At 33.5% G+C, this 72089-nt stretch overlaps 1 protein-coding gene and 1 long non-coding RNA gene across 2 annotated transcripts; one reads left to right on the top strand and one right to left on the bottom strand.

Moving 5' to 3' along the window:
* Nucleotides 1-24513: 24513 nt before the first annotated feature.
* Nucleotides 24514-64639, bottom strand: LOC129943185 (venom protease-like). The gene is made up of 5 exons (XM_056052466.1): nt 63928-64639; nt 36691-36853; nt 25341-25546; nt 25057-25265; nt 24514-24986 (listed from the first exon to the last, which is right to left on the bottom strand). The coding sequence occupies exons 1-5, from the start codon at nt 64166-64168 to the stop codon at nt 24807-24809; spliced, it is 999 nt and encodes a 332-aa protein (XP_055908441.1). The 5' UTR covers nt 64169-64639; the 3' UTR covers nt 24514-24806.
* A 6655-nt stretch (nt 64640-71294) lies between these two features.
* LOC129943187 (uncharacterized) lies at nt 71295-71618 on the top strand. Its single transcript, XR_008781181.1, has 2 exons — nt 71295-71356; nt 71419-71618. It is a non-coding gene; the product is annotated as an uncharacterized LOC129943187 (long non-coding RNA).
* Nucleotides 71619-72089: the final 471 nt, after the last annotated feature.

The following is a 72089-nucleotide window of genomic DNA, read 5'->3' as shown; positions in this document are numbered from 1 at the left end:
ATGAGACATTATTGACAAGAATCTATTGGAAACCTTCAATGTCAAGCCCATAAGCTGGTGAATTGCAAACATTTAAAAAACCGGCTGAAATGGCAAAAGATTCTCTGTGCCAAAAAATCTAGATGCAACTGTTCTACACACCCAATTTAAGGACAGTTTTGGACTCTAAATTCACTTTAAGAGAACAACAACAAACATTGGGTTGCCCAAAGGTTGAAAAAGCTGTAGGTACAAACGGTATTTTAATTGAGCTGTATAAATATGGAACTGTTATATTTAAAGAACTCCTTGTTACACTTTTCAATAGAGTATTGGAAGGAGATAAAGTAGTTAAGGAATTTCAGGATGGTATTACATTCCCAATCCACAAAAAAGGATCTGTGGTGAAAGCTTTGAAATACCTTCGAATTTCTTTTCTTAATGAAGAAGTATGAATAGAAATAGGAAACATTTTGAAAGTACTCCAAGCTGGCTTTAGATCAGGTTACTCCACCATTGATAATATTTTCATGCTTAGAAGTCTGGCGAAGAGGTTTAGGACGCAAAATAAGAAATTTTATGCTTTTTTCGTCGACTTCAAAGCAGCTTTTGATGCAATTAATCGGGGAGCTTTATTTTATAAGTTGTATGGTATAGGATTATCACTCAAATTCGGTCGTGTGCTCGACGAGTTGTACAAAGGTCTAAGTTGGCAGTGTGGAATGTTCCGGAACTTTCTGACTGGTTCGCAACAACAACAAGAGTGTGGCAGGGTTGTACATTAATTCCGACCTTGTTGTCGAGCTTTTCATCAAAAACCTCATTGATTACCTTTTCGAAGGCGTCGATTTCGCAGGAGTTTGTATCAATGCTTTATTGTTTACATATGATATAGTTATGTTTGCTAATTCACCAGAAAATTCGCAACTCATGATTAGCAGATTATACCACTACTGCAGCTTATAGAACTTATTTGTTAAAACACAAAAGTCCAAAGTTATGGTTTTTAAAAAGATGGATGTCGAAATGCCAGGAATGACAAATGGACGTATAACGGTGAGACTATTGATTGTGTCAGTGAATACAATTACATTGGTGTAATCGTTCAAAGAAATTTGAGCAGGGAAAAATAATTTACAGAAAAACTGCAACAAGCAAAAACTGCCATTAATTGGTCGTGAAAAAGATGCTCTATAAACGGAAACATTGCACACAGCAGCTAATTCAAAGTGTTTTAAGAGAAATTGTATACTTCTGAATAACTGTCGAGTGCGAGGTTGCAAAAAGTATAAAAATATAGAAAAACTTTTAACACACTATGGTTGAAAAATATTTCGCCTACCATCGATTGCGCCAAATTACGTTACCGTCTTAGAAACAGGGCATTGAAACTGCAAGTGGACTATCTTCTGAATGTCCTCTAGAAATACATGTCCCGTTTTGTTACAAAAGTGCTTCTTAAAGTTTTTTTTTACAGAAAGTGGCCAAGTCTCGCGGAAAGTTGAATTATCAATTTTATTTTAAACATTGACAACATACGGAATTGTAAAGCCATCCAATACGAAGTGTAGAGCCGAACATGTGCAGGAAGTTTCAAATTCGCTATATAATGGAATATACAGCAGGTTTAGACTGTGTAGCGAATTACTCAATACTCACCCTAAATTTCATAATACACAGATCAGATTTACCGTTATAGTGCATTATATGCATTTTAAAAGAAAGGAAAGAAAATTTGTCTTTTCGTAGGGAAGTGTTCCAATTCGTAGGAAAGTGTTTAACTATAAGAAAATCTAAAATAAGCATCCTTTGAAGAAAGAAATTAATAAAGATTCCTGCGAAATTTCAAAAAACAGCTCATTAATGTATTCATTTTTATTTGGTTGTATTGAAACATACATATGTACATATTTTTCTTTTTGATCAAATCAAATTGTGATTGATGGCAAACGACTTGTCCTATAGATTTTACATAAAAACATTTATTATAAAAAAATTAATTGGTGAAAATCTTATAAAATTTGTATCTATACATAATTGTCTTGGATTAGAGCTCAATTCTGGCTTTATCAGGAATTAAAGTTTCTATGTATGGGGCTAAGACAATCGCCAAGCCATCAAAGAATCAAAAGTTAAATCTTCTTAAATTAGCCATGTTTTTGGGATTCTACATATAGGAAAAGAAAAGGATTTCCAGTAGTCCAGTTTTTACATTTGAAATTTTATACATACATATAAATATTTGTCAGAATTATTAGAAATAAAATTGTGAAAAATGTTGCGCAACTTAGACCAGAACTTAATTAAACTTAATTCATTGAACAGTTTTCAAGAGATTTTTTTTACTGCACGGCAGCTCATATATGAGCCAAACCGTATTTTTGTCGATATTTTCTAGTCTTCAACAAATTCTGTTGTTTTGTGCATAAAGTGTAAAATTAGTAACATAAATGCTCTAAATTGTATTGGTAAACGCCATCTATGAACGAGTTTCGACAGCAATTTAAAATATAAAAATAAAATTAAATGCTTGAAAAAAAATTACCAGCAATCCAAATAATATAAAATTATTGACAATGTGAATTTTTTCGATTTTATGAAGTAAAAAGTTCATTTTATACCGAGATAACAGAATTCAGATATTGACCCTCATTGATTTTACGGAGGTATGTATTCATGCTTCTATACAAAATTTTCCTGACAACAGCAGTGACGAAGATTTTTCAGATGATTCCAGAGTCTGATGAATCCGATTGGGAATTAGAAGATAACATTTTTCTCCCTCAAATAGAAGTGCGAGATCTAAAAAAACCCAGAGGCGGGATGGGTTTTTTGTAAAAGTGATAACGAAACCGCATTCACAGGTGATACGATACTCCAATACAATTCTACAAGTACTTTTTTACAGACGAAATTTTCAAATATATAGAACAAGAAATAATTAGATACTCCTGTGAAAAACGTCCCAAAAAAATCGCCCGTATAACAGCAATGGAACTTGAACAATTTGTTGGAATATGCCTTTACATGTCCATGGTACAGTTGAACAAATTATACCAACCAAAAGATCATCTATGCGGCAATACCCAAAAAAACCACACAAATGGGGATATCAAAACTTTTTTCTCAATGGTAGCTCTGGGTTCAGCTACGACTTTGAACTACTTTGAGCTACTTGAGCCCAAGGACATGTACAGTTGTACACCGATTTTCCAAAAATAAGTATATCCATTGACGTTGTTTGTTCGACTGCCGAGAACTATTCCCGACGGATTCAACTACAAATTTTCAAAAAAGGAAGAGGTGCAACTGTGGAAAAACTGCCGACACTTAATAACCTGGATATTTCTGTGGTAACATGGATTGACAACAGAATTGTGAATTTTGCTTCGACATATTATGTACGCAGCAAATCGTCTACTAAAGTCCAATGCTTCAACAAAAAAGAGGCTGGGATGCGACCCACACTGATAACTTCCCATCCCGTCTGTCGATTTGTCTTGCTTAAAAGTTTGTCTATATGTATTTTTACAAAATTTGCGCACTATTTTTTGTAGATTTTGTTTTTTATGAAAAAAAACGGATTGTTGGATTTTTATATAAAAATTACTAAATATTGAAAACAATATTTTCTCTGAAATAAAATAAGTTTGAAGCCAATATTTTTAATTTTTGAAAAGCTATTTGAGCCGAAAGTAAATTTTTACCAAGTTTTATACATTTTTTTTTAGGTTTTTATTTTTTGTAAAAAAACTGTCAATTCGAATTTTTTAAAAATTTTACCAAATGTTGAAAACAATATTTCTTATAAGATAAAATTAGCCAATATTTAAAATTTTTGAAGAGATATTTGAGTCGCAAATCAATTTTTACCAACTTTTATACATTTTTTTCAGGTTTTTATTTTTTGTAAAAAAACTGTCAATACGATTTTTCTCAAAATTTGTCTTAATGTTGAAAACAATATTTCTTATAAGAAAAAATTAGTTAGAATCTATTATCTCAAAGTTTTTAAAAGATATTTGAGTCGAAAATCATTTTTTACGAACTTTTGTTAATTTTTTTTACCAAAACTGTCAAACCGATTTTCTTCAAACTTTAACTGAATGTTGACAACAAAATGTTTTGAAAGATAAAAGTAAATTAAAGCCAATATCTCTAAAATTTGAAAAGATATTTGAGTCGAAAATCAAATTTTACCAACTTTTATACATTTTTTTTTATGTTTTTTTTTTGTAAAAAAAAACTGTCAATTCGATTTTTCTCAAAATTTTATCAGATGTCAAAAACATTATTCTTCGTTGCACAAAATTGTTTTAAAAATGAAATCATATTTCAGTCGTAAAATTTTGGAGGTGACAAATTTTTTTTTTCAGTTTTATTGATTTATAAAAAAAACCGTTATATTGATTTTTTTTTAAAAAATATATTTGTTTGGTATCACGTTATAATATATTATGTTAAATTTAATTCAAGTCTCTAGCGTTTTTGGTTCGTAAGATATTTAAGGTTAACCAAAATTTTCACCTTTTTTTCAAACTGCTATGGTAAAAAAACCACCCACGCAATTTTCTTGAGAGCCCTTTCTGCATCTTTCTGCCTTATTATCTGTATAACAAAATTTATTTGAAGTCGATATCTCTTCTGGTTCTTGAGCTAAGGACGACGAAAAAAACGTCGCAAACGTACGAACGTACGGACGTACGGACGTACGAACGTACGTACACACGCACGCACAGACATCTTTCTAAAAATCTTTTATTTCGACTCTAGGGACCTTGAAACGTCGAGAAATGTCAAAATTTTCAATTTGACAAATCGGACCCATTACAATAACTTCCTATGGGAAGTTAAAAAGAAAAGAACTACCAAACTGTATCATGTCCAAAGGGAGTCTTGACATATAATCGGCATATGGGTGGAGTTGATCTTTTGCTCTTCTTGGGTACTATAGAATTCAAATTAGATCACAAAAGTCTTACAACAGAATATTCTTTCACATGATCGACATGACAGTCGTGAACGCGTGGCTATTGTACAGACGAACGCTTGATGGTTCAGAGGCTGCCACTAACAGATTTCAAGTGCGCGGTATCAAACTAAGCACAACTAACAAACGTAGACGACGCTCTTATGTCATGGGGAATAATATACAATTGCAGAAATTGAAAGGACCTATTGCCATAATGCCATCGCAGGACGTTCGATTAAATCAATTAGATCACCTTCCTGTTTTGAGCACAAGACAGCGGTGTAAGGTTCCACACTCCCATGGAAGATCTTATGTGGAGTGCCGAAAATGCAAAGTAAATCTGTAGTTGAATGAGAAAAAAAACTGTTTCACGTTATTCCATACTACATAATTTGTTGAATAAATACTTGATTTCATTTATTAAAATTTTTAACTCCCCATGGGAAATTATTGTAATGGGTCCGATTTGTCAAATTGAACATTTTGACATTTCTCGACGTTTCAAGGTCCCTAGAGTCTAAATAAAAGATTTTTAGAAAGATGTCTGTGCGTGCGTGTGTACGTACGTTCGTACGCCCGTACGTCCGTACGTCCGTACGTTCGCGACGTTTTTTTTCGTCGTCCATAGCTCAAGAACCAGAAGAGATATCGATGTCAAATAAATTTTTTTATACAGATAATAAGGCAGAAAGATGCAAAAAGGCCTCTCAAGAAAATTGAGAGGGTGGTTTTTTCCTATAGCAGTTTGAAAAAGGTGAAAATGTTGGTTAGTGCTAAATATCTTACAAACCAAAAACGCTAGAGACTTGAATTAAATTTCATATAATATAGATAGATAGATAGATAGATAACTTCTTTATTAACAAAAATTTTTGATTAACAATATTTCTTTTCTTAAGAATAATGACATGGCTTATTCTGCCGTCTGCCTGTTATGACATTTCATTTAGTGTTATAAAGAATAAAAATGAAATAAAATAAATAAAAGTAACAAGTTTTTTTTTTTATAGTATACAAATTCAAAAAAGCATAAAGTAACTAAAATTAGATTTACACAATTTAATTGAGAAATTTAACAATTTTAATATGATTTGAAACACAAAAAGATCCAATTTTGAAATGATTTGAAACACAAATATATTTGTATACGTTTTCAATTTTAAAGTGATTTGAAACACAAAAGATATCAACAAAAATTTTGGTGCTTGAACTGCAACAACTGCTGTTTTAAGTTACATAACTATTGCGATATGCTAAGGCGTGTTTGCAGTACTTATAGAGGGTAGACCATCCTATGGCTCCATTGAGTATTTCATAGAGTCGGTTTAGGGTGAGATGACTTGATTCGAAATACAATCGTCGGATTTCCTGCAGCATTGGACAGATTGCAATAAAATGGATTGTATCTTCATTCTCTCGTCTGTTGCAAAGCTCGCAAATTTGTGACAAGTCAGCTCGGTGGGGCATAAAGTTTAAGTTTAACAATTCGACACGAGCTCTGAATATATAGCTTATAGCTTCGGCCGAAAATTCAGTACAGAAATAATTCGCTTCCGAGGGTAACTGGTGATTGAGGTTCTTATACATATTTCTAGATGTAGTTTCATTTGCTCTAGATAGATGCTGGGTGTAAATTTTTTCATCTATTTTAGCGATTACATTAGCAAAAAGCCCCGGCCATTCATCAGCGTTTGTTTCACTTAGGGGAAATATATATATATATATATACTAATATATTGTAACGTGATATCAAAGATGTATATTTTTTGAAAAAATCCATTTAACGGGTTTTTATAAATCAAAAAAACTGAAAAAAATGTGTCACCTCCAAAATTTTACGACTTAAATATGATTTCAGCTCCAAAACAATTTTATGCAACGGAGAATAATGATTTTCACATCTGATAACATTTTGAGAAAAATCAAATTGACAGTTTTTTTTACAAAAAATAAAAACCTAAAAAAAAAATTAATAAAAGTTGGTAAAAATTGATTTTCAACTCAAATATCTTTTCAAAACTTTGAGATATTGGCTTTAATTTACTTAAATCTTTCAAAAAATATTGTTGTCAACATTCAGTAACATTTTGAAAAAATGGAATTGACAATTTTTTTACAATAAATTAAAAACCGAAGAAAAAATAACAAAAATTGGAAAGAAATGATTTTCGACTCAAATATCTTTTCAAAAATTGTATATAAGAGCTTCTAACTAATTTTACTTATAAGAAATATTGTTTTTAACATTCTATAAAATTTTGAAAAAATCGAATTGACAATTTGTTTACAAAAAATAAAACTCTAAAAAAAAACAATACTTAAACATGGTAAGAACTTACTTTCGACCCAAATACCTTTTCAAAAATTAAAAATATTTTCTTCAAACTTATTTTATTTCACAGAACATATTGTTTTCGATATTCAGTAATTTTTATTTAAAAATCTAAGTCCGTTTTTTTCATAAAAAATTAAATCTACAAAAAATAGTACGCAAATTTGGTAAAAATTGATACGAGTACTTATAGACAAACTTTTAAGCAAGACAAATCGACAGACGGGATGGGAAGTTATCAGTGTGGGTCGCTTCCCAGCCTCTTTTTCTTTTATTTTTCTGCTCAATGTGCCATCTTTGAGCCAAACCAGAAATCGCAAAATTTAGCACATTTTTTTTTTCAAAAAAACCTAAGTTCCTGAAACACGTGTTTATTTAATTATAATTACGAGTACCTATCACATATATTTTTTTCATGAAGAAAAAGGAAATTATGCAGTAAGGGGTTAAGAAATATCAAAAATGGTTTATATTTGACTTCCATTTTGAAAATTGAAGCTAAATGCAATGTTAACCAAAGGAAATGGGTTGGTTCATAGGTTATGGTGTTACTTTGTGTAGATTTTCGTATGCAACAGATGGAGCAGCTTATGTCTACTAGCGTATATTTAAACGATTACTAGCAGAGAACGCAAAGATCGATTTTTTGCTAAGCAATGCGTTCATTTGAATTTCATATCCTAACCTTTTTTCGAAGCAGTACAAAGATAATTTTACGGTTCGATTTGTCAAATTGGAAATTGTGACTTCGTATATTCGTACGTCTTTATATAATTTTTCATCTGTAATATTTTACTAGCAACAAATTAAAATTAAAGTTTTGCGAAAAATAAAAAACAGATACAAAATAGGTAGATACTATTAAAAGTTAGTAAAATAAAAATTAAATTTTAGATGTAACCTTTAAACTGATTTAAACTTTTAAAGAATATCCTTTCAGGAAAACATAAAAAATGGTTTCGACTCAAATGCTTTAGAACAAAGAGAGGTTTTTACTTCAAATTTGTGTATCTTTTACAAAATATTATTACTAATATCTTGTTAAAGCCTTAGAAAAATCGACAGATGGGTACGAATAGAAAGTTATCTGTGTTGGTCGCCTCCCCATATCTTTTTCTGAAATGCAGCCGTACAACAGTTAATAGCGAGCTACCTCAATATGTTGTAGGACTACACAAAATTTAAACACAAATTTAAAAAAATAATTAAATAAAAATAAAATAAAAGGAAAAACAGACTAGTAATTAAATTAGCAAACATTAGTTAAAAAAATGAAAATTAATTCCTGTCCAAATAGCAGACTTCACCTTGAGTTTTAAAATGACGTCATAGTGTTTTGTATGATGGACAATAGTCTACGAACACATCCTTCGATATTCGAATCGAAGTCAGGATTTCAGTTTGCCTCTTATCTGCAGTAATTCTACTACGGATGTTGTATTGTGTGGCTTACGCAGTGGTGCCATAATCAGCACTTATATTCAGCGAAATGAGGCTCAGTCATGTTGACTGAAATTTTGTTTTGCAAAAATTAATCAACTAAACATCAATGAATTTGTTTTCAACATTTTAGATAAAGTTAAATCGTTCAATAAGAAGTTTATAAAAAATAATTACGATCAATTATGCGTATTGGTGTTCACTCTGGCGTATTCGTTCTTTTTCATATCTTAATTTGTTAACTTTTACACCCGTTCTTCTTACATGTTTTGTTATTAAGAAATAATTAGGTCATGTTTTTATAAAAGTTAATAACAAGTTTAAATAATTTTTTACAGGCTAATCGCTTAAAAATAATTTGTTTTCAATTTTGAACGTTGTTGATATAATCATTTATTTTGTGTTGTTGATGTTGTTGACATTTTAAATATTTCCTGAAGTGACTAAGTCCTTATTATATCATTAAAAAAATAGCTTTTAATTAATTTAACAATCACATTAATTTAAAACTTTTTTTGTTGATATTTAAGGAAAGTGAAATTTTGTTTTTCTTAGAAAAAATATTCTTTTAATGTTTTATTAATGCATGGTTATTGCTATTATTATACGAGTATAAGTTTAAGATTGACTTTAATTGTTGGATTCATTACTGCACTTCACGTTTAACTTAGTATTGATACAAATAATTTAAATACAAAACGTAAGTACCAATATTTAAAATTTTTGAAGAGATATTTGAGTCGAAAATCATTTTTTACCAACTTTTATACATTTTTTTTCAGGTTTTTATTTTTTGTAAAAAAACTGTCAATTCCATTTTTCTCAAAATTTGTCCTAATGTTGAAAACAATATTTCTTATAAGAAAAAATTAGTTAGAACCTATTATCTCAAAGTTTTTAAAATATATTTGAGTCGAAAATCATTTTTTACGAACTTTTGTTAATTTTTTATCGGTTTTTAATTTTTTGTACAAAAACTGTCAAGTCTATTTTTTTCAAACCTTAACTGAATGTTGACAACAAGATGTTTTGAAAGATAAAAGTAAATTAAAGCCAATATTTCAAAGTTTTGAAAAAAATATTTGAGTCGAAAATCAATTTTTACCAACTTTTATACATTTTTTTTTTAGGTTTTTATTTTTTGTAGATGTCAAAAACATTATTCTTCGTTGCACAAAATTGTTTTGGAGATGAAATCATATTTCAGTCGTAAAATTTTGGAGGTGACAAATTTTTTTTTCACTTTTTTTGATTTATAAAAAAAAGTTATATTGATTTTTTCCAAAAAATATCCCTGTTTGGTATCACATTACAATATATTATATAAAATTTAATTCAAGTCTCTAGCGTTTTTGGTTCGTAAGATATTTAAGGTTAACCAAAATTTTCACCTTTTTTTCAAACTGCTACGGTAAAAAAACCACCCACGCAATTTTCTCAAGAGCCCTTTCTGCATCTTTCTGTCTTATTATCTGTATAACAAAATTTATTTGAAGTCGATATCTCTTCTGGTTCTTGAGCTATGGACGACGAAAAAAACGTCGCGAACGTACGGACGTACGGACGTACAAACGTACGTACTCACGCACGCACAGACATCTTTCTAAAAATCTTTTATTTCGACTCTAGGGACCTTGAAACGTCGAGAAATGTCAAAATTTTCAATTTGACAAATCGGACCCATTACAATAACTTCCTATGGGAAGTTAATAAAAAAAATTATTTTTCAAATGTTAAAAAGACAGCTTAATTTCAAACGGAAATTGTTTTTAAAATATCTAACTGGATTAATACTTGTGCTTAGCTCCTAGAAATATGCAATGTTTTTCATAAATAGCCAGTCAATGTACAGTAAAAGTAAAAACTTTGATTTCAAATGTAGGTAATGAAGTTCGGAATTCAATTTGCTTCTGTAACGGTTGAAAGTAATATTTGTGAATTTTATTTATTTTGTGAAATTGTTGAAAAATATTTTCGAGCAATTACATTTCATCAAAAACGTTTCAACCATAATTACTCGTATTTTAACTATTTTCAATTTTTTAAAATGCCTCCTCTTTCTTGATCCAACTTCCCATAGGAAGTTATTGTAATGCGTTCGATTTGTCAAATTGAAAATTTTGACATTTCTCGACGATTCAAGGTACCAAGAGTCAAAATAAAAGATTTTAAGAAAGATGTCTGTCTGTGCGTGCGTGCGCGTGTACGTATGTTCGCGACGTCTTTTCTTCGTCCATAGCTTAAGAACCAGTAAAGATATCGACTTAAATTTTGTTATACAGATAATAAGTCAGAAAGATGCAAGAAAATTGCGAGGGTGTTTTTTTAACATATCAGTTTAAAAAATGGTTTAAAGGTTTTTTTTATAAATCAAAAAACTGAAAAAAAAATTTGTCACCTCGAAATTTTACGAATAAAAAATGATTTCATCTCCAAAACAATTTTGTGCAACGGAAAATAACGTTTTAAACATCTGGAAAATTTTAATAAAAATGGAGAAAAATTTAACGAAAGTTGGTCAAAATTTATTTTCGACGCAAATATCTTTTCAAAACTTTAGGGTATCAGCTTTAAACTAATTTTGTTTTTTAAAAAATATTGTTGTCAACATTAAGTAAAATTTTGAGAAAAATCAACTTGACAGTTTTTTTTTTACAAAAAATAAAAACCTAAAAAGAACAATACTAAAACTTAGTGAAAACTTACTTTCGACTCAAATATTGTTTCGATATTCAGTCCTTTTTTTTATAAGAATCCAACAGTCTGTTTTTTCATAAAAATAAAATCTACAAAAAATAGTACGCCAATTTGGTAAAAATTGATGTTCGGTTCTTGATATCTCTCAAATTAATTTGATTCATCCAATTTGTAAAAACTTTAGAAATGCTCCTAAAATTGGTAAAAAATTGTTTACGCACAGTCACCGACTTTACTTCGAACCCCGTCAAGTATTCTGTGAGTTTGTATGTTTTCACTTCAGGGCGACGGAGTCAAGGAAATACAACTAACAACGGCTTTTCTCAGTATGGTTCCTCCCATACTGTACAAAAGCCTTCTCTTACTACCAAATCTTTTCTTAAGATCCTTCAATGGAATCTTAACGGGTACCTTAAGAATTACCATGAACTTGAGCTATTAATTAAAGAACACTCACCCCACATAATTTCTCATTAAGAAACCCATTACTTTACTAACACAATATCGAAATCTCCTAAAAAATATAAGCCCTATTTCCATAATTTACCTTCTGTCACTACTGCAAAACAAGGTGTTGGTTTTCTTATACACAAATCTGTCCCACACAAACCTTTATTCTTGCCTTCAAATATAATATGTGCAATAGCCGTTGAAATCAATTTCGAAATTAAACTCACCATTCTCTCAATTTCCATTCACCCTTCACAACAATTCTCAACCGCAAATTAGTTGACATTATCTCTTCGCTCAACGCTCCCTTATTAATAACAGGCGATTTCAATTCCTGGAGCCCTCTTTGGGGCTCCCTGCTAGCAAATAAAAAAGGCAAGATTGTGGAAAATTTCTTAATCAATTCAAACCTATCCCTCCTAAACGAAGGCAGTCCTACACACATCTCAACCCATAACACCTTTACACATGTAGATTTGAAGCTTGCATCCCCCCAACTAACACCACATGGCACAGACTCGACTTCCTACACGGTAGTGACCATTTCCCCATAATTACCACAATTAATCTCAAACGATATTTAAATAACAACTCCCTTCCTACTCCCAAATTCTTAACAAACCGAGCTGACTGGGACCTTTTCCAAATTAAAGCTGAAGAATTTTCAAATGCAAAGCCAATATCTAAAAACATAAAGAAAGAAGCAGCAAGCATCACCAAATGTTTACGGTTCGCAGCGAATGTTGCCATCCCACAAACAAAAAACAAACTCGTGAAAAATTTAGTCCCCTGGTGGAATGCCTAAATCTTATCAACTATCGAAAAGCTAACGCCTTATTTTGAAGACAAGTCAAAGCATCAAAAATCGGAAGTCTTAAACAATTTACTTCAAAACTGAACCCACATACATCGATAAAAAAATCTGGTCAGATGTAAGAATAAGAACGCTAACAGTCAAATACACACCCCACTCAATAAAAATAATCCAAACAGACTCAGTAACTCTTCAAAAGTAATACCCGAACACTTTGCAAATCGCTGGTCCACCTTTTCTAACGATAATAATTTTTCGACCCAATTTTGTAATGCGAAACGTTTAGCTTTAAGCCATAACCTTACGACCTCCAATTTACTTCCATCTGCGAAATTTCTTGAACAGCCTTTTAACTTTCTTGAATTAGAAAGTAATTTAAGCTTGGTTAAAGGTAAAACACTTGGAATCGACCGTATTTCTTACCCAATGTTAAAAAATGAACCTCATTGTCAAAAAACGTATTCTGAAGTTATTCAATAATATTTACGATCAAGGAATCCTTCCACAATCTTGGAAAATCGCCACTAACATTCCAATTCCGAAACCAAAAAAACAACAAACTGATAGCAATACCTATAGACCAATTTCACTCTTATCTTGCACAAGCAAACTCTTAGAAAAAATTGTCTCAAAACGACTTCTTTGGTATATTGAAACGCAAAATCTCATAAATCTTAACCAATTTGCTTCCAAAAACGGTTCGCAGTACTATAGATTCACTCCTACACATCGACGAATTCGTAGCATCTGCAATATCCTGCAAAAACCATGTTTCAATCGTTTCAATTGACTTTGAAAAAGCCTTTAAATTCATTGGAGTCGATGTCGTAAACTAATAAACTAATCAGTTGGAATATTGGTCCAAAAATGTACAGTTTTGTTAAATCATTTCTAACAACCAGATTTTTCAGAACTAAAATAAATAATTTTATTCCGGTCTGTATACCTTGAAAAATGGTATACCACAAGGATCTCCTCTTTCGGTTTTCCTTTTTTCAATTGCCTATAATGACATCAGTGACAAAATCAATAAATAAATAAATAAATTGGGTGGCGCGACAGTCCGTTGAGAATCAGGGCCTAGTGACTTACAACTTTCAACCATTCCTGTGTGCGAGTAATGTTGTCAGGAATGGAGGGGACCTACAGTTTATATGCCGACTCCGAACGGCTAATTTTGAGAAAGCACTTTTTCATGACAATAGTTACTCTTGGAGAATTTGTCAATTCCTCGCAAGAGGCAGTACCCGTGAAAAGACTTTAGATGGCATAGGCAGGGATCGAACCCAAGACCTCTAGCATGACAGTCCAACGTACTAACCATCATGCCACGGGAACCACTATGAGTGACAAAATCATAAGATTCAAAAATATAGATCATTCATTATACGCCGACGACCAAATGTAATGATATGTCACGAACAATCAATTTATGTAAGGATGTTATAACTTCCATAAGCAACTGGTGCGCCCAGTCGGGTGCAATTATTTCATCAGGTAAAAATAAGCATCTACATCTGTAGAAAACACAATTGTACAAATCATAGGATTAATATAAGCAATATAAACATACAAACTGTAAATACTTTAAGCATCTTAGGTATACTATTTGATTACAAGTTTAACTTTAAAACACATTGTGCAGATTTGAAAACAAAATTAGCATCTAGACTTAATGTTATAAAATATTTATCTTCAGCTAACAGATTTGTACACATTAACAACTCATCTACATAACAAAAGGTATATTCTGCTCCAAACTCGACTATGGCCTTACTATTTACGGCAAAACTACAAATTCAAACCTTAAAATCCTGCATCCAATCTATCACGCAGCAAAAAGGGCTAGCCTCAAATCATCACGAACAACACCAATTTTAAACATGATGACGGAAGAGGATTTTTCTTTTTCGAAGACAGGAGGGACTCCCTCATATCGAAACTTAATTATTAAATTACCTAAACAACAATCAACCCTCTATAAATCCCTCTCTTTTGGAAAAGACTTCGGAATAGACATTACTATTAAAAGTATACCCATTGAAAAGTTCCCAACATGGAAACTCACATGGGATACCATCGACACTCATCTATCTATATATCCCAAAGACTATACCCCAAAGGAAAAGTATATGCAACTTTTCCAAAACCTTATGAAGACTTATCCTACAAACACCTGGAACGCACTCAACTACCAGGGGAACTACCGAGAGTGGCATGTGCGGGGACTTTATCATCCCCCCAACCTGCCACCTTCTGGCGCTCCCCTTGGATCTTTACATCAAACTTATTTGTACATCGATTTATTTAAGATACCACCCGAAAGCCTTGTTGCTGTGCTAGTGCTGATTAGTTTTAAGTATTAATATGTATCATTTATGTGAAAATTAATAATAAATAATGATAATAATAATAATATTAATTTGTTTTCGATTAAAAATCTATTTAACAAAACTAAATTTTCAAACTAAAATATTTCTTTATATGTATGAAAAATATTGTTTGTAATTTTAAATTTTTAAGAATAATTCAACTGGCAACTGTTTAAACCCAAGGCGAAAACTTACAAACATTTAAACAATACAAATCGATAGACGGGGTGGGAAGTTATCAGTGTGGGTAGCATCTCAGCTTCTTTTTTAATGTTCAGTCTTGATTTTCATATTTGGTTTGGCCAGAAAATCTTTAGGATGGTGCAAAGACATCTATTCACGAAGATTTGCAGCTTTCTTGTAATGGCTGAAGTAAACTTCAAGGAGCTCCACCCAGAAAGAAGCACAGATATGGCATTTGCACGAAACAGTCGTAGCTTTGTTCTTAAGCTGATAGAGTTATTCCACCAAATTCCGTCAGCATACCGAACGCTGCTTTTGCTTTTCCGATGCGGAAGAAAACGTCGTGTTCGGTTCCTCCTTCGATGGAGACGATGCTTCCAAGGTATTGAAAACTTTCCACTTTTTCCAACAGTTGCGAGGAAATATTTATTTAAAAGGATGGTCGTGTTCCGAAGCTGATAATTTTTGTTTTGCCGGAAGAAACTTTTAGCCCCACGATTTCTGCTTTTTTCTCCACACTCGTTGTTATTTGATGGAGATCCATGATTCTATAAGTGGTTAAGCAAATATCGTCCGCGTAATCCAAGTGCTTTAAAGTCCTTTCGATCACTCTGCTACTTGACAAAGCTGCACGCGGAAAATCGCTTATCACCATCAAAAACAATATTGGTGATAGAATACTGCCCTGTCTGACTCCACTACAAATAGCCTACCACCGTGCACGTGACACTTGGATCTATCATATGTTGCTTTCATAATAGCAATTCGATTTTCTGGGATGCCTCTAATACGCAAAGTTTACCAGACGTACTCCCTGTTGACGCTATCAAAAGCCTTCTCGAAGTCGATGAACAGCAGGTGTAGTGGTGTTCGATATTTAAAGCATTGCTCAATAATGAACCGCAGGTTGTTGATATGATCAAATCAATACAGGAATATCCAACGCGGAACTCTGCTTATTCAGCATCGAGTGTGGCCTCAAGGTGTTCTCTGATGCGTTCCAGTATGATTTTTGCAACTATTTTGGCAACGGCAGGTAGAATGCAAATTCCTCTTCAGTTTTGGCCCTTTGATCTGCTTTTTTGGGAGCTTGACGATCATTCACTTCTTGCAATCAACGTGAAAGTTTTCGGTAGTCCAGGCTTCTTTTATGAGCGGATAAAGCAGGTCATTTGATGACGTTGGCTCAGCTTGTAAAAGCTCTGCGGGAATTCCATCAACTCCTACCACTTTATTGTTCTTAAGTGCTTGTTCGGGTGCTTGAGAAGGTATCGGCTGCACGTTGTTTGCAACCACTCGGTCTCGAGTAAAAGTGTTCTTTCCACCTTCTGACTTGTTCATCCACCGAACTTAGAAGAATATCCTCTACTTCTTTCACCAAGTGTTACTTTGAGCTGTGTGCAGTGATCAGCTCTATGGTTATTCTTTAAACGGTCCTGCTGCCGCACCTGTTTGCAGCATCTTCTGCTTCTTGCGCCAATGCGTTGATGTAGTTACGCTTGTCACGGCCGCACCACCTTATACAGTCTTTAATTTTTGATCTTGTACCACAAGGCTTGCATAATACACGCAATTTAAGCTATTTCTATCGACTTATCATCAGCGTTCCAAAAGAACAAAAGATCTGGTCAAATCGCTATTTTAGAATCTTGGTTTTACTTAAAAATCTTGGCATAAATTTGTATGCAATCTTAACATAAATACTTTTCGATCCATTAAATAAAAGCCTGTATCCAGAAGGAAACAATAACTGTATAAAGTCTCACGGCTGCCATAAACTGACTCATCTGTCTCTCGTTAACCATAGGGGAATGTTTCTCCCAGCAAGAAGCAACTTAAGTGAAATGACCATGAAATCGATGCGAGCGACGACAACAAGAAGGAAAAACCATAGCTCCCAATGATCCACACACAACAAAAGTCAAGTCAGTACATCTTCATGCAGTGCGTGTGTCAGTCTTTACCAGTTGAAGTTGAAGAACAAGATTGGTTGCTTTCAAAAGTGCTTCCATCCTACTATAAGAAATCAATAGAGTATACCTGAACTTAAACCAGCATGATTATCAAACTTGGTAGCAATACCAGCAGTCAAAGTCGCTGCGCTGAGGTAGAAGTTAGAAGAACACTACTGGTTTTGAAGCGGGAACATCGACATGACTTGATTTGATCAGATTCCCCCAGAAATGGGAAATACTAGTTTCCATTTATAGATTGCTACCAAGATGATGATGCATGAATGAATAGAACCACCATCAACCACTATCCACCACCAAGTCACACCGAATCATAGATCGATCCGAACCAGAATTCCCCAAGAGAAGACTCATTTTAATTGAAAGCCCTAAGTGCATGGATGTATATATACTTCGAAGAATTGGTTCCCGTAATGTTTTGGGATCGTATGGTTACCACATTAGTAATTTCCAGTATAATCCAAGCTAAAAGGTCTGTTCTGAGTTTAAATGAGGTTCATTCAACTTAACGAAAAAACCTGGGTTCAGAATTTGACGAAAATTGCTTTGAATCTTTCAATCCTGCTTAAAAGTTTTATCTGATTTGGTATAGGCTCTTGTGTTATGTCTCAAATCTTCAAGGCATTTGAAGATTGTTCTTAAGAATTTAACTTAAAATGGCAACAACACGACGACCGCGACGACGACGGTTGGAAACAACATCTTGTGCCACACTCAGGAGCAACACAAATACGGAAGTGTTGGTCACATGTTGACGTGTGATGCATTTGCTTGCGCTAGTCTGCTCTTCTGTCGACTGTCGATGCATGCTCCAGGCACAGTACAAGCACTCTTCTCCTAGGTATGCGGTTAATTGCGTGAACAGGTAGGTTGAGGTTCTACACAACTTCTTGCTTCTAGGTTGTTCAACAGTTACAATTCGTGTGCAGCAATTCTCGTGCGTTCTATTGTTTGCAATAAAAATTAATATAACGACTTAATTATGTTTAAACGTAGTCAAGCTAAGGTAGAGCCTGCATCTGTGTAGTTCTGTAAGAATTTTACTGCAATTTTATGTGCATTTAAGGTATAGTAATTTTAGGAGCTTATAAAAGGAGATAGAATGCAGTCTTTTCTATTAGGTGTTTACACTAATTTTTGTTATTACAAAAAAACGACAAGTTTAATTAGATAACTGGAAGTCTTAAGGGAACTGTTTTAATTTTAACTACTTTAACGGCAAGGTACAGTTCCTTGGATGCAATTTTACTGCCAATTAAATGCTGTGGGAAGCTTTTGAAATTATATATCATTAATGACCTACCTTCATAATATCATAATGAAGAATATAGCAATGTCTATGTGGAGGTATTAGATGAGATGTCTTCATTTATTTACTACAATTTCTTGATTTTCAATTTGAGGCATCCTGATGTCAGATTATCATTCATATAATTACAATTTAATGTGGGACTTTATACAAAGGAGATAAACCAGACTGTCTTAAGCTCTATAGGTATTGTAATTCCTATGATTTGCAATCACAAATGTCTTGAGTCTTTTGATCTTTTATCACTAATTGAAGAATGTACATTTTGTTTTTTTCGTAGTTCGTTTTCCAAATAAATAAATAAATTTCAGATTGCGAAATTGTGAAAGGCAAAACATTAGGTAGGAAGGTAGTTAGGTAGAGACTCAATTAGCACTCGAAAGAGCTGTTTTGGTACCATAAACTAGTTGGACCTATGTATGAAAAATATAAAAATAAATATTGATTAAATAAACAATCCTAAAACTTTTTCATCACATTCAGAAAGGAAATCAGGTCTTTGATTTTTGTCTATGAAAGTTCATCAAGATCTGTAAGGAATAACCTTCCGAAGTTTAATATGCTAGAACCGGCAGAGTATGTGAATCACAGTTTCTCTTTAATGTTGGTCTTCGCGGCTCCAGCAGTGAGTATTGTGAGGGATAGCAAGCAGTGCTGCATGCTCTCCTATTGAACAATATTCATATTGTAGTGCACCTAGGTATATCATGCCTGGGTGTGCATAGAAGTTCGATAAAAAGGTTTTGTTATCGGTAGACCATATCTTCCTGTTGGTTGGATTCTATCAGAAAAATTGACAATATTTTTCCTTTCATAGGTCCATGAAGCATATTTACCCTTTCCGCAAGTGATAAAAGGCTGACCCTTGCCAGGCCAACTAATCAGCCCGTTCACTTCTATTAATGCTTCTATTATGACATGAAGACCAAATAAGAGTGACACAGAGGTTGATGTTGAAGCTATATATTTCATCCTGACATTGTTGTACCAGTAAAGAGGATGTTGTGGCCGAATTGATAGACATAACAGCCGCCTGGCTGTCAGTACAGATAGCCGTGTTTCTTATTTGCTTAAGTTTGATTTTAATATTTTGCATGCTTATCTGATTGCTAGTAATTCGCCTTGAAGTTAAAAAAAAAAACTTAGAGACAGTTGAGGACTCAAAGAAGATTCCCAACCCAACTCCAAACTCCATCTTTGACTCGTTGTCGGTTTCCATCGTAAAAATATTCGCTGGAATCAGTTCGTTAGTATTCCCATACCTACAGGGTCTGGAAAACCAACAGTTTAACTTCTCATCCATTTTTGATATTACTTCGTATACATGATGGATTTACGAGTACAATGCGACATGTTATCAATTGAGATTACAACTTTCCGCTAGACTAGACAACTCTCTGTATAATCTTTTATTTTCTTGGATAGCTTTAAGAACCACCTTCCTAACCAAACTTTAGAAAATCGCCACGAAATATTTTGATATATTTATATACATAATATGAAAATAAATAAATAAACCGGGCTCATCTTGAGGACATTCAAAAGATAGTGCGCTTTCAGTTTTAATGTTTTGATGAAAAGAGAAGATAGTCCTGTTTCTAAAACGATGACCTTATTCGGCGTATTCGATGGTAGGCTTAATATTTTCTTAGCATAGTGTGTTTTTCTACATTGTAAAGGAGACCCTCTAAACTGTGCCAACTACAGAGGCATCAGTCTCCTTAACATTGCGTATAAGATCCTCTCTGCCGTATTATGTGAACGTCTGAAGCCATTCGTCAACAACCTGATTGGTCCTTATCAGTGTGGCTTCACACCAGGAAAGTCCTTTATCGACCAAATATTCACACTACGGCAGATCTTGGAAAAAACCCAGGAGCTTCAAATCGATACCCACCATCTCTTTATCGATTTCAAAGCCGCGTATGACAGCATCTATAGGGAAGAGCTCTACCGAGCAATGTCTAGTTTTGGCATCCCTGTCAAACTTATCCGTTTGTGCAGAATGACGATGGAGAATGCACGCTGCTCTATCAAGGTCGGAAAAGATCTCACCGATGCATTTGATGTCAAGATTTTAGACAAGGCGATGCACTGTCATGCGACTTCTTCAACATCGTTCTGGAAAGAATTGTGCAAAACTCAACCGTCAACACTAGAGGAACAATCTTCCAAAGGTCCATCCAATTACCCGGATACGCAGATGATATTTACATAATTGGAAGATCAAAGCGTGATGTCAGTGGAGCGTTTTTGAGCATTGCGACAGAAGCGAAGAATATGGGTTTAGTGGTCAATGAGGGCAAGACAGGCAAGAAAGGAAACTGAACGACGACGTCTTGGACAAAACGTCACCATGGACAGCTATAACTTTGAGGTAGTTAAGGACTTTGTCTACCTAGGCACCGCTATTAATGCAGACAACGACACCAGCGCTGAAATCAAACCAAGAATAACTCTTGCAAATCGCTGCTTCTTTGGACTTAGAAGGCAATTGAGAAGTAAAGTCCTCTCTCGAGCATCTAAAATCACCATCTATAAGACACTCATAATCCCGGTTCTCATTTATGGCGCTGAGGCCTGGACCCTGTCAAAGAAAGATGAGAGCGTCTTAGGATGCTTCGAGAGAAAAATTCTTCAGGTGATTTTTGGTCCCGTACGCATAGATGGATAATGGAGGAGAAGATATAACGACGAACTGTACGGGCTGTACAGCGACACCGACCTATTTAGCAGAATTAAAGTCCAACGGCTTAGATGGCTAGGTCATGTAGAGCGGATGGACATCAACGCTCCAGCCCGGAAGGTCTTCGAATCCAATCCCGAGGACGGCGCAGTAGAGGAAGACCGCGACTCAGGTGGCGCAACCACGTGGGAGAGGACCTCAACCAACTTGGCGTGCGAAACTGGAGACAGCTAGCTAGGTACCGAGCTGGCTGGAGACGCATGTTGGTTGAGGCCCAGGTCCGCCCCGGACTGTAGCGCCACCTTAAGTAAGTAAGTAAGTAACTTTGGACTGTTGTGTGTTAACAAATAAGTTCAATGAACTGCAGTAGTGGTATAATCTGCTTATCATGAGTTGCAAAGCATTGATACAAACTCCTGCGAAATCTACGGCACAAAGAAGGTAATTAATGAGGCTTTTGATGAAAAGGCCGACAAAAAAGTCTTGATCAATGTACAACCCTGCCTAACGCCAGTTGTTGTTGTGAACCAGTCAGAAATTTCCGCAGCATTCCACATGGCCAACTTAGTCCTTTGTACAACTCGTCGAGCACACGACCGAATTTGAGTGATAATCCTAAACCATACAACTTATAAAATAAAGCTCCCCGATTAATTCTGTCGAAAGCTGCTTTGAAGTCGACGAAAAAAACATAAGGTTTCTTATTTTGCGTCCTTAACCTCTTCGCTAAACTTCTAAAAATGAAAATATTATCAACGGTGGAGTAACCTTGTTTAAAGCCAGCTTGGAGTTCTTTCAAAAGTTTTTCTGTTACTATGCAGGTTGTGAGCCGCTTGTGCCTTGTAAAATTCTTAAAGTTAAGAAAAGAAATTTCAAGCTAATTCAAAGCTTCCACCACAGATCCTTTTTTGTGGATTGAGAACATAATTGCATCCTGAAGTTCCTTAACTATTATATCTCCTTCAATGACTTTATTGAAAAGTGTAACAAGGAGTTCTTTAAATGAAACAGATTCATATTTATACAGCTCAACTAAAATACCGTTGGTACCTACAATTTTTCTATTCTTTAGGCACCCCATTGTTTGTTCTAAGTTCTTTAAATCCAATTTATAGTTTAAGACTACAGGTGGATGAAGACATAATGCTAAATTTTTGGTGACGTAGTGGGATTAAGTAAATCCTTGAAGTTTGTGTGTTGCACCGTTGCATCCAGATTTTTGGGAACAGCAAACCAGTTTCCAACATTCTGTTGAGTTTTTGCAATTTGTTTAGTATTTTGTTGTTCCTGAAAATTTTGCCAGAAGAATTTTCACCAGAATAAAAAAAATACTCTTTATGCAATTCAAATTTTTCAATTGGTATTGGGGACATGTTTCAGTATATATTTTTATTTGAAAAACGCTGTCTTTAAAATTTAAAGACATTATTACAAAACATCAACAATGCTTCAGAGGCGTGAAACTACTTGGAGCTTCTTTTTTTGTTCTAAAGATATTTACCACAATATTAAATTTTTAGTTTTTTTAAAATATTTTTCTGTTTCATGTTTTTATTTTTCTCACAATTAGTAAAAGTATAACAAAATAAAAATATAAAATATTAGTATCAAAACTTTTTATGACTTGAAGAAAGGTTGTAGTCAAATAGTTTTGTTTGTTCTTAAGATGCTTAAGTCGAAAATCAATCTTTACCAGTTCTTGGACTCTTTTTGCAGGTTTTCGTTTTTTGTAAAAAAAATGTCACTCAATTTTTTTGTAAAATATGCGAAGTTACATACTTTTTTTAATTATTCTATTAGTTTGGAATCACTTCAAATTAAATAATATAAAATTTATATAAAGTTGATAGCGTTATTGGTTCGTGAAATATTTTGAAGTCGATATCTTTATTGTCTTGAGATATATTGACCAACTAACATGCGTCTTCAACCAGCTCCATCAAGCTAGGCTGCGGTCCTCTCTCCCCGGCGGCGTGTGCCATCTGAGTCGCTGTCTTCTTCTACTGCGCCGCCGCCGTCTTTCGGGATTGAATTCGAAAATCTTTCACTATTTTTAATTAGACAAATTACAAATTAAAGTCCCTCTAGGAAGCGTCAAACTGGAAAATATTCTATCTTAATTTATAAGCGTTAACCTTTTTCTTGTAGAGGTTTTTTCTACAGTTGAAGAAAGCCCAAATGTGTCTCTCACACGTCGTTCTCAAGCTTTGTGGCATTTTTAAAAAACGATCTTGGTCTTCACCCTTACAAGATTAAATTGACAATAGAACTTATGAAAATTACGATTTAGTGTGGTTTATATTATTTGATGACCAAGGCCGGCACGTTACTGTGAATGGAGATCCCTACCGATCAATGACAACCGAATATTTTTGGCCCCAATTGGATGATATAGACTTAATGTTGTTCCAACAGAATGACGCCAGAAGCTACACAGCAAATGTCAAAATCAATTAATAGCAAACCAACTTTTATCTCACGAAATGGTCCAGTCACTTGTCCGCGGGGGGCTACGTAAAGTCTTTGGTCTATGCTAACAAGCCAGCGACGATTGATGAACTTCGTACGAATATCGAACGTGGAATTGTTGCAGTATCGGCCGATTTATGTTTGATTGATGTAAAAGAAATTGAGTTCCATACATAAAGGCAACGAACGTACTTTTTACAGGAATAAAGAATTTCATTGGTATCCAAAACCTTTTTTGTATGAACAAAAAAAAAAGTTTTGCAACGCTTTTATTTAAAAAACAGGATATATCCTTGTTAATTGGTTACTTTCTAAACCAGATGAAAAATCCAATTAAATTATTGTTCGTTTTTTTTTTGTATGCATTTTGAATGTGATTTCCTTAAAATAAAATTATGAAATGATAATTTTCAAAAAACTTACTCTTAACATTTTATTGTTTACTCAATCTGTAGTTACATATTAGTTCCTGAAGGATCTTCATTAGTTGAGCTAAACTTATACAAAGCATAATCAAACATAAACAAGTTAACTACATGCTAACAATGTTTTTAAAAGGGGCAGATGCAACGAACTCAAAAGTGATTTTGAGTGTTAATTATGGAAAGTTTTCATTTCTAAATCTTCATAAGACTTTTATCCCAGTTTCTTTATTTTTCTGAAAAGTTATGAGCTAAGTCATTTATGTTTTTCCATAAATATTCAGTAAAAATATTTTTATAAACTATTTTCTTTGAACTTTTTAAAATGTTAAATATTGATACTCCCGAATTTATTTTAAAGACGACTTACATAAAATGTTATAAGATGTAAATAAAACTAATTTTAATTTCGTTAAAAAAAAGAAGACTTACTTTTTTGTTTTATTATTATTAAGGTAAATCGTAAAATACTAGATAATTTACAGTACATAAAAACATAGTAAATAATTTTAAAATTATTACCTTAGCTTAATTATTACACATATAAGACATAAATAAACACATAATTTATGCTTAATTCTATATACTTCATAATTATCCACGTTTTTAACTAGAATCACTTAAACAAAAATCTTAAATCCTTATCAATATTTATTTATATAGGGCACCATCATCATCCTCATCATCATCATCAAAATCATCGTTTCATCATTCATTGCAAAAGCATCCATCTCTCGAATTTTCATTTATCCATTTGAGATATTTCGTTACTCTCGTATAAACACCGGGATAATGAGGTCGAGCACATCCGTTGCCCCAGGACACGATTCCGATTTGTTCATAACGTTTGTCTGGTCTTAACGCCACCAGTGGACCACCAGAATCACCCTAAAGCAAATCCATTAAAAATCATTTAATCATTTAAATCATTCAAAGGTTTCTGAATAGTTTATCTAACCTGACACGAGTCTCGTTTTCCAACGCCCGGATAACCAGCGCACATCATGTTCTGTGTGATCATCTTCTGAGTGTAGTTTGTATCTTTGACACAAATGTCGTTGGCAATAACAGGCACTTCGACTTCCTGCAGCAAACAGGATGGTTTTCCGTCTTCCTTGAGTGTTCCCCATCCGGTTGCCATGGCCTTTGTTCCCACGTAGTTTACATCTTTTAGTGACACACAAAATTGAATAATGAACTTATTTTGTTGTATCCCTGATTACACGATGCGAATTTGCTTACCTTCAACTGTTGGCAGACATATTGGTCGAATGAAGCTTGTTATAGGAACACGGTCATTCAGCCGCAGGAGTGCTATGTCATTGTCGAAATTCGAGAAACTGAACTTCTGGCTGAAGGCACGCAACACAAATCGAGTTTCAGGGCGAATGGCGTCACTGCATCGGTCGTGTTCTCCGAATGTGACCTTAATCATGAACCACATGAACCTGGAAAAAAGTTAAAATTGAAGTTTTGTTTGAGTTATCCAAATGCTATTGACATAAAGGATTTCAATATTGAAAGTTGTTGTTGTGGTGGGAGATGACATTGTAAAAGTAAACAGAAAGTTTACATGTTGAGGTTAAGTTTAGTAAGGTTGTAAAATTAACTATTTTGAGACATAACATATTTCTAGTTAAAATGTGTGCAGGAATATTTTTTGCTCGTTTAAAGTTCTGACATTTTAAAGATAAAATTTAAAAAACAATCTGTTTGTTTTCGTTGAAGTGGATAATTATTTCAAGATTTGAATTTAATATTCTGACTTTTTCGAAATAAAATTGTGTTTTTTTGTGAGTTATTGGGTTTCGTTTAAGATTTGTGTTATTTGAAATTATTCTTTCTTTTTTTTGACTTGCAATCTTTGTTTAAAAACAGTTAAAAAGGATTGTCAAAGACGAAAGTGGAAACATCATAGTGAAACCGCAGTCAATGCTGAAGGCAGGATGATCCATCCAACATAGACGACCGAAAGCCAACAATCCCGTCCTCCCGACTTAGACGAAGTGAAGATTGCATATCTAAGCTGAAGTCTAACAAAGCCGCTGGAGCGGATGGCTTGAATGTCGAGCTCTTTAAAGCAGCTGTAGATAAGTTGGTTAGGAGCCTGCACCAACATATCTGTAAGATATGGTCGGAAGAAAGCGTGCCCGATGAATGGAACCTTAGTATTGTTTGCTCGATCCTGAAAAAAGGAGACCCTCTAAACTGCACCAACTATAGAGGAATCAGTCTACTTAACATCGCCTATAAAATCTTTTCTGCCGTAATATGTGAACGTCTAAAGCCCATCGTCAACAACCTGATAGGTCCTTATCAGTGAGGTTTTAGACCAGGAAAGTCCACAGTCGATTAAATATTCACATTGCGGCAGACCGTGGAAAAAACCCAAGCACCACAAATCGACACCCACCATCTTTTCATCGATTTCAAGGCCGCATATGACAGCATATACAGGGACGAGCTGTATAGAGCCATGTCTAGTTTTGGCATCCCTGCCAAACTCGTCCGTTTGTGCAGGATGACCATGGAGAATTCACGCTGCTCCATAAAGGTTGGAAACAACTTGTCAAAAAGGATTTAGACAAGGCAATGCCCTGTTATGCGATATTTTTAACAACGTGCTTGAAAGAATAGTGCATAGCTCGCACGTCAACACTAGAGGCACTATCTATCAAAAGTCTGTCCAATTACTGGCATATGCTGATGACATTGACATAATCGATTGAGGCAGAGATGGCAAAAATGGGTTTAACGGTTAATGAAGGCAAAACAAAGTACATGCTGTCGTCAAGAAAGGACATACAACAGCGACGTCTTGGTCAAAACGTCACCATCGACATACGTAACTTTGAGGTAGCCAAGGAGTTCATGTACCTAAGCTCCGCTGTAAACGCAGAAAACAACACCAGCGCTGAGATCAAACGCAGAATGACTCTTGCTAACCGCTGTTTCTTTGGGCTAAGAAAGCAATTGAGTGGTATAGTCCTCTCTTGAGAGACCAAAATGTCACTATATAAGACCCTCATCATCCCTGTCCGGCTATACGGTGCAGAAGCACAGGACTGTAGCACCACGTTAAGTAAGTAAGTTAAAAGGATTGTAAAGAAACAGTTTTTAGGAAAGTACTTTTACCAAAACAACTTTTACGGTTTTTCCGGTTTTTCATTTACTAACTATCACAATATGTTCTTAGGTCGGTTTAACCGTTTTTGTGTTTTTGTTTGAATTCTTTTTTTTTTTTGATTATTAAATATGGTGAAACATGTTGAGCTCGTAAAAGAAATGTAAATGCAAGAAAACACTCAATAATCGTGGTCAATATAAACGCTAATATGTAAAATGTCCTCTAACACATTGAAAACTAAAATAAAGCGCACGAAAAGTATAGTTTAATGTGTTTAAATGCAAATGTAACTTTTAACTTTATAAAACTGTCAGCGTTTGATGTCAATGTCTCTGACGGTTTTTCAGATAATGCCAACGAAAAAAGTTATCCCCAACGCACGGACGCACGAATATACGTACACATGCACACACGTCATTTCTCTAAAAACATTTCATTTTGGTTGTAGGGACCTTAAAATGTATTGAAATGTGAAGATTTTGAATTTGAAAAACCGGATTGCAATAACTTTTTACGGAAAGTGAAAAGGGAGGTTAATAAAGTAGATATATAAAATTACACTGGTTGGTGAGGTTTTTTTGCTGGCATAATAATATTGCACTTTTCGAATAGGTTTTGTTGGCCTTAATTCAAATCTGACTTCAAAATTAATGAATTACATCAGGTTTTTGAGATATAACTTTTTAATAAACATGTTCCACTTAAAAGTCGCATTTTTGGCCCTGGATGTCTCTTGATATAGTTAATGCAATTAAGGCAAGATATGTTTCATACCGTCGTTAGAGATGTTTTGGGTTGGCCAGAAATGTTTTTGCGAGTTTAAACGATCGCGTAATCTTTTAAGGATCTTGAACAAATTTGCGAAATACAACATTTTAATAATAGGTTTAGCTCAAATCGGTCCTCATGAAATCGGCTTTTGAAACTCTTATGAGTAGAAAATTAAAAAAAAAAAAAATATTAACTTTTGACTCCTCTAGAGGCAGGATTCCGGCCTGGACAATTTTGCGTTTCAGGTTTGCTTAATGTTTCCAATAGCATTCGACATGCTTTAGACAAAAAATTAACGAATTATTTCATCAATCGTCTGCAAACCGTATCTTGTAATCGTAATTTGTCTTCGTTCAATTATGTTCATACTGGTGTACCACAAGGATCAATCCTTGGGCCTTTTATGTTTGCGTTGTTTTATAATGATCTGCCTTCTGTTTTGTCCTAATGTCAATACCATATCTACGCTGAAGATGTTCAGTTATATATTAGTTTTCCTTAGAGCATGATTAAGGATGCAATAGTAAAAACGTACATTGATATACACAGTTTATATATGATTGTTTGCCCAACAACGGGCTCCTGAAAAAACATAAGCTCTTCCAATATCGAATAAAAAACTCAATCTGAAAACTCTATTTTCGTTATTATAAATAATTCTACAATTGATTATGTTACACAAGTCAAAAACTAATAATTAATCTTGGAATTCATACGTCGATAAGGTTGTGTCAAAGATGTATGCGTCGCTCAGAGGACTAACTGTTATTAGATCAATTCTACCAATACGTACTATAATATCTTACTTTTCAATTTTATGATTAAAAAGACTACAAGCTATCTATCTAATAGAATCAATTACTGTTTTTCAAGTCGTTTTATTTTTGACCCGTCCATCTATACATGTTTGATATCGCGCAGTCAATTTTTAACTTCTCATAGGAAGTTATTAGTTGGGCCGATTTGTCAAATTGAAAATTTTGCCATTTCTCAACGTTTCAATGTCCCTAGAGTCGAAATAAAAGATTTTTAGAAAGATGTTTGTGCTAGCGTGTGTACGTTAGTTCGAACGTCCCTACGTCCGTACATTCGCGACGTTTTTTTCGTCGTCTATAGCTCAAGAGTCAGAAGAGATATGGTTAGGTTAGAGACTTAAATTTAAATTTTATGAAAGAGTCTGGGATGCGACACACACTGATAACTTCAAAGTCTTTTTAAAGATACGACTTCGGGCTGTTAAAAGGACCAGGTAAACTTATTGATAAAGTTATTCAGGAAATCTATAATGAAGGTTTTGAAGGTAATTTGAAAGTAATGTCGGTTATGGAATGCACTAAAGGCCGCAAAGCCCATACTTATGTTGAGAAACGTGATGAAAGCGAATCTCATGTTCTGAGTGGCGCGCAAGTGATGAAGTTAAACAAGCCAGAATTGATTCAAGAGCTGAACAATCAAGAGCTAAACAATCTTTGAAAGACTTTCAAGAAGAAGAGGAAGGAATACTCTATGGACTATGCATCGCCGATTGAAAGGTAAGTTGATATTTTCATAGTTAAGATGACTTAAAACTTTAAACGAGTTTTTCAAACTTTCCTCCATCGTATCTCAAAAACGGCTTGACCGTACGACTTGAAATTTGATGGGTTGGTTGGTTGAACTATCGACGGCAAGCCAATTTTCGGTATATTCATTTGATGATAGTTCATTCCATCAGTCGTTATTTGACTTCCAACCAGTGAAGAAGTGCTATTTTTATTTTATTTTCAAGTAAAACAGGTCCAAGTGTGTTAGTTAAATATAAAGTTGGCAAGTTGAAACGGTTTGATATAACTCATCGGTAGCTCAGTGGAGGTGGCGTCTGCAGACGACAGTGATCACTGCGCACTGGCTGCTTTAGTGCAGATTCCGAACGAATGCGTGGAGTTGGAGGAATATGTTGCAACGCACTCTAACAATTAACAAATACAGAAATTGACCAACATTTACAACAGATGGACGAAACAATAAAACGAACAATGGAACGGACAATAAGAAAGAACAAAGAACGGGACCAAATGGACGCTTACAGAAAAGCGACTATCGAAGCACTACACAGGCACAAGAGTGGCTTACTGACAAGTCTCATTGCTGTATATACTTTATGATATTCTTAACGGAAGAAAGTTTGTTGTTAAAAGTGGCAATGTACCTTCTACCACAACATTCTTAATTAAAAATGGCCTTCAACAGGGAGCGCTTAATTCGCCGATTCTCTTCAGCATTTACACCAGCGATCTGATAGGTAGTCTTACAAAGGCAATTGCGTACGCCGACGATCTTATTGCGTACAGAACGGCCCGAAAGGTTGAGGTTATTAGAATTCTTTTGCAGCGTGATTTCGACAAGATTCAGCGATATTGCGACGACTGGAAACTGAAAATAAATGTCCAGAAGTCGGAGAAAATTCTGTTCCGGACTCCGTTGGCTAGGGCCACGAGGGATACGTGTAAGAATAGGCGTAAGATGGTCATCGTTGATTTGCACGGGCAGCCATTAGCGAGCAAAAGTGTAGTGAAGTACCTCGGTATCTGGTTAGATCAGTATTTATATTTCGACAGACATATAAATGCTGCTCTGACCAGGGCCAGAGGAGCCTTCGCTCTGACGAAACGGCTGTTTTTTAGCAGTCGGCTTGACCCCAGAGTTAAGGTAATTTGCTACATGGCCCTCATACGGCCGATGATCGTTTACGGTTGTCCTGTTTGGTTCAACGTTGCCCCTTCCCTGATGGAGAAGTTTCGGGTGTTCGAGCGGCAGTGTTTACGACGCTGTACCGGCTTATATCGAACAGCGGAATCTTCTTATGTATATTACTATTCCAACGAGGTTCTATACAACTTGGCTCGAATCAACAGAATTGACAATTTCGTGATAAAACTCTTTCGAGGTCACATTGCAAGAGCTATGTCTTCGACCAACAATTTAATTTTTAGGGCGTTCTATCCTTCATTTCACCAGACGCTTTCCTCTTTTAAGATAGATGCGGTCTGATATAGGATAGAATAGTTAAAAAATATTTAGTTAATTTTTGTTTTAGATAAGCCAATCAGCCGGAATCGTGCGAGCCCATTTTTTCGAGGTGAAGTTGTTCACACCGGTGTTACTCGTGTTCTTTACAATATTTTTAATTAAAATGTAAATAAATGATAATAAACTTAAAAAAGTTGTATCTATTTCGGTCGTAAAAAAAATCCTAAAAATTCCTTAAAAAAAGGCTGTTACATGGGATGAACCCCTTAAGATACCAGCAGCATTGAAGTTTTTGGCAACAGGAGGTTACCAAAACCAAATCGGTGGTGACAAGAACGCTGGACTTGCACAGAAAAGCATGTCAAAAATACTTTCTTAAGTTTTGATTTTAATATTAATTTTTTTTTTTAAGATTTGTGACTACTAAATATTCATTAGATCGGTAAATACCCTTAGACTTTGACAACAAAATAACTTCGCTCGTTAGCACATTTGATGTAGAGTGATTATTTTCGATTTTGCCTTGTTTTGAATTTTACTTTCGAGTTACAGTTCATAAGAATATAGTTGGCAATACTAGAACTATTCGATTCTCGTTGGTTCGAAAGATTCCAATTAAAAACACTTAATCATTGAAAAAAGTATAATTTAGTTTGGATATATTTATTTTATAGATTCAACATTCAAGGCGTTTTCAAGACATCTCTTAACCGATTGGAAAAGTAAGTAAAACCACTTTTTGTTTTATTTATTTGTTAATAGTTTTTTTTATAATTCTCTTATGAAAACTTCAAATATCCACGGACATAAAATGAAATTAAAAACAAACCAAATAATAATAAATATTTGTAACTATAACATCATGTGTGGCCAAGTTAATTTACATTTCGTCTTGACAAAAACAATCCGAAAGTAAGCCAAAAAGAAAAACAAAGTACGATTGTTCAATTCAAAAATTATAAGTAGGCTTTATCTTATCGCCATTTATGTACGGCGAGCTGAAAAGGTATACCTTCTTCACGCACGTATTATATTGAAGTTACATAAATATATATATGAATCATGCAGTCAAACTTTCATTGAAACATAAAACGAGTATATTATCCGAAAATACAACAACAATAACGGTCTGGCGCTTAATCGTGAACATTTTTTATTTAATGTCCGTTTTTATTGATGTTGACAAAAATTAATTGCACAAAACAATTTTATATCCGAGTATCTGGATCGTTAAAATAAAAACGAAAGTAACATAACTTATAAGTTGTACGAGTATGTAGTTTCTTTTTATACAATTAAAACGGAAACATGAGCTTATATTGCGAAGAATTAATTGAAATAAGAACATTAATCCGGATGTGTTAATAAATGTCCTACATTATGTACAATGTATATTATTCGAACGAAAAATAATTATTAAGTGAACTTTGGTCTCATTTTGACATGAAAGCTTATTGTGTTGCATGTGGAAGTGGTTTTGTTTAAAGGGTGTTTTTTCTTTTAACTATTGTTCGCCTTAATCATTGTTAAATAATGAAGAAGTCACATTTCCACATTTTTTATCCTAAAATTTAAATCGAAGTCTTCACCCAAGTTTTGAAACTATGAACTACCTTTTTGTAGAAACAATATTGATTTTTAAAACCCCTTTTACTGCGATTTAAGGCCGTGGTATCCACCCATAAAAATATACAAGCCATGAGTTAAAAATAAAAAGTGTTATACAACAAAGAAATTCAGTAGTGTGAATGTTGGAGTTTACTAAGTTATACTGAAAACGTAAAAATATTCTAGTTGCGAAGCACCAACAAACAAACAAACGATATAAGGACAGCGAACTACGGATTTGTACGTGAAATTTTAGGGCACGTACAGCCGAACAGTTAGCGGAACCCCTTAACTGATGTAATGCAGATATAACCGCCATCGAAGAAGGCTGGAAAAAACTGCGGTGACTGTTACCGAAAACAATGAAATAGTCTACTCGGGTGTGGATTTGTGGTTGAATCTAAAAGCAAGTAAAAAGTCTAGAGTTTCAACAGTATGGCGTACATATGAGTACATGCCCTGAAAGAGAATACAGATGAAGACGTCAAAGAAATATTTTTCGAACTCTTGGACAAGACATATGAGCAGTGCCCTGGCTATGACATACAAATTGTTTTAGGAGATTTTAACACTAAGCTATAAAGAGAAGACATGACTCAATCGGGATATCAGAGATACAGCCTGCGTGACAGCACCTCCGACTACTGATTCAGGCTGATAGATTTCACTGCGGGCGAGGTGTTCTAAAGGGTGATTTTTTTGAGGTTAGGATTTTCATGCATTAGTATTTGACAGATCACGCGGGATTTCAGACATGGTGTCAAAGAGAAAGATGCTCAGTATGCTTTGACATTTCATCATGAATAGACTTACTAACGAGCAACGCTTGCAAATCATTGAATTGTATTACCAAAATCAAAATTCAGTTCGAAATGTGTTTCGCGCTTTACGTCCGATTTATGGTCTACATAATCGACCAAGTGAGCAAACAATTAATGCGATTGTGACCAAGTTTCGTACTCAGTTTACTTTATTGGACATTAAACCAACCACACGAATGCGTAAAGTGCGTACAGAAGAGAATATTGCGTCTGTTTCTGAGAGTGTTGCTGAAGACCGTGAAATGTCGATTCGTCGCCGTTCGCAGCAATTGGGTTTGTGTTATTCGACCACATGGAAGATTTTACACAAAGATCTTGGTTTAAAACCGTATAAAATACAGCTCGTGCAAGAACTGAAGCCGAACGATCTGCCACAACGTCGAATTTTCAGTGAATGGGCCCTAGAAAAGTTGGCAGAAAATCCGCTTTTTTATCGACAAATTTTGTTCAGCGATGAGGCTCATTTCTGGTTGAATAGCTACGTAAATAAGCAAAATTGCCGCATTTGGAGTGAAGAGCAACCAGAAGCCGTTCAAGAACTGCCCATGCATCCCGAAAAATGCACTTTTTGGTGTGGTTTGTACGCTGGTGGAATCATTGGACCGTATTTTTTCAAAGATGCTGTTGGACGCAACGTTACGGTGAATGGCGATCGCTATCGTTCAATGCTAACAAACTTTTTGTTGCCAAAAATGGAAGAACTGAACTTGGTTGACATGTGGTTTCAACAAGATGGCGCTACATGCCACACAGCTCGCGATTCTATGGCCATTTTGAGGGAAAACTTCGGAGAACAATTCATCTCAAGGAATGGACCGGTAAGTTGGCCACCAAGATCATGCGATTTGACGCCTTTAGACCATTTTTTGTGGGACTACGTCAAGTCTAAAGTCTACACAAATAAGCCAGCAACTATTCCAGCTTTGGAAGACAACATTTCCGAAGAAATTCGGGCTATTCCGGCCGAAATGCTCGAAAAAGTTACCCAAAATTGGACTTTCCGAATGGACCACCTAAGACGCAGCCGCGGTCAACATTTAAATAAAATTATCTTCAAAAAGTAAATGTCATGGACCAATCTAACGTTTCAAATAAAGAATCGATGAGATTTTGCAAATTTTATGCGTTTTTTTTTTTAAAGTTTTCAAGCTCTTAAAAAATCACCGTTTAGTTGCTACTACGCAGTTCACACATCTTGATATCTTCAAGTGGACAAGGATATCTCCTGATCGATCCATTGTCAACCAGTTTGACCGCATTGCATTCGACGCGGGATACTATACTTCTCCAGTATACAGGATGTCCGAACATTCCGAGGGGCCAACATTGACTCGGACCACTATCTCGTTGTAGCCAAGGTTCGGCAGCTTATATCCCGATCCAAGCCTAAACAAGGAAGTACTGTGAGAAGATTCGACGTTAGATCGCTACAAACACAAGAGAATGTCATGCACTCTTCCGATCAAGTATTCAACAACCTATTAAAAATCCTATGCAGCCTTTATTAAGCTGTGAAAACCAGTTTCAACATTGTCTTACAGCCATTAGAGATGTCAATTCTAAAGTGCTAGGTTCCACACGGTCACCACAAAGAAACCCCCGTATTAAAGGCGAATGCCAGCAACATCAAGTAGCTAAGCAACAGGCTACTAAACGGCACTTCAAAGAAGAAGAACTGCTTGTGAGGTCTACGAGCAGAAGAGGGGAGAGGGACAAAATAGGTTCAGAAGAAAGCATGCATGGAGAATGCACGCTGGTATATCAAGATCGGAAAAGATCTCACCGATGCGTTTGATGTCAAAAAAAAGTTTAAGAAAAGGTATGAATCTTCATGTGACTCCTTCAACATCGTTCTAGAAAGGATTGTGAAAAACTCAAACTTCGACTCAAGAGGCACAATCTTACAAAGGTCCATCGAATTACTAGGATACTTCGATGATATTGACATAATTGGAAAATCAAACCGTGGTGATGTCAAAGATGAGTTTTTGAGCATTACAACGGAAGCAAAGAAGATTGATTTAGTGGTCAATATGCAAGTCCAAGCTTATGCTGTCATCAAAAAAGGACAATGAACTACGACGTTTTGGACAAACCGTCACCATGGACAGCTATAACTTTGAGGTAGTTAAGGATTTTATTGGAGAATAACGCTTGCATTTTTGGATTAAAAAGGTATTAAAGTAGTAAAGTCCTCTCTGGAGGACCCAAAATCACCAACTTTGAGGCACTCATCGCAGCCAGCTGTTCTCAATAATAGCGCGAAGGCCTGGACCCTGCGAAAGAAAGACGTATGTATAGATAGAGAGTGGAGTGGAAGATAAAACGACGAACTTTACGGGCTGTACATCGTCACTGACTTGGCTAAAGGAATATAAGACGAACGATTAAGATGGCTGGGTCATGTAGAGCGAAAAGACATTATCGCTCCAGCCCGGAAGGCTCAGGTGTTGCACACAAGTGGGAGAGGACCTCAAACAACTTTGCGTGGGAAACTGGAGATAGCTAGCTAGACCGAGCTGGATGGATACGCATGGTTGTTGAGAACCAGGTCCGCCCGTACTGTAGCGTTATATTAAGTAAGTAAGTTTGTAAAATGATGCAATTATTTTCTAAGTCCTTGTCAAAGTAAGTTGCAAAGTAATTAATGTCTATATTTAAATAAAAACTTAAAAATAACTTAACTGCTGTAAAGAAATGTTTTATTTTTTTAGCAATAATTATTCCTTTTTATTAAAATCTAAAGCAATACGAGTACATCAAACAAGAAAACATAGCATGTTTAATTTTAGGTAACAAAATCAAACAAATTATAAACACCCCTTACAAAAGTCCATCCCTTTAAAAAATCCTTGTAACTATTATTATCTACTTAGCTAAATTGCCCCACAAAATTTCAAACTATCTTCACTCTGAGCATTTACACTACTTATCCCTTCATTATAAGCTTTTATTAACTTCATCATGTTTTTGACCTTAAATGAGTGCAAATGAAGATCTTTAAGATTCCTTCGTTTTGTGTAATTCCTGGAATTCCGATTAAACGGCCACGTTTGGCACTTTGGAACAGATTTTCGACTTACACTGAATACCAATTAACTTATATGCCCCCACAAATATGTTCCTTATAAGTGTAGATATCTTTTAAGGCTAGACTCTGTCGGGCTTATGAAATTTGATGTGATGATAAGTAGGGCAAACTATATATATTACTATACCATATACTGTGAATCTGAAATAGTTATAGTTTACTTACCCTTTAATGCAATGAGCAGCAGTCAAGACATATCGATCGTTGATGAGAGTTCCTCCACAATAGAACCTATTGAAATAGCTCAGACGTGCCATCCATGGATACTCGTTGGTGCCACTGTTTGATCCACCTACGATACGTGTCTCGTCATTTGGTTCACCACACCCTGTTTAAAAAAAAAAAAAAAAACATAAATAAAATATAAGAACTTAACAATAAAAACAAAAAAAGAATTAAGTCGACACAATAAAAAGAAATCAGAATATTTTTATTTTTGTATTTATTATTATTTTTCTGGTTTTGCGTTTGGGTTCTGTGTTGTTTTTTATTTTTTTTTTTAAATGGCATATTTGGTTTAAGCTCAGATAAAAAAGTAATATTGTGCCGTGTGTCACATTACGTACATTTCTTTTAAAGATTTAATTTATGGAGCGAGTATAGCATTTTGTCTTTTGTTGGTAATGAGGTCTTGCTTGTTTTTTGTTTTTGGATCAGTTTGTCAAAAGGTAAATGAGCATTTTTTAAATCTGATGCTTCTGCAATCTAGGTCAGTAAATACAAATTTATAGATTTTTGGTTCAATATTTGGAGGAGTTTTAGTTGTTATGGGGTAGTACGAATATTTGCAGTAAATAGTATACATATGAATTAGTTAATAAGTTCACAGACAAAGTTTTAAATATATAGGAGCTTTCTTGTGTTCAAAACTAACCGAAAAATATAGATATGAAGTTTAATTTCACTTTATTAAAGGCCAATCAGAGCGGATGAAACATTTTAAAATTATAATAAGAAATACAACGAAACAGGCGTCTATTCTTAAATTCCAAAGTAACAGTTACGAAAAAAGACGCTGAGATACAACCCACAGTGATAACTTCCCACTGGTGCCAAACTCTCGTTATTTCTAAAAGTTCAACAAACTAATAATAACTACATTTCATGTAAGATTCAAAAAGTTGGAATCAGATGTCTTTCTATTTTTCTAAAGACACTTGAGTCGAAAGCTGTTTTTATCAGCTTTTAGCTTATTTTTGTAGGTTTTGGTCTTTTCTTTGTAAACAACTTTTCAATTGGGATTTTCTAAAATAGTAAGTATAAGTTAGCAAAAATATTTCTTATTCCCAGTATTTTTAGTCGAAAACGAATTTATACTAATTTTAGTAGATTTTTTTTAGTACCCTTGGGGTGATGGTTAGTGCGTTAGACTGCCATGCCAGAGACCTTGGGTTCTAACCCTACCTGTGCCATATAAAGTTTTATTCACTGGTACTGAAATGGCAAATCCCCCAAGAGTAATTCTTGTCATGAAAAGTGTTTTCTCAAATTAGTCGTTCGAATTCAGCTTAAAACTGTTACTCGCACAAAAATGGTTGAGAGTTGTAAGCCACTAGGCCCTAGCTCTCAACAGAATACTGCGACACTTAATTTGTTTTAGTAGAATTTGTTTTTAAATGCGTAGTTCTTACAAAAAATATTGGTTGTTTTTTCAAAGAAATGTATCTTAGGTTAAGAAAAATATCATGCATAGGATGTTTTGATTTATTCTCGAGATATTCCAGTCGAACACCTGTTAATACCAAATATTGTATTGATGATTGAAGTTTTTTAACAATGTAACTAAATAAAAAAAAATATTATATTTTTAGATACAATTAGTTTGAATGACGTAATGTCTTTAATTGTCGCCAAAATTTTCGTTCGAAAATCAATTTTTACCAACTTTCAATTAGTATTTTTTTTAAAGGATCCTTTCGATTTTTCTTAAAATTTAAACAAGTGCCGAAAACGTAATTCTTTGATATTTTAAAATATTATATACGTACATACATAGGTAATATCATTTTTTTTCGGAAAACTTTAAAGTTAAAAATGTTTTGTCCATTTTTTTGATTTATAAAAAAAGACATTTTTGAATTTACTATCAAAATTTCCAATGTCCAGTATTATTCTAGTATTTTATAAAAGTACCGTTAATTTTATTCACGAAGCTCATTTTCTGCGGATAAAATAATAACATTGCACTATAGATTTTCAATATTTCTGGAAAATATTGTTTCTTCTTTGTTAATATCCAGTTAACTAAAATACAAATTTGTAGCAAGAACAAAATTGGACACACAAAATATTGTTATGAAGAATAACGCCGTTCAATTTACAACTAAGAAAGTAACTCTTACGGTTTTATCGCAAATGCACTTCATCGTTTTTTGTATGTTGATGTTAGAGAACTAAAAGACAGATAATAAACAAAATTACCAGCCGAAACAGGATTATATCCAAAGAGGTTTTTATATTTTTAAGCTACATGTCACCCAATAGCTCGTTAGAATTATATGAGGCACACATAAATAATTATATTTTTTATCTTTCTAAACTAAAAAACTATTAACATGTTATAATTTTTGGTGATTTTAATCTGCCTAATCTTTAGTGGATTTATGATTCAGATGATCTTAATCTTATTCCATACAATAAAAGCCTTGAAAATGAATGTTCAGCTGTTGGCTCTTTTACCTCTTTTGATTAATTTCAAATTAACAAGTATAAAAACAGTCTAGGAAGAACACTTAATTCGTTATTTGTAGATAAAAAACTTTGTGTATTAGTCAATAATAGCCATTTTCTTAGTTTTTTCAAATTCAATTCACCATGTAGCTTTTACTTTTGAATTCAATGTTATTTACTTTTCTAAACCAAATCAAGATCGAATTAAATATAATTTTTCGACTTATATTAACAATTTTTCGTTGCCACCAGACACGATTGAATGTCAAAATTTATCAGAATACTATAACAATTTCTTAAACTACCTAAAAGAGAGTATTGATCTATACGTGCCTAAAATGAAATGTTTTAACACATCTTAACCTTCTTGGTATAACAGACAGCTTATTAATTTAAATAATAAAACAAAATAAAGTATACAAACTTTCACGAAAATCTCCATGTAATTCCAATCTGCGTACAAATTACTTAAATTTGGAGAAGAATTTCATATATCAATGAAATTGAATCTAAACCTAAGTCCAATAGCAAATATTTCTGGAACTTTATAAGAAATAAAAGAAAATCTAATGGAATACCAAAATGTATGCACTATTCAGGATCGACTTTAAATAATCTGACTGACAGCTTTCTCTGAGTTTTTTAAATCGAATTAAATTAATTCAAATGATAACTTAATTATTTCTGATGAACAATCCTTAGCAATATAAACATAGTACACTTAAGATAACTTTACCAGAAATACAGAATGCATTAAATGAGTGAAACGAAGATAATAATGTTGGCCTTTATGGAATTCCTACTTTTCTTTTAAAAAAGTGTGCTTTCGCTTGTTGTAAAATATTATTCATCTTTTTTAATAACTCACTTCATCATGGGTTGTTTTTTTTCGAATGGAAAACTTCCTACATAATACCAATCCATAGAAATGGGCATAAACAAGACAATTAACAATTTATTATCGTTTGCTTAACACAGTAAGATACAATATCTTATAAGCTAGTGAAAAGCTATTATTACAAATAAGTATTTTTATAAGTAGTATAAAAAATAATTCAAAGTAGTTTCAATTTATTCTATAGCAAAGAAAAACAAAGAAAAATAAGAAGAAAACTAATTACATTAATTCTTATCATAATTAATGCTCACACGAATAGATGATTTCTAATTTCTATCTTCATCCTTCGCGGATCTTCACTACTTTTAATATCGCGTGGAAGACTATTCCAAAGACGAATACTATTTATAAAAAATTGGCGCGGATGTATGAGTTGTCCGGATCTACTCGAAGTAGGTGTTCGTATTCTTTCAAACAAATAGCGGGGTTCATGCGTTAGTAAAATGTCAAAAAACAAAAGTAGAGTACGAAGCTCCAGAAACCTGTAAATGTCATGCTGAAAAGCTTAACTGAAAACTCTGAAACATGATATAACGAACTGCGCTGTTGAAAGCTACATTTAATTTACGCTTGCTTTCAAAACTGCACGAACTTTATATTTCACACCCATAAATAAGAATTGGCACTATTAATGTTTTCACCAGCATAATTCGAGTTTTGATAGAGGTAAAAGATTAAGAGGTTTTAAGGGAACGTAAAGCACCATACGTTTTTCCTATGACTGAGTTTATATGAATATCCCACGTCAAGCAGCGATTAAAAAGAATACCCAGATTTCTAGCTGTCTCAGAGTATATAATTGGAGTATTGTTAAGGAATACCAATGGAAAGTAGGATAAGTCTAATGGTTTCCGTGAAATAACGAGACAGTTTGATTTCAAAGGGTTTAATAGGAGGCCATGAGATTGAGACCGACGTGAAATATTCTCCAAATCTTCGTTTATACAAGCTACATGATGTTCAATGAGACCGACCCTGCAACTAAGGTACAACTGCACATCGTCGGCGTACATACAGATTTTACAGTACTTTACAATACTAGGAAGTGCGTTACTGTACAATGAAAACAAAAGTGGACCCAAAATTGACCCTTGTGGAACTCCCCTAGTAGTTGACAAAAACTCAGATAAATTTGTATTTATATCAACTGCTTGTTTTCTTCCACTCAAGTAAGATTTGATTAAATCTACAGCATTGGATGAGAAACTAAACTCATTATGAAGTTTGTTGCACAGAACAGAGAACTCTACGGAATCGGATGCCTTCGAAAAGTTTAGTAAACCTAGAAACGAGATTTTGTCTTCATCCATCGATTGTCGCAAATCTTCTGTCACATTTATGAGCGAGGTAATACAGCTATGCCTCTTAAGGAAACCAGATTGGTTTGGCGTTAATAGATTCGTACGACTTAAATACGCATTAATTTGTCTTTGTACCAATTTTTCAAAAACTTTTGAGATGTAAGGCAAAATGGATATGGGCCTAAAATCATCCATTTTTGAATTTTTTGGGATAGGGATGGCTTTTGCAAGTTTCCATTGAGGAGGATATTCACTTGTTGTAAGAATGTAATTAAAAATATGAGTTATGTATGGTAAGAGAATCGGCAAAATAACTTTTAAAAATATGGGATGAATCTCATCAACGCCAGAAGCATTAGACTTTAAAGATAAAAGGCTCTCTACTTTATTTGTGTCGTTTATGTTGGTGAAACCAAAACTTAATGTTGAGGTTATAGCCCTCTCGCCCAGTCTTACATCGTTTGAGTTTTCAACGTTGATGGAAACGGGTATGGATAGTAACGAAACAAATTTACGATTTAAGACGTTGCCATCGATATTGTCAACCGCGTCACCTTTAAGTTTACCAATGCCTATTTTTCTTAAACTCTTCCACATCTGACGCTTGTTCAAAGATGAACCTAAACGTGTAGAAAAAACCGTGGTCTTAGCAGCTTTTATCTCTTGTACTACTTTATTCCTTAGGGAGCAGTAAACTTGTCTTAGTTCCAGTAGTCTATATCGTTTTCACCATTTATAAGCTTCATCACGTTTCTGTATAAGAAATCGTATTTTGGAAGTGAACCAAGGAGGCCTGTAAACGTCAGTTCTTACTATTTTTAAAGGAACATGAGCATCGTACAAGATTTTAATATTTTCCTTAAGGAATTTTACTTGTTCCGTTGTTGAATGCATATAATACAAAGCTTCCCAATTTACATTTCTAGCTTAATGTTCCAATGCATTTAAATTAATATTTCTTAAGTCCCTGTACTGGAATGTTTTTTAATATGAAGAAATATGAAAATCGAATGCAAGAAATATCAGGTCATGTCTTGAAAAACCTGGTGCAGAAAGTTGGTCATAATTTGCAACTTTTTGAATATCACTTACCCAGAACAGATCGAGCAACGTTGAACTGCTTCCTGAGAAAAGTGTTGGCATGGTAGTATTTACTGATTGCAAACCAAAAATACTCAACCCTTCAGGAAGACTAGTAAAAATAAATAAATAAATTGGGTGGCGCGACAGTCCATTGAGAACCAAGGCCTAGTGACTTACAACTCTCAACCATTCCTGTGTGCGAGTAATGTTGTCAGGAATGGAGGGGACCTACAGTTTATATGCCGATTCCGAACGGCTAATTTTGAGAAAGCACTTTTTCATGACAATAGTTACTCTTGGAGAAGTTGTCAATTCCTCGCAAGAGGCAGTACCCGTGAAAAGATTTTAGATGGCATAGGCAGGGATCGAACCCAAGACCTCTAGCATGACAGTCCAACGCACTAACCATCATGCCACGGGTACCACGGAAGACTAGTATCAACTAAAATATTACTGTTAAAGTCTCCGCACAATATAACATCAGAGCAGGTAAGAGAAACTTCTTCCAAGAGGCTTATTAAAGGCAAAAAGCTAAAGCTATTGTTTGGTCTGTATACTACTCCGAGAAAAAGTTTGTTTTCAGAGCTTATCAAGTCTACGAGCACATACTCAATTTTACTGTCGGAAGTGGAAACACAGTGCAACTTACATTTAATAATGTTCTTTACAAAAATTGCCACACCTCCACCTCGACCCAATCTATCTGCTCGAAAAACTTTATATCCCTTCAGTGAACACATTTGATCATTAACATTGCACGAGAATCATGTTTCCGAGACACAGATAACTTCCACACCGGATTCCTCGAATAGATCCCGAAACTCATCGCTCTTGGGCAAGCTCTGCGCATTAATGTGGCAAGACGTTTGTTAATATCGGCCTATTAGTAAAATATGTGTGATACCAAAGTTATTTGAAAAGATGTTTTGCGGTAGAGTAAAATCTTTACTTAAACAAATAATATCTCTTCTTCAACACGGTTTCGTTTCTTGTAGATCCTCTTCTATGCATTTAGCTATTTTTAATAATTATGTAGTCACCAGGTGGATGTTATTTACACAGATTTCGCTAAGGCATTTGACAGGGTGCATCACCATATTCTATTGAAAAAACTTAAGATAATCGGGTTTCATTCTAATATACTTAACTGATTTAAAAAAACATATTATTTAACTTATCGTTGTCAGTATGTACATATTGATAAAAATATAGTAAATTCATCAGGAGTTCCCCAGGGAAGTCATTTAGGTCCGATCTTATTCCTTGTTTTTCATTATTGACTTACCTAATGTACTTCAAAACTCAACGTGTCTCCTATTTGCAAATGATTTGAAATTTTTTAGACGTGTACAAAGTACAAGCGATTGCGATCTTTTGCAAAATGATATCAAACGACTTTCTGACTGGTGCAAGATAAATAAATTAAATCTGAATATTCCTAAATGTCAATCACTCTCTTTCACTCACTGCCAATCTTCGATTGACAACAATCATAACATTGGAAATCATACACTTGAAAAAGTTTTTACAAAAAAAAATATTTTTGTTATTTTTGACCATAAATTGAACTTTCGCAAAAATATCTAAGTTTAAGTTTATGAACCGAATTCCATGCTTGGTTTTATTTGTCGAAACTCTGTTGACTTACTTAATCCGTAGAGTCTCTTTATAAGTTATGTTTTAGAATATTGCTGCATCATTTGGAATCCTGTATAGGTTAGCTCTTAAGGATCCATCCACCTTGATATAAATAATTTTGTCGTTGGATGTTAGCTGTGGAACGATTCTCCGAAATTTACACGGAAGAATAGCTAGAAAAGTTCCATTCTATGTAAAAGAATTCACAAACTTCAACCAGCATCAGGGAGCCCAAAAAACTGGAAAAATAGTTTGTACAGCGACGAACCGAAAATACATTTGTTTTGATCTGATTGCTAGATTTATGTTATAAGAAAAAAGAATGAAGAAAGAAGATTATCTGAAATAAGTGTGGACATTCCAGTATAATGACCCCGAACACACTGCTTAAGTCGTAACAAGGTAGTTTGTACAAAAGAAAGTGTCACTTTTACAATGGCCTTCACAATCGCCATATCTATACTCCATAGAAAATCTTTGAAGAAAAAATTAGACAACACCTGTGGAAAAATGTCAAAAAGTTATTGACTCTATGCCAAGAAGGTGTGAAGCGGTTCCTAGGAAGAAAGGACACCCCATCAAGTTGTTGTTACCTATTTACTCGTTTTTCCGAGTAATTGACAAATTCTCCAAGAATAATTCCTGTCTTGAAAAGTGTCTTTTTAAATTAATCGTTTGGATTCGGCTTAATACTGAGGGTTATCTCTACCCCCGGCAACACTACTCACACACCAGAATGGTTGAAAGGCCTAGTTCGCAATGGACTGTTGCTATACCTAATTTATTTCATCGGTCCGTTTTGTGGAATTGACAATTTTGACATTTTTCGACGTTTCAAGGTCCATAGAGTATACATAAAATATTATAAGAGAGATCTCTGTGCTTGCGTGCGTACGTATCTACGTTCCTACGCCTGAACGTTGGAAAGGTTTTTCGTCATCCATGAATCAAAAAACTAAAAGAAATAATTGGCACCTCGAATATTTTACGAAAAAAAGATGATTTTATCTCCAAAATAATTTCATGCGACGTTTTTGACATCTGGTAAAATTCTGAGAAAAAAGAATTGAAGGTTTTCTTACCAAAAATAAAAATCCAAAAAAGAGGCTGGGATGCGACCCACACTGATAGCTTCCCATCCCGTCTGTCAATTTGTCTTCCTTAAAAGTTTGTATGATTTCGTTTTTTTTTTTTTATAATTTGCAGGAACTCAAGGGGTTATTAGTACCCTTTATATGTTTATATTTAAGCACAGTGCGAGCATTAGGAAAATAGGGAAGGATTAAAAAGGAGATACCGGTGCACATTGGTCTTAAAGTTCTGAACATCAAAATGAAAACTGATGAGCATTCCTGGAAGTGCGAGTATAACGGCTGAATCGTTTAAGGGGTGGAATGCAACTGGCTAGTTCAACATACCATTGTTTGTAAAAATATCGATAAAACAACGAAAGGCATGAAACATTGCGGCGGTGTTCTAGCGATGTAAATGTTTCAATTATAGTTCTATCGCCTATCATTTTTAAAGCCCTTTTTTGTATTCTATCCAAGAGATTTAAACTTGGGGCACCTGAGCAGATATGCGAATTATATTCAAGCTTTGGTCGGATCAGAAGGGGTGAAAATTTTCTTGCACCATCGGAGGAATCCTAAGCACCTGGCAGCATTTTTGGCAATATCAAATATATGATCGTTCTATAAAAGGTGATCTGTGATACACATAGCAAGTACTGACAGTTGATTAGTTTTTTGGATGCAAGTGCCACTCATAGATAGTGGCATCGGTGGTGTGTAACGCTTTAACGACAGGAGACGCATTAAATTCTACACGGTTTTTGATTCTCCATTGTACAACGCTGTCAAGATCAGAATTTAATGAGCTTATCATACGCTGCCGTTGAAGTTCCACATCCGAAAGACAAGGATATGAAAACGAGTATGAGAAGCTGAGGGTACTGTTGTCGGCGAAACAGGTTAATGGATTAGAAGTGGCAGACATAAGATCATTTATGAATATAAGAAACAGTGTCGGAGACAAAACGGAGCCCTGGGGAACGCCAGCATTTATTTTATGAATTTCAGACTTGTAACCATTCAATACAACTTGTATTAAACGGTTAGAAAGGTAATTTCTAATCCAACGAAGAAGAGATTCATCAATACCAAAAGCACGCATTTTCGATAAGAGAGCTTGGTGCCAAACTCTATTAAATGCTTTTGAAATGTCAAGTAAAATAATCTTACTTTCTCCAAAACGATGTAAAGATTTGTTCCACTGTTCGGTGAGATGGACCATGAGATCACCAATGTACCTATTGCTATGAAAGTCATACTGCTGGTCATTAAAAAGCTTTCGTTCTACAAGATATTTCTTAAGCTGATAATTAATCAGCGTTTCCATGACCTTGGAAAGAAGGATTGTGAGTGCTATTGGACGATAGTTAGAGGGAGAGGAGGATTCAACTTTGTTAGGGACAGGCTGGACAAATGCTATTTTCCATCCGCTCGGAAAGAGACCTGTAGAGTAGGAAAGATGGAAAAGTTTACGCAGTGGTTTTGCCAGCGATGAAGAACACCTCTTCAGAACAATTGGGGAGGTACTATCCGGGCCACCGGATTTGTGTATGTCAAGGTCTTTCAGTACTCTTACAACTGCACGAGTGCGAAAGAAGATTCGTTTCATTGAATCATTTACGCTCTCAAAGACAGGAGGACTCATGACACTTTCCGGTAGCGTCGAATTAACAGCAAACTGTGCTGCAAGCAAATTGGCTTTATCAATCGAGCTTACATGGGGAGTGTCATTGTGGACGAGCGTTGGAACCGAGGATGACGTGGTGTTTCGTACGTTTTTTACAAATGACCAGACATTTTTACTACCTTTGGGACATTGTAGTATTTTTTGCCTTAATTTCTAATCATGCAAAAATTTGGTTCGACGAATATGACCATTACATGTCTTTCTAGCTTGTTTGAACTTATTCCGGTTTTCCTCAGTCGGGTTGGCTTTGTAACAACGGAAACTTACATCTCTGATCCTAATGAGCTCTCTTTGGGTTTGATTGATTTTACCCTGTTCGGGATAAAATTTCTCATTCCACAAAGAATTAAATTTGTAACCATACCTGCGCTGGAATCCACGTCACTATCGAGGAAGCATAGTGACCAGTTAAAGTTCCTGTTCCTGTTGGGTTAAAAAGTTGTCAATTAAATTATTCTTGAAATAATTTAATTTAACAACAATATTTTTCATATAAAGAAATAATTAAGTTTGAAAATCTAGTTTTGTTAAATAGATTTTTAGCCAAAAACAAATTTTTACCAATTAGATGAATGAAATTAATGTGAGAGATATCAGAACCGAACATCAAGTTTTAAGAAATTTGCGTACTTTTTCTTGTAGATTTTATTTTTGTATGAAAAAACAGAATGTTGGATTTTTGTAAAAAAAAACTACTGATTATCGAAAACAATATTTTCGACGAATTAAAAAAATTTTGAAGACAATATTTTTTTTTCAATTTTTGAAAAGCTAATTGAGTCTATTTTTTTTGTAAAAAAACTGTCAATTTGATTTTTCTAAAAATTTTACCAGATGTTAAAAATGTTATTTTTCGTTGCACAAAATAGTTTTAGAGATAAAATCATTTTGTATTCGTAAAATTTTCGAGGTGACAAACATTTTGTTTTAGTTTTTTCGATTTATAAAAAAACATTAATTGGATTTTTTTCCAAAAATATACCTACGCAATTTTTTTGAAAGCCCTTTCTGCATCTTTCTGCATTATTATCTGTATAGCAATATTTATTTGAAGTTCATATATCTTCTGGTTCTTGAGCTATGGAAAACGAAAAAAAATTCTCGAACTTACGGTCATACGAACCTACGTACACACGCACGCACAAATATCTCTCCAAAAATGTCTTATTTCGACTCTAGGGACCTTGAAACGTCGAGAAATGTCAAAAATTTCAATTTGACAAATCGGACCCATTACAATAACTTCCAATGGAAAGTTTAAAAAGTAACTCTAACACTTGGTAAACATTTACTTTCGACTACAATACCTTTTCAAAAACTTTAAACTATTGGCTTTAAACTTTTTTTATCTAACAGAAAATATTGTTTTTGACACTCAGTAAATTTCTTATAAAAATGCAACGGTCAGTTTTTCATAAAAAATTTAAATCTACAAAAAAATTGGTACAAATCTCGTTAACAAAAATTTTGAAATCAAACTATGACATCATATGCATTTGATGAAATGGTATTATTTAAATTTCGTAGAATAAATTAACAAGAATTTTGTTAACAAAATACGACAGACTGGATAGAAAGTTTTCAGTGTGGGTCGCATCCCAGCCTCTTTTTTATTTTTGTTTTGGGTTGCAAACTTCTTCTTTTTTTCAAATTAATGTCATTATTAATTTTTGGAAAATTTGGACTCAACCATTCACTTTATTGTTTTTGTAAGTTCTCTTTTCAAAGGTACAAATAGTCACGTATTTGCTTGGAGCAGAAATGGTTACAAAAAACGGGAGTGGCTTAACATGTGTTACAGCGCGTTAAGCCATCAGAAACATTTAGGATAGAATCAACTCCAGAAACTAACTTTTGAATTTGCTATTACGTTAGTTTGATTTGACACTTTCACTTTCCAAATTCTTTTAATGGTGCGTGAAATTGCTGGTCTATATAGATGAACTAACATTTTGTGTGAAGAAGTGTTAAAAAGGCAGTTCGTGACGCGAGGCATATGCCAGCAATTACTTTTAGACAAATTTTTGTTTACTCATATATATATATGTATATATGTACTTACATATATTGCTTTGTGGTGCTAATTCTTTTGTTTTTAAGTATTCCAAAACTTTTCAGACACACTGTTTCTGGTGCAAATTTTTAATTTGTAGCTGTCATAAAATTTTGATAAATGGAAGATAATAAATCTTACACCTTTTTCCTTCTCAAATCAAAAATAATATACCTTTTTCCTTCGTTCTAAACTGTAATTTATTTTTAGAAAACAAAACTTATTACAAAAGAAATTTTGTAAAGTGGTGTTTGTTTACTTTTATATCAAGTCAGATGTTAATTTCGTATGACTTTCACATTTAATTCTATTTATATGCTAAAATACTTAATTAATACAGATTTTTTTTGTTAGTTTTAGATAAATTAAATATATATTTATTTTATTTATACGTACCCTAAATTATAATAATAGGCTTTTTAAAACAAGTTACATATGCGCGTATTTTTCAATTTAAATGTTAATTAATTTAAAAACAGAAAAATAACATCATCATCAATACATCAGGCTTCAAGTCACTTATAAATAAACAATATTAGAAATTAAAAAACAATAGAATTTATTTGCATTGATTAAATAGAAAGAGATATAAAATAAGCATGAATATGTGAGTCTATTTGTAAGTATATTTTTCAAAAAAGAGTGCGTTACTCTTCTTATCATCAAGGTCGTTATAAAGGCAATGAACTCTTATTTCATAAGTCCATATAGAATAATTAATTTTAATTTGATAGAAGAAAAATAATTTTTGGTTTCTATAAAACTAGATTTCTGCAACAATTTAGAACTCAAGCTCAATTCTTGATTATTTAATTTGATGTTATATTCGTCATAAGACAAAATTTAGGAACAAATGTTTTTAGGTAGATTATTTTAAAATATATTTTTGGCTCTATTTTATCATGAGTGAAACATCAAAACGTCAAAAAACTTTCCCTGATTACAAAAATGTATGTCCAAGACGTTTGGTTGCAGCCTTTTAATGCCAGACGAATTTTAATCATTTTTCAAATATATTTTTGAAAAAAAAAACGAGACGTGTTTTTAAAGGGTGCAAATTTGGTTCCAAGAGATTTAAAAACAAAATTCCAAAAACAGAAATTCTAAATTTTAAAAGATAGTTGCATTTGGAGAAAATCGAGAAATAAAAATGGCAAGGAATTTGAAAGGAACTACACCTGCTTATATCATCACACAGTTCATCCAAAATTGATATGAAACAAATTTCGAAATATCCATTAACTCCCGCTTCTTAATCTTTTGGGCATGGATCGATGATTACAACTAATAAATCTGAATTCTTAAACACTTAGAGAAAAGCATAATGAGTATTTCTCCAACTAAAATTGTGGATGGATACATTGCGAATATTACAACGTCAGTTTGGATGTGAACGCAATACTGTATGGCTTAGAAGATTTCCATTATATTAAAAATTTGTAAGCATAGTTAATTTGGCTATAATAAGAATAGTAACGTGGGCAATAGTTATAGCCGATACGCAAATGCCAGTATGGAAGTCAGGCCAATCTGCCTGGCGGCATGTACAATGTTCCTAGCAGAACAGTCTATACATTATTGTTATGTCCCTTACACTTACACTATTGACAGCAATCCAATCGATTATCAAGCCATAAATTATTGCGCATTGCGACAACTCCGATACAGTATGGGGCTGAAGGCAATATTGTCTCGTCGATCGTACTAAGCACCCTTCTGTTACAAGCAAAGATTGTGGTACCAGACAGTATAGTACATAATCTCATACTTATAGGAGTTGTTGCAAGACAATGTAGGAATATCACAGATACTTTTTTAGTATAGGTCTCCAGGCCATACTAGCATTGTCATAAATGCTCTAAGCGTCTTTTGTTGGAATTGCAAGTTTAAGAAAAGATCTGTCGGGTGAATGTAAAATAAATGAATCTTATCTTTGACCGAATTAGTTCCCCTTCTATTAAGGATATTGGACGGGCTAAAAGAAATGGTTCAGATAGTCTAAGGAATAGTTTCTTTAAGAAAATACTAAACGAATGATTTGTTTAAGAATGAAGTGAAGATGAATACCACCTTGTTTTAGGCGAAAAGAAACTGTATGTTTTATTTGAAACAAAAAATACTTTATTTTCAAAAGAAAAAATAATTCGAGAAGAAGTCAATGAGACGCAGAGCTTACAAGAAGAAATTGAATGACACTCCATTTGGCATTTCTTCCATCGAACTTGTCACTGGTCATAAGAACGGCAGACATGGAGGTGCTCATTATCTAGCGCTTAAGATGGGAAAATTAAAACCCTTTACATTTTTAAGGCTTCACTGATGTTCAAAAATGGTTTTTCAAACTTCGGAAAGTTTTTCTACATGATGTATATACGAGTAATGTGCAAACAAATTCTTCTGCTTTCAAAATGTCATCATCACTACATGATGACATTTTGAAAGTAGATGACATTTTGAAAATAGAAGAATTTGTTTGCACATTATATAAAACAACCGCTCTTGAAGTAAATGAAGAACGATATACATAAGTTATTTTACTAAACTTGTAAACCAACGTTGAAAACAATTTTTAAAACTTCAAAAGTTAGTTAAAAGTTTAAAATATTTCTGTAAAACTTTAGGTAAATTATATGCTTTAACATTTTATCTGAAGAAGGGAGTTTATTGCCGCCAAAAGAAAGCGATTTATTGCTACACATAAATAATTGCGGTAATTAATACAGGAAGCTTTCGCCATTTCGTCGTGGCTAGATAATGGAAGATAATATTGAATCACTTAAATGGTTTAAGGGATTTACAGCCTATTCAAAATGTCTGTGTGAACGGAAATGAAGACACTGAAAGTAAAGACATTTAAAGTGAAGATATGAATGACTTTGAATTTTTCATTCGATGAATCTGATGATGATGATGAATGATTTTTCTATAAAATACATTTTCAAATAAAATTTGTGTTTTTTATTTAATTTGTTTTAATGAGTTTCTTGTATTTAAGACGCATCCCTTAAGATCGTCTAAGATGCACATTCTAATCAATAGAAGTGTTCTGATATAAAAAAGAGTTTCTAGGGTTATAAATTGAAAAACGCATTTGAAAAATTTTAAAATGCGTTTGGCAAGCAGAAGGCTGAAAGTAAAACGTCTTGGATACAATTTTTTGAAGTCAAAAGATTTTTTCTGATTTTTTGATTTACGACTTATGTGCTTGTCATTTCGACCTCAAAATCAGAAAAGGACCATTTTACAACTGACCACAATTGAAAGAAAAACCTGCCAAACTGTTGAATTTAATATAATGGTACTCCCAAATTTTGCTGATGGCTTTAGGTCTATTATTAACACTGTATATACTATATACTGCGTTATTCTGTATTCAAAATTATAATTCAATTCGCTATATTTGAAAATTTGAGCCTATAACATAATACAAAAATATGGTTTCTTACTGATATAGGTACTGCATCATTGTGTGACTTCTAAAGTTGCATATATTTTTTTGATTTAGGTTGAAAAGAATTGAGTTTTAACACGTTTTTTAACTTCCCATAGGAAGTTATTGTAATGGTCCGATTTGTCAAATTGAAAATTTTGATATTTCTCGACGTTTCAAGATCCCTAGAGTCGAAATAAAAGATTTTTAGAAAGATGTCTGAGCGTGCGTGTTTACGTACGTTCGCGACGTTTTTTTCGTCTGCCATAGCTCAAGAACCAGAAGAGATATCGAGTTCAAATAAATTTTGTTATACAGATAATAAAGCAGAAAGATGCAGAAAGGGATCTCAAGAAAATTACGTGGGTGGTTTTCTTACCATAGCAGTTTGAAAAAAAAAATGAAAATTTTGGTTAACCCTAAATATCTTACGAATCAAAACTGCTAGAGACTTGAATTGAATTTTATATAATATATTGTAACTTGATATCAAATTAGTTTATTTTTTGAAAAAAAAATCCATTTAACGATTTTTTTTATAAATCAAAAAAACTGGAAAAAAATGTGTCACCTCCAAAATTTTACGACTAAAATATGATTTCATCTCCAAAACAATTTTGTGCAACGAAGAATAATGTTTTTGACAAACTTTGAGAAAAATCGAATTGACAGTTTTTTTTTTATAAAAAATAAAAATCTAAAAAAAACATTACTCAAAGTTGGTAAACATTGAATATCAATTCAAATATCTTTTCATAAACTTGAAATTTAGGCTTCAAACTTATTTTATCTTACACGAAATATTGTTTTCAACATTCTGAAAAATGTTGTGAAAAATCGAATTGACAGTTTTTTTTACAAAAAATAAGAATCTGAACAAACAAATTAATGAAATTTTGGTAAAAAGACTCAAATATCTTTTCAAAACTTTGAGATATTGGCTTTAATTTACTTTTTTGTATAAAAAAATATTGTTGTCCACTTTCAGTAAAATTTTGAAAAAAATCAAATTGATATTTTTTTTTTAATTTAAAAACCGAAAAAAAATTGACAAAAGTTGGTAAAAAATGATTTTCGACTCAGTTATTTTTTAAAATTTTTGAGATAATAGCTTCTAACTAATTTTAACTCATAAAAAATATTGTTTTCAACATTAGGAACAATTTGGAGAACAATCGAATTGACAGTTTTTTTACAAAAAATAAAACTCTAAGAAAAAAACAATACTAAAACTTGGTAAAAATTTACTTTCGACTCAAATAGCTTTTCAAAAATTTAAAATATATGCTTCAAACTTATTTTATTTCACAGAACATATTGTTTTCGATATTCAGTAATTTTTATATAAAAATCCAACAGTCCGTTTTTTCATAAGAAATAAAATCTACAAGAAATAATACGCAAATTTGGTAAAAATTGATACGAGACAAACTTTTAAGCAAGACAAATCGACAGACGGGATGGGAAGTTATCAGTATGGGTCGCATCCCAGCCTCTTTTTTTATTTGATGTTATACCTCTTATGTCTATTTGTGCAGAATTAAAACTCGTGGTCACTTTAAACGCTAATATGTATAATATCTCCCACCCTTTAATGTAAAAAATATGTAAAACTAAAATAAAACTCATTAAAATATAATGTATATATATTTGCTTATGCAAATTAAACATTTTTTGAAATTGTCAGCGTCCACAACATTTTACATTATGCTTATATTTATATATTTTCTAAAAATATTTTTATATTGCACATTCTAATCCTTGTGCTCTGAAATTTAATCAAAAACCGGATTTAATTTGAAAATTAATTCTTTGAGAGAAATAAAAACATTGCTAAGCCGAGTTCTAATATCCTATATTCAAAATATGAGGGCCAAATAAATCAAAGTTTAATCTCAAACCGTCATCTAAATCAGAATAATAACGCTTCTGAACACGATGCAAAAATTATTTTGAACTTAACCGAGTTTGAATTTATCAATAAACCGAGTTTTCGACACAAGAACAAGAAATTGGTAGTCAGTGTGGGAAAAATCTATTAATCTATTAAAAGTTGGTTGGAAAAAATTTGCATATGGGTTTTTCAACGAAGAATTTTATAAAACAGTTAAAACCAAAATTTCAACAAAATCCCGAAGTTTTTGTGTTCTATACCATAGTCGGGGTTTAATAGAAACTAAGCAAATTAAATAATTCAAAATGAATCATATTTCCCAAATTGTCTCAAGACCGTATCAGTTTTTCTTGTTAGTAGATGACTTTTAAATTGTTGGTACAAAATTTTCCAAACATGTACAAACAATTTCGTTTTTGTTGTTAAAAATAAAAAAAAACAGTTCTAGTGGTTTTTCTAAACATCACAAGATAAGAGTTTCCTTTATTTGATATTGGGTCTTATACACTAATAATTTAATGTATTCAATATTGAAAAAGGGTGTTTTTTTAGACGTGTGATTTTTAAGATCGGTTTTCATTGGTTATAATTTAATGCCATGGCCAAGAATTTGCCTCGATTATGAAAAAAAGGTTTGCATTACGTTACAAAATTTTATTCGGGCAATTGGCGTAAATCTTGACAACTTTTTGCAGTTATTGGGGCCATATGTCAGCAATAACGTTACGAATGTTCTCTTGAATAAATAAATAAGGGACACAACAGTCCGTTCAGAACTATGGCCTAGTGACTTACAAGTCTCAATTATTCCTGTTTGCGAATGTCAGGGATGAAGGGGACCTACAGTTTTACAGCTATGTAATTTGAGAAATTACTTTTCATAATAAGAATAACTCTTGAGGGATGTGTCAATTCCTGTCTCACTTCTAAAACCGTTCATTTAGAACCTGTCTCTGATTTATCATCTGACGCCTTTATCGCCTCACTTAAGGGTATGATTAGTCGGAGAGGGCTTCCATCCGATGTCTTTTGTGACAATGCAACTAACTTCGTAGGGGCTGAATCCAAACTCTCTGAATTTCGTAGCATGTGGCTTAATAAATCCACAAATGATTCCATTATTAATTTTTGTAACAAAGAACACATTAAATTTCATTTTATTCCTCCTAGGGCTCCGCATTTTGGTGGGATCTGGGAGGCTGCTGTAAAGGTGGCTAAAGGCCATCTCTACCGGTCTCTTCAAAATACTAAATTATCGTTTGAAGAACTCGCTACAGCGCTATGTGAAATCGAAGCTGTGATGAACTCTCGGCCCATCACTCCACTCACTAATGACACTAACGATTTTGAAGCTTTAACACCAGGACACCTCTTGTTTGTTCGTCGATGAGAGCGATTCCAGAACCTTCAGATGCTAACACAAACTCTGACATTCTACCTTATTGGTACCTTGACAATGTCAAGTCACACTTTTGGCAATGCTGGCAAAAAGAGTATCTACAAGAACTTCAACAACGATCAAGGTGGGCTTCAAAATCACCGAATATTGCTGTTGGCTCTATGGTTGTTGTACACGAAGATAATTTACCACCTATGAGATGGTCATTAGGAAGAATCCAAAAAACTTTCCCTGGTGAAGACGGAAACGTTAGAGTTGCTGAAATTCGTACTGCAAAAGGCACCTTTAAACGTCCCATACACAAACTGGCTCTACTGCCTTGTTGAAAGAGGGTACTTTTAAAAGGGGCGGAATGTTGAAGGACAAGCAGTTCATCAATCTATTATTGAATTTCTTAAACTAATTTTTTGAATTCACTTAAAATCTTTAACTTTAACTTTTTCAATTTGATATTAATACTTAAACTTTATTTTTAAATGTAAAATTTAAAGTCTTAACTTGAATTAAACAATAACATTCTAAAATGTAAATAAAAAATCATTGCGAGCATAGCTTAAAATGTGAAGATACTAAAATTGTACTAAAATTAAACTTTCAAATTTGCCGCCGCTAAAAATCATCGGCCATCTTTTAATATAACAAAAAAATGTACTAAAACTAAGAAAACAAGAAAGAGAAATAAGAAAATAAAAGAAGGATCGGGGCATTCTTGTTTTTTTTTTTTGCGTGCTTTTTTTTGGAATCCGCTCCACCGTCGTCGTCGCTCTTTTTTATTGATGGAATTATCCGAAGACTTTTTATTTTTGGAAGTAAGTAGAACAATTGATTTATGTGCTAAGATTTTCTAATCCGATCATTCTCGATTAAGATCTTAGCAGAGCGAGCGAAAAAAGCTTTGCTCGTACACTGTCAATATTAGATGAAAAGAAGAGGCTGGGATGCGACCCACACTGATAACTTCCCATCCTGTCTGTCGATTTGTCTTGCTTAAAAGTTTGTCTATATGTACTCGTATCAATTTTTACTAAATTTGGGTACTATTTTTTATCTATGAAAAAACCGACTGTTGGATTTTTATATAAAAATTACTGAATATCGAAAACAATATGTTATGTGGAATAAAATAAGTTTGGAGCAAATATTTTTAATTTTTGAGAAGCTATTTGAGTCGAAAGAAAATTTTTACCAAGTCTTAGTATTGTTTTTTTCTTAGAGTTTTATATTTTGTAAAAAAAATCCCAATTCGATTTTTCTCAAAATTTGTCCAAATGTTGAAAACAATATTTTGTATAAGTAAAAATTAGTTAGAAGCTATTATCTCAAATTTTTGAAAAGATATTTGAGTCGAAAATCATTTTTTACCAACTTTTGTTAATTTTTTTTCGGTTTTTTATTTTTTGTAAAAAAAACTATCAATTTGATTTTTTTCAAAATTTTACTGAAAGTGGACAACAAGATTTTTTGAACCATAGAAGTAAATTAAAGCCAATATTTCAAAGTTTTGAAAAGATATTTGAGTCTTTTTACCAAAATTTCATTAATTTTTTTGTTCAGATTCTTATTTTTTGTAAAAAAAACTGTCAATTCGATTTTTCACAACATTTTTCAGAATGTTGAAAACAATATTTCGTGTAAGATAAAATAAGTTTGAAGCCTAAATTTCAAGTTTATGAAAAGATATTTGAATCGATATTCAATTTTTACCAACTGTGAGTAATGTTTTTTTTTTTTATTTTTATTTTTTATAAAAAAAACTATCAATTCGATTATTCTCAAAATTTTATCAAATGTCAATAACATTATTCTTCGTTGCACAAAATTGTTTTGGAAGTAAAATCATATTTTAGTTGTAACATTTAGGAGGTGACACATTTTTTTTTTTGAGGTTTTTTGGTTTTGGTTTTTTAGGGTTAACCAAAATTTTCAATCCACGCAATTTTCTTGAGAGCCCTTTCTGCATATTTCTGCCTTATTATCTGTATAACAAAATTTGTTTGAAGTCGATATCTTTTTGGGTTCTTGAGCTATGGAGGACGAAAAAAACGTCGCGAACGTACAGACGTACGAAAGTACGTACACACGCACGCACAGACATCTTTCTAAAAATCTTTTATTTTGACTCTAGTGACCTTGAAACGTCGAGAAATGTCAACATTTTCAATTTGACAAATCGGACCCATTACAATAACTTCCTATGGGTAAAGTAAGATAATGGCAAATTATTTTGAAAAATAAGACCAACTTATATAATACCAATTTTTGAAAGTTTTTTTGGTAGGCGGCGCGTGTGGTGTGTTGCCGAAGCTCTTAACGCTTGCGAATTAAAAAAAATTCATAACGCGTTCATTGGAAAAACACACAAGTAAATTGAATTAGCAAACAACAATTATTATACAATTATCAAAGTATCAGAGTTCATCTGGAGTATTAAAATGGTTTTATAGTGTTGACACAACTCTACGAACAAATCCATCGAGTGTATAAAACATAATAAACACGATCCTAAAATAAAAAACTTGAAAACGAAATAGTAAAACAATTGGACCGATTCAAAGTTGCAAACAATACAATCAAATATGCTAACCAAAAAAGTGTTCTTGTTCTGATATCTTATCACCATATATAATACCTCCTAACTAAAATAATATTTCGTTTAAATAAATTCATAAAATATTTGTTGAGAGATGTAAATTTGTTTCTGGTGTCTATAGCTTCCAAGGGCACCATTGAGAAGATAGCACCCGCATATTTTTTTAACAACATTGTTTTAATAGGCATGAATTCTTAATATTAATTAAATAATTTTGGTACTTTTTTAACAAAAAGTGTACAAATAAAAATTGCTCTAAAAGGCGATTAAGGTGTTGTTTAATTAATGTGTATCAATATTATTAACCTAAAAATTCGTTTTGAACCTTGGTTTCTCAAGTTTTTAAAATTGTATTACCTTCTATTTAATTTTGAATCCAATCGCAATTAATCTACCACTATTTTTTTTAAACACTTTCAAGCCTTGCAAATACTAGTCGCCACCAATAATATATTAGTGTGTTTTTTGTTGTTTTGAAACACTGCACCTTAACTACTGTCAAAATAAATTTGAACATTTAAACACTATCTCCATACGTAATCATAAATTTACTTAAATTTCCTACGACATAAAACAAAAAAAAAATAACCTGCTTTCACTGAATAATGTCCAAGATTGTAAATAAGTCACGAGATAACTTTATTGACTGTCAATTATTTAATTTGTTACCACTTGCTTTTTGAATAAAATCACACAACACGTCTCAAAATAAATTTAACCAGTTCAAATTGAAAGGTGTCAAAAGTAAGGCAATTTACAAATTCTGCAGAATTAAATAGGTACATATACAAATGTCTGCTATTAGTGGTTTGAATATTAAATCAATAAAAGCAATTCCGCAGAAAAAAAAAGTCTAAAGAAATTTTGTAGAAGGCATTTTAACGATAATGATGGTTTGAATCTTGGCAGTTTATAAATAAATTATAAAAAAATATAATAATATAAATAAAGAAAGCTTTTTTTTCATAGTTAAAAACAAATGTTCTGCAGCTATCGTAAAGATTTTTAAAAGTATATTTTATCATTTTATTTTTTCGTGCCTTTTTAAACAAAAGAACAGATATCAAATGTTTCTAAGAATAATGTTTGCCACAGTATTAAACAAAATACCTTCTTTTTAAATCAAGCTTATTCATACCTCTAAGTAAGAATTTCGTTTGAATTCAGTTACAATTTTTTAGAAAAATATTCACAACTGTTTAGATCCAATGATAAAAAAGTCATTTTTGAGAAATAGATCTGTGCAGATAAACGATTAATTGTATACTTTCGCACAGTAAGTTATTTTAATCGGTTCAATTAATCACATTGAACATTCTTAAATTTCTTAACGCTTCAAGGTTGCTCAAGTTAAAATCAGGCAATGGCTACTTTAAATTGTTTACAAATTTTGCACCAAGGTTTCTTAATCCTTATGTTCGGGATATCTCAAGAACCATTATAGATATAGGCTTAAGAAAGATATCAAGTTACAGATACTAACATCAAAAGATGAAGAAAATACTTACAAATAAAATGCACGACTGGGCCGCACGAACTTGTTTAAAACAAAAAGTCTCTTTTAAAATATTGCCTGTATTTTAAGATTTAAAAATGTATCCCCAAAACTAGACTAGACAGACTTTCAATCAGGGGAGAGTCACACATCAAACTTAACATAAAGATGAGTTTTTGAGCAACGCTTAAAAATGTTCTTTAATTTGCTCTAAATAACATAATGTGTATCTTAGCTTTACATTTACATATTTCAAAGGGTAAAGCAACAACTTTAGTTATAAGATTATTTTAGAACACTATTGTCCAAACATATTATGACCTTAAAGGCCAAAATACAACTCGTTACTAAATATGATTTTTCGGGCAAAGTTGGGGTCCTCTTCCAAACGATTCGAAGCCCAGTCATCGAACAAACGGCGTTGTTTATGGTCATGAACTTTGAGCTCTTGGGTCAGTTGGATCTTGAACGGGATTAGGCCCAAGTCCCGACTCAAAATTCGCCAAGTTGAAGTCCGTGATAGGCCGTGGTTTTGTGCACGGCGAATAATAGACTGCCTCGAGTTCTGGACTGCTGTATTGGCATAAGCAACTGAATAATAAACAAAAGATTTAACAGATGCGCCAAAATCTACCAGCGCCAATTGAAAAACTTCTCATTTGTATTGTACTTTAAGAAAGTCTTACACTATTTATGTGCGCCAAAATAAAATAAGAAGGAATTGAAGACGAGATTCAGCAATTTAAAAGCAACTTAGTATCAAACTGACGATCTTTTATTCAAGGTTACTTTTTAAGACCTGAATGTTTGCTCTTTCTCTCAGAAAAGATTTTATGAAAAAAATTTAAATCATAACTATAGATTTTTCTAATTCCCTATTCGTGAGAAAACAAAGATTTTAGTTGTTTTAGAAAGCAAACCGCTTTTTGGTGATTATCGTTTAATTACTTACAAATCTAAAGATACAATCTTTACTTATATAACTAAACTTTATAAGCTTTATGGCTCATTTGACCCTCCCTGGATCGTTAATTGGTCGAAAATTGATTAATTTGTGCTGAGCGGTTGGAGTAGGTTTTGATTTTCAATTCTTGGTCCAGTCCTGAGTTAAAAGCAGACATTTTAGCAACAAAAAGTAAAGTTATATCCGTTAACACAATACGATTGCAGGGAAATTCCAACGAAAATTAAAACAAAATAATCTTTCAGGGCGGTGGGGGTCATGACCACTAGGACCCCTCCTTGGTTCCGCCTTTGCCACAAAAATATTTTGTTGTTAGAAACTCTAACGTCATTTGATTTCTCAAAATAACTTAAACTTTTAACTTCAAATCGGAAGTAATTATTACAATTACGATTACAGTGCGATTTGCCGAATTAAAAAATTTGACATTTCTCGACGTTTCAAGGTCCCTAGAATCTAAATAAAATATTTTTAGAGAGATGTCTGTGCGTTTGTGTGGACGTTTGTTCGTAGGTCCGTACGTTCGGGAAGCTTTTTTCGTCGTCCATATGTCTCAAGAACCAATAGAGACGGGATGGGAAGTTATCAGTGTGGGTCGCACCACAGCCTCTTTCTTATTTGATAATCACTTGAGTGATTTTTGTTTAAATTAATTTTGTAATACACAAAATTTTTCAAATTAAGTTGAAAAATATTTTTAGTACGCATTTATTAAGTTTTACATTTTGATTTCGTAAAAAATTAAGACACATTTCAAGCTATAGTTATTTCGAAAAAAAAACAATTTTTAATTATTTTTTCTTAAATCAAACATAACTATAGTGACATTTTTGATCATCAAGTGTTATTGAGACAGTGTAAGAACTGGAAAAAATTATTGAATTCGGTTCATTAGTTCTTGAGCAGACTTAACAACGGAATACCGGTTCTATTGGGGGTACTCTTCTGCAGCAATAGAAAAATATTTATCGCTTCGTTTTTGATAAAATTTAATTTCTTTTATTTCTGACCAATCAATTTGTATGGGGGATAAAGTTATTCTAAATTTTAAAAATCATTAAAAAAACGCCTTACGCGAATCGGCTCACAACCTTAGTTTAGAAATTTGAAGTCTATCGACCCAATGGTATGGGCTGTAGGGTAGAGGGCAGACAGACAGCCGGAAGGAATCAGGGGACCATCTACCATCGTAATATAATGTTTGATTAAAATTTCGAGTTTGAAATTTCGTACGAATGCAAAACTTGCTTTATAGTTCCTATAAGTCGCAAGTAAAAAATGTATTGGCTGTTTTTTCTAATTATAGACATTTTAAAAGAGAGGCTAGGGTGCACCCCACACTGATAATTGCCCATCCTGTCTATCGTTCATAGCCATTTTTTGTGTGAAATAAATAATTTGAGGTCAATATTTTTCTTTGTTTCCTGACACTTAAGTCGAAAACCATTTCTTATCATTTGTTTGTTGTTTTTTTTTTTATATTTAAAATGGTCTGTTGAATTTGTATAAAAGCATTAACTTAAAATTATCAACAACATTTTGTATACGATGAAGTAGTTTGATTTCAAGATCAATTTTTATAAACGAGATATTTAGTTGAAAACCAATTGTTACCTGTTTTTCGTACTAGTTCTTGTATATTTTAATTTTTATAAAAAAAAGAACTGATTGTTGTATAATCATACAAACTATATTTTGTATAAAATTAAATTATTTTGAAGCTAATGACTTTATTTTTAAAAAAAGGTATTCAAGTATTCAATTTTGTAGGTTTTTATTTTTTAATCTTAAGATACAAAAAATTTCATTTCACACGTTGGGACGCAAAACTAATTGTTTGTTGATTTAAAAGTATCAAAAAATTTGTCACCTCGAATATTTCGTGAACAAAAAACTTATATTACCTCAAAATTAATTTTTAGGAAATTTTAAGTGACAGATTACTTACAAGAAATAAAAACATAAGAAAAACAATGCTAAAAGTTGGTAACAACTGATTTTCGACTCAAATATGTCGAGAATATATGAAGGTATGAACTTCATCCCCCAAAAAATATTGTTAACATAACTCTAGCGTAGTGTACCTTTCATAAATAAAAACTTTAAAAAAATGATACTGAAATTGGTAAAAATTGGTTTTCGACTGAAATATCTCGGGAATAAAAACTGATATTGAAAATCCAGTTAACAACTTTTTTTGTAGAAAACGAAAACCTAAAAACCAGCTAAATACTGAAAAACTGATATGAAATGGTTTTCGACTGAAATATCGATAATCTGGCAAGAATTGTAAGTTATCAGTGTAGGTCACATCCCAGCGACTTTTTTTTTAAAATGACGCAATTGAGGAAAAAAGGGTTGCCTATTTGAAGATTAATGTGTCTTATGATTTGTAACAATTTTAATTGTGAATGAATAGTACTCCAGGAAAGTCAGGATTGATTGGGGACAATATTCTAGAGAAATGATCTTGTTCTTTTTTGTGAGAGTTTATCAATACAACATTTGCAACTTGGTTAAAAATCGATCCGAATGGAATTTTCTATTGTTTAATGAAGGCTTTTTAGTAACTTTTCCTTCAAAACATTTGATTGCCTTGTTAAAAACGATTTTAAGGAAATCAAATTTGTTCACTATTTTATAAAATTCGATTTCTTTTCGAGAGAAAGTGTAATAAAGAAATTTGTTATTAGAGAATATAAAATAGTTTAAGTCATTTATAGACGAATTATGTTAATGAAATTTTAAGTGATTTTTCAAAAGTTGCTGTTTCAGGGCAAAATAGTTCTATTTAAAAGAAAGCACTTTGAACTATGAGTTTAAAGTTTTGAGACAAACAAAAAAAAAACTGAACGACATTCTTTAAGCTATTTCCGGAAGTAGCGTTGAAAGTTAAACAAATTTTCAAAGCAACTTATCTTTTCTTTGAAATTTCACGGACTTTTATTTGTAATTCTTTTTATTTATGGTACCTACTATCATTTTTTAAAGCTGTTATGAATCGATAATGGCTTTATTCAAGCCCGTAGAGTAAACAAAAATTCACAAAATTTTCAACCTTTTTTTCTCACGCTACTTCCTGAGATTATATTGAAGGTGAAGTTATCAAATCTAAAAACTCGGAGCCTTAAAATACTTTTTTTTAACCGCGATACCACTTTTTTTTAAAGAATTATGTAAAACTGATTTGAATTTTAAAATAACTCCAAAAAAATTAGAAAACTTACTGCATTGGCAGACATTTTCAAAATTGTCAGAAATCGGTTGTCTATTTGAATTTCTATTAAATAATCCAAAGAAATTCTTTATCGGATTTGGCATCCTTGGTTGTTCTCCTCCTTTTAATTGAGGATACGCCTCAAAGTTCCCTCGAACATTATTCCCATTTGTTTGTTGTTCACTTAAACTTAATCCAATAATTAAACTCGATGATAACATCAAAATAAATAAATAAACACATTGACACATGTTGGTGGCAGAAATAGCACTTATTTTCTTTTGAATTTATTATTTATTATTTTTGGCTTTTTTTAAAATCACAATAAACCGAAATAAAAATAAAATATCACAAACCTAACATTGCACTTAACAAAACGCTTGTTTTATGAACTTATTAAATTTATTGAACGATACCGAAATTTAATTTGTAAAAAATTCGAGCTCAAACTATCGTAAGTATCGGCAAAAAGAACTCTCAACATTACCAGCGGAAGTTTAAAACGCCACTGAGCCGCATTCGCACTTGATCTTGAATCAAGCTCAAGCCGGATTGTCTGCAAGAGACATCATCACCAAAGAATACTTAGACTTACCACACCACCACCGCCGCCGCGAACGTGGTTGAATCGATACAAAACTGTCAACTTTTGTGTCGCGTTTTGTGTATCTACCACGGCGGCAACAACGACGACGACGACGATGAAGACGCCGCCGCGGCGCAGACGACTACGATCGACATCGACACACGGCTGAAACATGAGCGAAATTCCAACAACTTAACGGATAAACAAAAACCAACAAATATAAGACAAGACACAAAAAATACCTAAGACGCATACCTTACCTTCATTCCATACCTACCTCTCATTCATATACTCATTCTCCTAAGCTGTTTCAAGAACTATGCATTTGGTATTGGATTTAAATAAATTTTAAAATAAAAGTATCCCATAGTATACGTAATTTCAACGTAAGCTGTAAGCAAAACTGGAATATCTGTAGCACGTACGAAATCAGCCAACAAACTTACGAGCGGGTAAGGTACCTGTTTTGTATATACCCACGTTTGAGCCATTAGTTTCGTTAGACTTTGGACACATGGTTAGTGGTTAGTGCCTAACCTATGTTGCAGTATTTCAAAACATCGGTTAATGCAAACTCGAGCCAGACGGTCATATGATGGGTTCAGTGCAATTGCATACTGCAATTCAAGTGACTGCAGAAAAAGGTGAATTTCAAGAGGTGTGTTTTTGGACATTTACAAAACTGCTATTATGAGATCACTTAAAATTCGTTTTGGATTTTCTTCAATAAAATTAAATTCAATATAGAAATTATTAATTTAGGTTTTAAATTGTATTGTCAAACTAAGTTGTTAAACCATTTTTTTTTTCAGTTGAAAGTCTGACATTTACGAAAATGTATGCAACACGCATACATTGTTTCGCTCGTACCACTGAAAATATCGCTGTTGTAAGAAGAAGTGTTACCGAAGACGCGAATGGGTTGATTCCTCGTCTTTCTCAGGAAATGGGATTGTCTACGGCGCATTATTGCGTATTTTGCATTTGGATCTACACCTACATCAATATAAATTTCGGCTCAGACAACAATTAGTTAAAATAATATTACCTTGTGGCAAATCTGGACAAATCCAAAGTCATGATACTAAAGAAGGGAGGTGGAAGAACAAGTGCGAACGAGAAATGGTTTTATGATGGAAAACCTGTTTAAGTGGCTTGGAGTACTGACACTTTGAAAAATTGCTTCAATAACAGCAAAATAGGCCACCGCTACAAGTATCACGTTTTTAAAGCCATTATCCATTCTTTTATCTTCTATGCTGCACAAACATGGTGAGAGAAAGAAAACGAAGCAGTTGAAAAACTTTTAAGGTTCTCCATCAAAAGAACTTTTTATCTTCCGCCAAACTGTATGATAATGTTGGAAACTTCAAATCGATTATATTAATTGTATTATGCACATGCCGGATGAACAACGTCTTTATAAAAGGATCGCAACGCATATGCTACGTAATAGAAATTAATGTTTTGAGGAATGGCACGAGCTAGCAGATCTGTACTTGGAAGTCTACCAGTCTTATGTGATCTTTGTAACTGAAGGGAGGATATCATACATTTTCTAGAGCAATGCCCAATGTTGAGAGAAGTGATAACAACACAGGATTCGTGTACTTTTATTAAATGTGATGGATTTTAATATACTGTACACATACGGCAAGATTGCACTTAAATATGGGAGACGCACGAAGAACTACAACTTTAAAACAATAATAAAAATCTTTCAAAAATGTCAATTTTATGTAAGGACAAATTTTATGATTACTATTTTTAGGAATCATTAATTTTATTGTTAATCTGGCGAATACGCTAGTAGGCAATATCCGATTTTTGTAGGTAAGAGATCTGTGATTCACAAACCTAAATCTAAAGGTTAATCAATTTCATTGATCCGCTACTCATGAACAGCTGCATCGAAGGTAAGTTACGATTAAGCGACACATCATTTAGTTTTTAAAGCATTACGTTCTACTTTGTTAATAATTCCCCATTATACAATGCTGTTGAAATGGGAACTAAACGAGCTAATTATACACTACCGTTCAAATTCCACATATAAGGGAAAAGGATCAGAATCTAAAAACGAACGTGAAAAGCTGAGGATATTGTTGTCAGCGAAACAGATTAATTGATTAGAATTGGCAGACAAGAAATCGTTTATGAATATAAGAAAGAGAGTCGGAGACAAAAGGGAGCCCTGTGGAACACCAGCAATTATGGGTTTCAGACTTTAACCCATCTAATACAATTTGTATTTAACGGTTAGAAAGCTTCTGAAACATGAAGTGCAATAATCTTACTCTCTACAAACCGCTATAAAGATTTGTTAAATAAACCATTAAATCATATATTATTACAAAAGGCATACCGATCATACCGATCATTAAGAAGCTTTCGTTTGTATAGATGCTGATGATTAATCAGGGTTTTCATGACCTTGAAAGGAATGGGCGCAAATGCAAGTGGACTATAGTTAGAAAAGGAAGGAGGTTTTCCCTTTTTTGATGGGGATAGGCTATATAAATTCTGTTTTCCAACCGGTCGGAAAGAGACCTGAATAGGAAAGATGAAAAACTTTAAGCAGTTGTTTTGTCAGTTTTGAAGAGCACCTTTTCAATACAATAGTATACTATCCGGACCAGCGGATTTGTCTATGTCAAGGTCTTTCAGTACTGTTGCAACTGCACGAGTCGCTCTCTGGTAGTATAGAATTAACAGCAAACTGTGCTGCTAGCAAATAAGTTTTGTACCTAAACTACATTCACACGTTCGGTCCGGTCGGTCGCGCTGACTATTGAATAGAAACAATGGACTCTTATGAGGCAATATGGAATGGTACCTCAAGCTTTGTGCTCTCTTTAGATCGTTATAATATCGAAAGCTCAATCTGAAAGCCCGAATGTCTATTTTTTAATTTGTCATACTTTGAAAGCTATAAACTGTAATATGTGTATGGCAGCAGTTTATTCGCTTCTGTTGTTTAAAAAAATGTAAAAAACTTTCTACTCAACGCATGAGGTTTGAAGCATATAAGAAGATATTGCGTTTTGCAAATTTTAATGTCGCGCTTTATGACAAGAAATCGTAAAATATCATAAAGTTGGTAAGAAACCTATCAAAATCCGACCTAAATAACGCGTGGTTGTTGTTTAGCCATTATCAATCGAACTTACATTTAAACGAGCTATGGAATTAAGCATGACTGGTCTTAACATATGAAGCGAAAAATTTTGCCATAATTTCTAGTAATTTAGAGAAGTGAAAGTTATTTTTACACACAAATTAGAATAATGCTCGCGAGTCAACCCAAAGATCTACGACCTATAAATCTATCATCACTTTTTCTTAAGATCTTAGACAGATTAGTTGATATCCATTCAAAGGTAAGTATTGATACATGACACAATCTAATACTAGATTAATTTCTTTGACATCAGAGGCACTTTTAATACCGTGGACACATCTGTTCTATCCCCTCTCTTCTGGAACCTGGTGGTAATTGAAATCCTAGCTGGTTTGGATGCGAAGGGTTTTAGAGTAATTGCCTATGCGGATTACGTTGCTAAAGCGGTTTCAGGAAAGGATCTTAACACCTTAACCCTTCCTATCATAAAGATATTTTTTATTTAAAGCTCTCAGGCGAGGCTAAGTAGCTGCGTCTTATTTTAATACTTTCTGGGAAGATAGGGCATTCCTGTAAGACGAGTCAATCCACTTTTACACATGGGCTGGTGGAGGTGTAAACTTTGAACGATTGAAATTATGTCTCTTATTCCGCCTTCCTAATCATTGTAGTTGGAACTTTTGGCGAGAAAAGTAGTCTTGTCCTGGCTTAAAGAAAACGTGATCTGATCTGATGTCCGTATTTTCTCAGATAGTAGGGCTACTATCAAATCTCTGGACTCTTTCTTTTCAAACTCTATAACAATCCATAACTGTCGATCATCTCTCATATAGATAGGACACCAATTTAATAAATTCACCTTTGCTTAGTCAAATGAACGCTTTAAAAATGGTACTCTACAATCAATTCTACCACGTTACGCTACATGTAAACTATTACTAATACAAGAAACTATGAAGAAGGCAAACACTAGGTGGAATAACTTCACCACCTGTCAGGTCATAAAAATCATTTGGTCTACCCTAGATTTCACGAGCCCTTAGGTGCTTGCTATTTCTAAGCAGATCGCATATACGCTTGATAATCGGTGTCATAACCGGGCACTTTCTAATAGAAAAGCACGCCACGCGGCTAAGCGTATTCTCAAACAACTTTATTAGAAACAGCATGGATGATAAAGAGGAGGAAACAATTCTTCACCTTTTTTCTACATGCCCTACTCTAGCTCAAAAATGCAAACTGTACCATTTCTGGAAGTAAAATTACCATTATATTCTTTCTAAAAAGGCTATTTGAAGTGTAGAGGATTCCGGGCCGGAGCATTGGTTTCCATGCGCTCTACGTGACCCAGCCATCTTAGTCGTTGGGTTTTTACCCTTCTGGCTAAGTCTATGTCGCTGTACAGCCCGTACAGCTCATCGTTATATCTTCTCCTCCATTCCCCTTCGATGCATACGGGACCGTAGATCACACGAAGAACTTTTCTCTCGAACCGACCGAAGGTGCTTTCACTTGCTTTTGTCATAGTCTATGCTTCTGCACCGTATAGCAGGACGATGATGATAAGGGTCTTATATAGCAACACTTTGGTCTCTCGAGAGAGGACTTTACCACTCAATTGCTTTCCTGGTCCAAAGAAACAGCGGTTAGCAAGAGTTATTTTGCGTTTGATCTCAGCGTTGGTGTTTTTTTCTGCGTTTACAGGGGATCCTAGGTGGACGAAGTCCTTGACTACCACAAAATTACGTCTGTCGATGGGGACGTTTTGACCAAGACGTAGGTGTTGTATGTCCTTTCTTGACGACAGCATGTACTTTGTTTTGCCCTCATTAACCGTTAAACCCATTTTTGCCGCCTCTGCCTCAATACTCACAAAAGCCCCATTGACATCACGCTGAGTTCTTTCGATTATGTCAATGTCATCAGCATATGCTAGTAATTCGATAGACTTTTGATAGATGGTGCCCCTAGTTTTGACGTGCGAGCTCTGCACTATTCTTCCAAGCACGATGTTCAAAAAATCGCATGACAGGACATCACCTTGTCTTAATCGTTTTTTGACAAGTTGTTTCCAACCTTTATGGAGCACCGCGAACCATCCATATTCATCCTGCTCAAACGGACGAGTTTGGCTGGGATGCCAAAACTATACATGGCTCTATACAGCTCGTCCCTATAGATGCTGCGGACTTGAAATCGATGAAAAGACGGTGGGTTTCGATTTGGTGTTCTTGGGTTTTTTCCAGGATCTGCTGTAATGTGAATTTTTGATAAACTGTGGACTTTCCTGGTCTAAAACACACTGATAAGGACCTTGCAGGTTGTTTGCGATGGGCTTTCGACGTTCACATATTACGGCAGAGAAGATTTTTTAAGTAGACTGATTCCTCTATAGTTGGTGCAGTTTAGAGGGTCTCCTTTTTTCAGGATCGGGCAAACTATACTGAGGTTCCATTCGTAGGGCATGCTTTCTTCCGACCATATCATACAGATAAGTTGGTGCATGCTCCTAACCAACTTATCTCCAGCTGCTTTAAAGAGCTAGGCTTTATTAGACTTCAGCTTAAATATGGCAATCTTTACTTCGTCTAAGTCGGGAGGACAGGATTGTTGGCTTTCGTCGTCTATGTTGCATGGATCATCCTGCCTGACAGTGGAATTCGGTTCATCGTCGCCTGTATATAGTCCTTCCATATCCTCAGCATTGACTGCGGTTCCACTATGATGTTTCCACTTTCGTCTTTGCAGCCTTCGGTTCTGGGTTTATGTACCTGTGAATTTCGTTTCACCTGTTCATAAAACTTTTGAACTTCATTCCTGCTTTTAAACATCTTCGACCGCACGCTTCTCATGCCCTCTGTTTTTAATTCTGAGAAGTCGGTGTTCCTCTCGCCTCTTCTGCTTATAGAGCTTATGAGCAGCTCTCGTCCGTTTATGAAGCGCCGCTTTGCGTGCCTGTTGTTTGGCTACATTTCCCTGCTGACAAATACCAGGGGTTCCTTGTTGGTGGCCGTTTTAAGTTTGAGTTCATTGGTTTATTAAACGATCAACTTACACATGTGCGTCAAAAATAGCATTGTCTTCGGAAAAACTTCTCACCTTCCGTCAAAATGTGCAGAAACATCCCAGTCAAGAACTTGTTATTTATTATATTCATCGATGAGATCGAAAAAAGTCGAATATTCACATGAGATTGAATGCCAAGCGAAAAATATCACTATTTGTTGTGGATTTTAGGCCAAGCTGCCACTGTCAACAAGGATCCAAAATTAAACTGAATTTCTAAAAAGAATTTTCCAAAAAGAGCTCTGCAGAAATTCACCTAAATGAAAAAAAGACATTTAAAATAATCTACTCTCAAGTAAACACCACCGTTTAGAATGAGAATCAGGAATTTAAAATGCTTGCGGTCTAAAAGAATTTACATCTTCGATTAGAGATGTTTCTTATCCATAGACGCGGAAGCTGCATAATTCTGCAACTGAATCTTAATGCGTGCGCTTGATGTGTGGTGTGTGCAGTGAAGTGCATGTGCGTGCTGCTTAAAGCAAAAGGTGCGTTTACGTTAACTTCAAAATGTTTGCATGTGAAATCAAGTTGCGTGTTACGTCAAAGTTCAATACGGTGTGGCTGGCTAGTTTATCCAGTCAGATAGTCACCTAGAGTAAAAGCCTAAGCCAAAGCCAAAGCCAGGCCAGTTCCAGCCAGCCAGCCAGCAGCGTTAAAGAAAAGGTGAGCGTATAAACACTTAGCAAGAGTGTCACTTTACAAAAACATTAATTACTCACTTGCAGCGTCATTATAAGTTTGCGATACGTCATTTTAAATCCATGATGAGTATGAGTACTAAATTCGTGTTTAATAATATTGAAGCCCCAGGCGATGAGCAAACGTTAAAAGTGAGTATATCTATAAACGCGTGCATAATGGTTTTCATAAATGAAGGTATGCGATTAGCAGTCTTAATAAAAAGTACCTACCTATTGTATTTTTATTTATTTTCATTTTTAAATCAACTTTATTTTTTCTGTTTGGTTCAATGGCACAGAAAACTTTCTACTATTATATTGTTGTGCTAATTACCTTGATGAAGCCGTGAAGGTGATTTTTTAATAAATAATATAAATTATTTTTATATAGTCACATACGTGGAATTTGAGAGTCTGTCATAATCGATAGGGATTTATTATTAATTTATTTTTTTCGAGTGTGTTTTTTAAAAGAATATAAAAATAGCAATAATGTTAATGATAAAATGCGAACAAGTTGTCACTATTGTAGGATAAAATTTAAAGTTTATTTCAACGACGAAGTATTGTAGGATAAAATTTTAACTTTTTAAAACATCCATTGAAAGAAAACCGCCAAATTAATTAAACTTAGATATCAATTATCCTTAAACGTTTTCATGATACTTGAATTGCGGACAGTGGTTTTGTTCTCGTAAAACAAAAGCAGACCTTAG

This window comes from Eupeodes corollae, chromosome 1 (assembly GCF_945859685.1).
Source record: "Eupeodes corollae chromosome 1, idEupCoro1.1, whole genome shotgun sequence".
NCBI classification, from domain to species: domain Eukaryota; kingdom Metazoa; phylum Arthropoda; class Insecta; order Diptera; family Syrphidae; genus Eupeodes; species Eupeodes corollae.
The sequence above is the reverse complement of the archived record's forward strand: the minus strand, read 5'-3'. Positions and strand labels throughout refer to the sequence as shown.

What these genes read in the sequence shown, in the direction of transcription:
- LOC129943185 (XM_056052466.1), bottom strand. Translation starts at nt 64,168, where the DNA reads ATGTGTCAATGTGTTTATTTATTTATTTTGATGTTATCATCGAGTTTA. An exon ending in GCTGCTCATTGCATTAAAGG is followed by an intron (nt 25,547 to 36,690) that starts GTAAGTAAACTA and finishes ACTTTTTTCCAG; the next exon opens with GTTCATGTGGTTCATGATTA. An exon ending in ATGTCTGCCAACAGTTGAAG is followed by an intron (nt 25,266 to 25,340) that starts GTAAGCAAATTC and finishes TGTCACTAAAAG; the next exon opens with ATGTAAACTACGTGGGAACA.